Below are 72,089 nucleotides of genomic sequence, written 5' to 3'. Positions count from 1 at the left end.
CCCCCCCAAAACCCCCCAGCGCCTCTCCCGCATATTGTACTTAATCGCAAATCTCATAGAGTCCCTGCAGTGCAGAGGAGGCCATTCAGCCCATCGAGTCTACACCGACAACAATCCCACCCAGGCCCTATTCCCGTAACTCCACATATTTACCCCTGACATTAAGGGGCAATTTAGCATGGCCAATCCACCTAACCTGCACATCTTTGGACACTAAGGGGCAATTTAGCATGGCCAATCCACCTAACATGCACATCTTTGGACTGTGGGAGGAAACTGGAGCACCTGGGGGAAACCCACGCAGACACAGGGAGAATGTGCAGACTCCGCACAGACAGTGACCCGAGCCGGGAATCGAACCCGGGTTCCTGGCATTGTGAGTCAGCAGTGCTAACCACTGTGCCACCGTGCCGCCTGTACCTTTGCTCAGCACTAGGGTGACTATGGAGGAATATCGGAATTCCTTCCCAAAAACAGACGCTATTCCAATTCACCCCCCCTTCCACCGCCCCCCCCAGCCATTCACTTCCCTAAACAGCCACTCCATGAAACCAGCCACCTCCTGATCCAGCCACTCCCCCAGCCATCCCTGCTCCAACCAGATCACCTCTTCCCCAACCAACCTCTCCCTCAACCATACCACGCCCAAACTATCCAACCCCTCCCCCATCAACCCCTCTCCCATCACCCCCTTCCCCAAACTATCCATCCCCTCCCCCATCAACCGCTTCCCCAAACCCGCCCCTTCCCCCATCAACCCCTCCCCCATCAGCCCCTTCCCCATCAACCATCCCCATTAATCTCCTCCCCAGGCAACCTCTCTCCCAGTTACTCCCTCTTCCAAACGGCACGGTGGCACAGTGGTTAGCACTGCTGCCTCACAGCGCCAGGGAGCTGGGTTCGATTCCTGGCTCGGGTCACTGTCTGTCTGGAGTCTGCACATTCTCCCCGTGTCTGCGTGGGTTTCCTCCGGGTGCTCTGGTTTCCCACAGTCTGAAAGACGTGCTGGTTAGGGTGCATTGACCCGAACAGGCGCCGGAGTGTGGCGACTAGGGGAATTTCACAGTAACTTCATTGTGGTGTTAATGTAAGCCTCACTTGTGACTAAATAAATAAACTTTAAAAAAACTTATTACTTTAAAAACAGCCCCTCCCCCATCAACCCCCCCCATCAGTCCCCTCCTCAGTCACCCTCTCTCCCAGTTAATGCCTCTTCCAAACTCTCCCTCAGCCATCCCTTCCCTCAATCAATCCTCCCCGCAAACCAACCACCCCCTCCCCATTAACGCTCCTCAATCAGCCCCCCCATCGACCCCTGCCCCATCCATCCCCTCCCAAATCAACTTCTCCCCCAGTTACCCCCTCTCTCAAACTAGCCACCCCCTCCCCCAATCAACACCCCCCCCCCCCCGAGCTAACCCCCTCCCCGAACCAGCCATCCACTCCTCATGTACTGAATTGAAAATATATTTCAATCCTTATCTCATTATCAGAAGTGTTTTTCACAAGCTGTCTCTGTCTGCAAAAACAAGCCTCGTGGCTGCGGGTGTTTGCCTGAATTGTGTACCCTTTAGGAATGCAGTCAATTTCTAGCTAACCCAGCATGCCTTCTGTGTTTTAAAATGTCGTCAAGTTAGCAGTGTTGGTTAACCCCTACAGTCTAGCATTTAAATGTAATTTCATAGGCAGAAATATCTTAAAATGAAGGGCCGAATTCTCCAGCCGCGCTGGTCTAAAAGCCGGAAATTCCCGCCCAACCATCAATGGCGTTTATTATTGTCACATGTATTAGTATACAGTGAAAAGTATTGCTTCTTGCACGCTATACAAAGCATACCGTTCAAAGAGAAGGAAAGGAGAGAGTGCAGAATGTAGTGTTACAGTCATAGCTAGGGTGTAGAGAAAGATCAAGTTATTGCAAGGTAGGACCATTCAAAAGTCTGACAGCAGCAGGGAAGAAGCTGTTCTTGAGTCGGTTGGTACATGACCTCAGACCTTTGTATCTTTTACCCCGATGGGAGAAGGTGGAAGAGAGAAGGTCCGGGGTGCGTGTGGTCCTTGATTGGGATCCCACTACACAGAATCCCAGTCAATCCAACTCCTTCCCGTGCAGTCCCAAAGCACGGAACCCCGGTTAATATGCTGGCTGCTTTTCCGAGGCAGCGGGAAGTGTAGACAGAATCAATGAAAGCTTCAGTAAGATCTCCTAAACCCCGTTTAAGTGTAGGCTTCATCTGCTCAACATTTCCTCATAAGACAACCCCTTCATCCTCAGGAATAAGATAGTGAACCTTCTTTGCACTGCCTCCAGATGCTGAAGGAACTGGAAAACGCTGATACTTGTGGACCTGCCCCTCCGAGAGGGCCAGTGCTTCCTGTGTTGGAAAGCATGGGAAACAGGGATCATTGACCTTTCAACCCGAATGATCCTAGAGGGCAGCCTCCTCATTTGATGTCTCAAACCCGCTACGCCCCATCATAGGGGGAGCTGGTGGCGTAGTGGCATCGTCGCTGAACTAGTAATCCAGAGAACCAAGGTAAAGCTCTGGGGACCCGGGTTCGAATCCCACCAGGACAGATTGTGAAATTTGAATTCAATAAAAAACCTGGAAGTAAAAGTCTACTGAAACCATTGTCGGAAAAGCCCATCCGGGTCACTAATGTCCCTTTCGGGAAGGAAATCTGCCGTCCTTACCTGGTCTGGCCTACATGGGACTCCAGAGCCACAGCAATGTGGTTGACTCTCAACTGCCCTCCAAGGGCAACTAGAGATGGGCAATAAATGCTGGCCCAGCCAGCGACGCCCATGTCCCACGGATGAATAATAGAAAGAGTTATAGCTTTTGGAAATGTGGTATTGGAAAATTCTTAGTGTAATGCGAGTTATTGAATGTTGTCCGGGAGAGCGGCAGTTAGTCGCAACATGTTGTAACTGATTTAGTCAAATGCATCTGATTTCAAATAAAACCTTCCTTCGGGCTATTTTGGCAATGAAAACCAAACAGTCCTTGTCTGTCAACCAATGCACTGAATGCTAAAGTAAATACATTCCAGATCCAAGCACAGCACTCCAATTAACCCAAACTTCTCCCGTTCAGTCCCATTGCACAGAACCCCAGTCAATCCAACTCTTTCCCATTCAATCCCAAAACACAGAATCCCAGTCAATCCAACACCTTCCCATTCAATCCCATTGCACAGAACCCCAGTCAATCCAACTCCTTCCCATTCAATCCCGAAGCACAGAACCCCAGTCAATCCAACTCTTTCCCATTCAACCCCATTGCACAGAACCCCAGTCAATCCAACTCCTTCCCATTCAATCCCGAAGCACAGAACCCCAGTCAATCCAATTCCTTCCCATTCAATCCCATTGCACAGAACCCCAGTCAATCCAACTCCTTCCCATTCAATCCCGAAGCACAGAACCCCAGTCAATCCAATTCCTTCCCATTCAATCCCATTGCACAGAATCTCAGTCAATCCAACTCCTTCCCATTCAATCCCAAAACACAGAATCCCAGTCAATCCAACTCCTTCCCATTCAATCCCAAAACACAGAACCTCAGTCAATCCAACTCCTTCCCATTCAATCCCAAAACACAGAACCCCAGTCAATCCAAGTCCTTCCCATTCAGTCCCAAAGCACGGAACCCCAGTCAATCCAACTCCTTCCCATTTAGTCCCAAAACACGGAACCCCAGTCAATCCAACTCCTTCCCGTACAGTCCCAAATCACAGAATCCCAGTCAATCCAATTCCTTCCCATTCAGTCCCAAAGCACGGAACCCCAGTCAATCCAACTCCTTCCTATTTAGTCCCAAAACACGGAACCTCAGTCAATCCAACTCCTTCCCGTACAGTCCCAAAACACAGAACGCCAGTCAATCCAACTCCTCCCCAATTAGCCCTAATTCACAGAGTCCCATTCATCCAATCCAGTCCCACTTACCTGAGTTGTGCACCATCCCAATGGGATGAAACCACAGGCATTGTTTGTGATCCCAATTGGATCAAAGCCTTTCTCACTGTGTTATTTATCACCTGGATCTGAAGCCTCAGAGTAAGAGATGAAGGATGTGAGAAGGAGAATGCGTCTGACTGGACAGCCACACAGAGAGCTGGCAATGATCCGATGGGCCAAATGGCCCCCATCAGTGACTCTTTGATTTGATTTATTACTGTCACATGTATTGGGATACAGTGAAAAGTATTGTTTCTTGCGCACCATACAGACAAAGTATACTGTTCATAGAGAAGGAAAGGACGGAAAGGGTGGCACGGTGGCACAGTGGTTAACACTGCTGCTTCACAGCTCCAGGGACCTGGGTTCAATTCCCGGCTTGGGTTACTGTCTGTGTTGCGTTTGCACATTCTCTTCGTGTCTGCGTGGGTTTCCTCCGGGTGCTCCGGTTTCCTCCCACAGTCCAAAGATGTGCAGGTTAGGTTGATTGGCCATGCTAAAATTGTCCCTTAGTGTCCTGAGATGCGTAGGTTAGAGGGATTAGCAGGTAAGTGTGTAGGGATATGGGGGTAGGGCCTGGGTGGGATTGTGGTCGGTGCAGACTCGATGGGCCGAATGGCCTCTTTCTGTACTGTAGGGATTCTATGATTCTATGAGAGAGTGCAGAATGTAGTGTTACAGTCATAGCTAGGGTGTTGTGGTGAACCATCGTTGGTTCCCACTGTGGGATTGTTCTAATGTTGTTGTTGGGCTAGGGTGGGATTGATACACCTGTGGTTGTAACTGTTGTGGCACATCCCAGTCGGGCTCCGCCTCCTGGGAGAGGTATAAGACCCCCTGCTCGGGCGGGACCTCTTCAGTCTGGGATAGTGTGTTAAAGTTCTGATAGTTCCATTGTTAGTTAATAAAAGCCTTCTTTTACCGAAGCTTTGTGCCTTGTGTCAAATTGATGCGCATCAATTTTATTAACTAACATTAAACTCTCGACGGAAGAAAAAAAAAGAAAGGAGAGTATGGAGCAAATCCTAAAGCCAGAACGTCTGACGCTAGATCCACGTGCGGTGGGCACTTCTAACACCTTCGACCACTGGCTGAAGTGTTTTGAAGATTACCTGGCAGCCTCCGCAGCGGTCACCACAGACGATGACAGACTCCGGGTCCTCCATGCGAGGGTAAGCGACACAGTCTACCTCGCGATCCGTGCGGCCACCACTTACCCGAGGGCCCTCGAGCTTTTAAAAAAGCGCTATACGAAACCTCCTAACGAGATCCACGCTCGTTACCTCCTCGCTACACGACGTCGGCAGTCGGGCGAAACCATGGAGGACTACGCCAATGAGCTCTTGCAGCTTGCCAGGGGCTGTGACTGCAAAGCTGTGTCGGCTGAGCAGTACATGTACGACCTCGCCCGAGATGCGTTTGTGGCCGGGGTCGGGTCTTCATACATCCGTCTCAAGCTGCTAGAAAAGGGAAATCTCAACCTGACCCAAGCTATGGAATTAGCTGAAATGCTTGAGGCGGCTTCGAAGAGCTTGGTCCTGTATCCGGAGGACCACGTGGAGACAATGTGGCAGGAGCAGTCGCAAATCCCTCCTCGCCCCACGGGCTTGAAGTGCAGTGTTATGGCGTGCTCCCATGTGGACCAGACGATGGCTGCAGCCCCATGCGGCCCGCGGTGCTACTTCTGCGGAGGAGCCAAACATCCACGACAAAAGTGTCCCGCTAAAGCGGTAGTCTGTACCTTATGCGGTAAAAAGGGGCATTATGCGAAGGTGTGCAGATCGAAGCCCAAGAACGGCAGTGCGGCCTGTGACCCTTCGGAACGGGGATCATCACCATCGTCGTCGGAGTACTCACGGGGTTCGTCCACGTGCGAGTCCAGGACGACGCCATTGCGGTCGACGGAGTCGGAGGAGGATGACCACCAGGAGTCGCTACGTTTGGCGCCCTCACCCATGTGCGATTCATGGGGGCGGCCATTTTGGTCGACGATGACCATGAGCGACCAGCAGGGGTCCTCAGCATCGACATCAGCTGCCTGCAGTGACGTTCACGGACCAACGGTGGCGTCGATCACCCTGGACCAGGCTAAGCATCACAGGCTTGATTGTTCGATGATGGATATACAGGTAAATGGTCGTGCAATTTATTGTCTGTTTGACAGCGGGAGCACTGAGAGCTTTATTCACCGTGACACTGTGAAGAGGTGTGGACTCCAGATTCAACCTGCCAAACAGACAATCTCTATGGCATCAAGGTCCCGGTCTGTCGCTGTGCTAGGACGTTGTGTGGTAACTTTGAAAGTGCAAGGCACAATTTACGAGCGATTCAGGCTCCTTGTGTTGCCGCATCTTTGCGCACCAATTCTCCTCGGACTAAACTTTATGGTCCACATGAAGAGTGTGATCCGACAGTACGGTGGGCCACTCCCTTCGCTGACAGTGGGGGAACAGCTGCAGTCTCCAAATTGTCCAAAGCGCCCCGCCTGCAATCTTTCTACGTTAAAGATCACCACACCCTCTTTATTTCAGAATCTGGTACCAGGCTGCAAGCCCATCGCTACTAAAAGTAGGCGTTACAGCACTGAAGATCGGATCTTCATCAGATCTGAGGTTCAGCGACTCCTCAAAGAAGGGATCATACAGCCCAGTGTTAGTCCGTGGAGAGCACAGGTTGTGGTGGTCAAGAGCGGGAACAAACCCCGGATGGTCATTGATTACAGTCAGACCATTAATCGATATACGCAGCTGGATGCGTATCCCCTCCCGCGCATATCTGATATGGTCAATCAGATTGCGCAGTACCGGGTGTTCTCCACCATAGACCTTAAGTCCGCCTACCACCAACTCCCCATTCGCCCAGAGGACCGACATTACACGGCCTTTGAGGCGGATGGTCGTCTGTATCATTTCCTTAAGGTTCCATTTGGTGTCACCAATGGGGTCTCGGTCTTCCAGCGTGCTATGGACCGAATGGTGGACCAGAACAGGCTGCGGGCTACCTTCCCGTGCCTGGATAATGTCACCATCTGCGGCCGTGATCAGCAGGACCATGACACAAATCTCCAGAACTTTTTACGCACTGCATCTCGCCTGAATTTGACCTACAACAGGGAGAAGTGTGTATTCCGTACGCGCCGGTTAGCCATCCTGGGATACGTGGTGGAAAACGGGGTCATTGGACCTGATCCAGACCGCATGCGCCCCCTTGCTGAACTTCCCTTGCCCGCTCGCGCAAAAGCACTGAGAAGATGCCTAGGCTTCTTCTCCTATTATGCGCAGTGGGTCCCCAACTACGCGGACAAAGCTCGTCCGCTTATTAAGTCCACGACTTTTCCACTCACGCCAGCGGCCCAATTGGCTTTCAAGGAATTGAAACACGACATCGCGAAAGCCACGATGCACGCGGTAGACGAATCCATCCCTTTTCAGGTGGAAAGCGATGCATCTGATTTCGCCCTGGCCGCCACACTAAACCAGGTGGGCAGGCCCGTCGCGTTTTTTTCCCACACCCTCCAAGGCCCCGAAATTCGGCATTCAGCGGTGGAAAAGGAGGCCCAGGCCATTGTGGAGGCTGTCAGACACTGGCGCCATTACCTGGCGGGAAAGCGGTTCACCCTGATCACGGACCAGCGGTCCGTGGTGTTCATGTTCAACAACACGCAGAGGGGCAAGATCAAGAATGATAAGATCTTGCGGTGGAGAATTGAACTCTCCACCTATAACTACGATATCATGTATCGTCCAGGGAAACTCAATGAGCCCTCGGATGCCCTCTCGCGTGGAACATGCGCTACTACGCAGGAGGATCGCTTGAACGCCCTCCATAATGACCTGTGCTATCCTGGGGTCACTCGGCTCTACCACTTTGTCAAAGCCCGCAACCTGCCTTACTCGGTGGAGGACGTCAGGTCGGTGACAAGGAGCTGTCGGATTTGCGCGGAATGCAAACCGCACTTTTACCGACCTGACCGGGCACATTTGGTCAAGGCCACTCGCCCCTTCGAGAGGCTGAGTGTGGATTTTAAGGGCCCCCTTCCCTCAACAGATCGGAACGTGTACTTTCTGAACATAATAGATGAGTACTCCCGGTTCCCGTTTGTTGTCCCCTGCGCGGACACGTTGGCTGCCACGGTGATCAAGGCATTCCGTGATCTTTTTACCCTGTTCGGGTACCCCAGCTATATCCATAGCGACAGGGGCTCGTCGTTCATGAGTAATGACTTGAGGCAATTCCTGCTCTCATACGGGATTGCCTCTAGTAGGACCACGAGTTACAACCCTAGGGGTAATGGACAGGTGGAACGAGAGAATGCTACAGTCTGGAAGGCTGTCCTATTGGCGCTGAAGTCCAAAGGCCTTCCAGTCTCCCATTGGCAGGAGGTCCTTCCTGATGCGCTTCACTCCATTCGCTCCCTCCTGTGTCCGGCAACCAATGCTACTCCCCACGAGAGGATGTTCTCATTCCCTCGGAAGTCGTCCTCGGGGATATCTTTACCAGCCTGGTTGACGTACCCAGGACCCGTCCTCCTGCGGCGACATGTAAGGGCCCGCAAGTCCGACCCCTTGGTCGAACAGGTCCACCTCCTCCACGCCAACCCTCAGTATGCCTATGTGGCATATCCTGACGGGCGAGAGGGCACAGTCTCGATCCGAGACCTGGCGCCCGCAGGGGACGTAGCAACTCCTGTCGCTCCCATACCCCCAGTGACGAATCCCTTATCCCTTATTTCTCCCCCGGACGTGGCGCGGACAGCATCGGGACCAATGCTTAACAGTTTTACTCCAATGCACAGCTTGCCTGAGCCCCGAAGATCGTCGCCATCGCAGAATGTATCGGGATCCCCTGCACTACCGTTTCATCAGGGTCAACCGGCCTGTGAGTCCGTGGGAGAACAGCTGGACGCTGTTTTGGGGAGAACGCCACCGCAAGCACCTACTCCGGTGTCACCGCCGGTATTGAGGAGGCCACAACGACGGTGCGGTCCTCCAGACCGTCTGAACTTATAATCTGTTGACATTTTAGTCTGTTTTCGTACCCCGCCGGCCTTTGTTCTCAAAGGAGGGGTGAATGTGGTGAACCATCGTTGGTTCCCACTGTGGGATTGTTCTAATGTTGTTGTTGGGCTAGGGTGGGATTGATACACCTGTGGTTGTAACTGTTGTGGCACATCCCAGTCGGGCTCCGCCTCCTGGGAGAGGTATAAGACCCCCTGCTCGGGCGGGACCTCTTCAGTCTGGGATAGTGTGTTAAAGTTCTGATAGTTCCATTGTTAGTTAATAAAAGCCTTCTTTTACCGAAGCTTTGTGCCTCGTGTCAAATTGATGCGCATCAGGTGTAGAGAAAGATCAACTTAATGCGAGGTTGGTTCATTCAAAAGTCTGATGGCAGCAGGGAAAAAGCTGTTCTTGGGTCGGTTGGTACGTGACTTTAGCTCTCATTCTGGTTTATATCAGTATTGGGAATTTTATGGACAGTCACATCTGAGGTGCTTCCATTCAGATACAGATCAGGCTGAGTACTTACTCGGGAGTAGTCATATCTTATTTTTCACTGAGGAAATAATGGCATATGGAACAATAGGTTGGAGATTTGCAGAGGAAACCTGAGAAAGGGCCTGTTTCCATGATGTATTTCTCTATTTCAAAGTCAATTGGACAACTAAGTACTTTTGGCGTGCGGTCATTTTACGATGTCTTCTTCTTCGATTTGATTTGTTTTATTATTGTCACATGTATTAGCATACAATGAAAAGTATTGTTTCTTGCGCGCTATACAAACAAAGCATACTGTTCATAGAGAAGGAAAGGAGAGAGTGCAGAATGTAGTGTTTCAGTCATAGCTAGGGTGTAGAGAAAGATCAACTTATTGCGAGGTAGGTCCATTCAAAGGTCTGATGGCAGCAGGGAAGAAACTGGGTGAGGTGCTCTGTCGGAGAGTCATAGAGGTTTACAGCATGGAAACAGGCCCTTCGGCCCAACTTGTCCATGCCACCCTTTTTTTTAAGCCCTTAAACTAATCCCAATTGCCCGCACTTGGCCCATATCCCTCTATACCCATCGTACCCATGTAACTGTCTAAATGCTTTTTAAAAGACAAAATTGTACCCGCCTCTACTACTACCCCTGGCAACTTGTTCCAGACACTCATCACCCTCTGTGTGAAAAAATTGCTCCTCTGGACCCTTTTGTATCTCTCCTCTCTCACCTTAAACCTCTGCCCTCTAGTTTTAGACTCCCCTACCTTTTGGGAAAAGATATTGACTATCTAGCTGATCTATGCCCCCCGTTATTTTCGATCACCCCTCAGCCTTCTACGCTCCAGAGAAAAAAGTCCCAGTCTACCCAGCCTCTCCTTATAACTCAAACCATCAATTCCCGGTAGCATCCTAGTAAAGCTTTTCTGCACTCTTTCTAGTTTAATAATATCCTTTCTATAATGGGGTGACCAGAACTGTACACAGCCGGCGCAGTTTGCAAAGCAACATTCCGTGTCAGAATGGAGGTGAACAGTCTCATGTGGGCCAGGCCTCAGGCACCTGAAGAGGGAACAATCTCAGGCCACACTCAAAACTGAATGGCCTCCTTCTGCACTGTCGGGATTCTACGATTGTTCACACTGTGGTACGTGACCTCAGACACTGGCACGCTGCTCAGCTTTGAGTGCGGCCTGGGATTTGTTCCCTGTTCAGGTGCCTGAGGCCTGGCCCACATGAGACTGTTCACCTCCATTCTGACACGGAATGCTGCTTGGCAAACTTGCCACATTCTTAGCGTTACTTGTCTGACTGTGACTCAAATCTGCCCCTGTGAGAACATGCGGTGTGCCAATCAGAGTGCCTTGTGGGGTAGGGGGGGGGGGCGGTGGAGGGGGGGCAGGGGACAAGGAGAGACAGAGAGAGAGAGAGAGAATTCACACAGCAGGATGCAGAATTAAATAAAGATTCCAGTAACTTTTCTCAAGAAACTCAAGCGAAAATGAACTTCGACTCCACATGAGTTGGTTATTTCTGATCTCCCACTCTACTGGAGTGAAAGGAAAGAACTTGCATTTATATAGAAGCATAGAAAACAGAAGCAGGAGTAGGCCATTCGGCCCTTCAGGCCTGCTCCACCATTCATTATGATATAGCGCCTCTCACAACAACATCAGAAACTGCTTTCCCGTCCTTCTTTGGAGGTGTAGTCACTGGTTATACAACAACCTGTCCTGGTCCCCCCCACGCCGACGCTATAGTTAAGAAAGCCCCACCAACGCCTCCACTTTCTCAGAAGACTAAGGAAATTTGGCATGTCAACTACGACTCTCACCAACTTTTACAGATGCACCATAGAAAGCGTTCTTTCTGGTTGTATCACAGCTTGGTATGGCTCCTGCTCTGCCCAAGACCGCAAGAAACTACAAAAGGTCGTGAATGTAGCCCAGTCCATCACACAAACCAGCCTCCCATCCATTGACTCTGTCTACACTTCCTGCTGCCTCTGAAAAGCAGCCAGCACAACCAGGGATCCCACGCACCCCGGACATTCTCTCTTCCATCTTCCTCCATCGGGAAAAGGATACAAAAGTCTGAGGACACATGCCAACTGACTCAAAACCAGCTTCTTCTCTGCTGCCATCGGACTTTTGAATGGACTTACCTTGTATTAAGTTGATCTTTCTCTACACCCTAGCTATGACTGTAACACTACATTCTGCACTCTCTCCTTTCCTTCTCTGTGAACGGTATGCTTTGTCAGTATAGCGCACAAGAAACAATACTTTTCACTGCATCCCAATACATGTGACAATAATAAATCAAATCAAATAAAATAATGTAGGAAACGTGGCAGCCATTTTATGCATAGCAAGATTCCACAAATAATGAGATAATGAATGATCTCATGATCTGTTGTTAGTGATGTTGATTGAGGGGTAATTTTAAAAAAAAGTTTATTTATTTGTTCGTGTCGCAAGTAGGCTTACATTAACACTGCAATGAAGTTACTGTGAAAATCCCCTAGTCGCCACACTCCGGCACCTGTTCGGGTACACTGAGGGAGAATTTAGCATGGCCAATGCATGTCGTTCGAACTGTGGGAGGAAACCGGAGCACCTGGAGGAAACCCACGCAGACACGGGGAGAACGTGCAAACTCCCCACAGACAGTCACTCAAGGCTGGGAATCGAACCCTGGTTCCTGGCGCTTTGAGGCAGCAGTGCTAACCACTGTGCCGCCGTGCCGCCCACATTGAGGTGGGGAGCTTCCCTACTCTCCTTCAAAACAATGCCATGGGATCCTTTAGGTGGGATTTTACGACATTGCTCGACCCGAGACTGGAAAATCCCGCCCGAGGTCAACGGACCTTCCCATTGTCCTCCCTCACCCCTGCTCCGATTCCCATGGTGGGCAAGGTGGTAGAATTCCAACGTTTGTGTCCATCTGAGGGGGCCTTTTGCTTAATGTCTCATCCGGAATACAACACCTCCGACAGTGCAGCACTCCCTCAGTACTGCCTTGAGTTTTGCCTTCGAAGCCGGGACTGGGACTTGGACCCTTGCCTTTCTGACTCAACAGAGAGACCAGAGTGGGCTACAGCTGTCAGATTGTTGGAGAATTATACAAGAATTCCACTGGGATCAGTATCAAAATAACCTCGCTGTAAGGATCTGGCGGTTCATAAAGTTCTTCATGAGGTTCCATCAGGCCCACCTAAGGAGACTCACTCTGCCTTAAGCAATGTCAAACCAACCCAAATTACCAGAAGCTTCTTCTCTGAATATTAACTCATCTGTAATTAAGACTAATAAATTCTTACAAAGAGCTCTGTATGTCAGTTCAAAGACATCATTCAATTTGAGTGAACCGTAGAAACATACAATCCTATCACGCAGAAAGAGGCCATTCTGCCCATCAAGTCTGCACCTACTCTCTGAAAGAGCATCTTAGACAGGCCCACCCCTCCACCCAATCTTCATAACCCCGCGCATTTACCATGGCTAATCCACCTAAACTACACTTCCGGGAAATATATCTTGGCCAATCCACTTAACCTTTTTGATTTGATTTGATTTATTATTGTCACATGTATTAGTATACAGTGAAAAGTATTGTTTCTTGCACACTATACAGACAAAACATACCGTTCATAGAGAAGGAAAGGAGAGGGTGCAGAATGTAGTGTTACAGTCATAGCTAGCGTGTAGAGAAAGATCAACTTAATGCGAGGTAGGTCCATTCAAAAGTCTGATGGCAGCAGGGAAGAAGCTGTTCTTGAGTCGGTTGGTACGTGACCTCAGACTTTTATATCGTTTTCCCGACGGAAGAAGGTGGAAGAGAGAATGTCCGGGGTGCGTGGGGTCCTTAGAAAGGAAACAAGAACTAGAGGACACAGCCTCAAAATAAGGGGGAGTCAGTTTAGGACAGAGTTGAGGAGGAACTTCTTCTCTCAGAGGGTAGTGAATCTCTGGAATTCTCTGCCCATTGAAGCACTGGAGGCTACCTCGTTAAATATGTTTAAGTCACAGGTAGATAGATTTCTGATCAATAAGGGAATTAAGGGTTATGGGGAGCGGGCGGGTAAGTGGAACTAAACCACTCTTAGATCAGCCATGATCTTATTGAATGGGGGGGCAGGCTCGAGGGGGTAGATGGCCTACTCCTGCTCCTATTTCTTATGTTCTTATGTCCTTAATTATGCTGGCTGCTTTCCCGAAGCAGGAAAATGTACTCTATGAATGGTATGCTTTGTCTGTATAGTGTGCAAGAAACAATACTTTTCACTGTATCCCAATACATGTGACACAGTGGTCTGCACCCTCCCCTTTCCTTCTCCACTCTGTACTTTATGAACGGTATGTTTTGCCTATATAACGCACAAGAAACAATACTTTTCACTGCATTTGGCCTTGCTAAATTTGCCCCTTAGTTTCAGGGGGACTAGCAGGGTAAATATGTGGGGTTAACCAGGTTAGGGCCAGGTTAGGATTGTTGTTGGTGCAGGCTCGATGGGCTGAATAGCTCCTTCTGCACTGTGGGGATTCTATGATTCTATGATCTATGATCCTATCTATGCCCCTCATAATTTTATACACCTCAATAAGTTTACTTATTAGTGTCGCAAGTAGACTTACATTAACACTGCAATGAAGTTGCTGTGAAAATCCCCTAGTTGCCACACTCCGGTGCCTGTTCGGGTAACACTGAGGGAGAATTTAGCACTGCCAATGCACCCTAACCAGCACATCTTTTGGACTGTGGGAGGAAACCGGAGCACCCGGTGGAAACCCACGCAGACACGGGGAGAACGTGCAGACTCCACACAGACAGTGACCTAAGCGGGGAATGGAAGGTAACCCAAGCACCCGGAGGAAACGGGTGGCACGGTGGCACAGTGGTTGGCACTGCTGCCTCACAGCACCAGGGACCCGGGTTCGAATCCTGGCTTGGGTCACTGTCTGTGCGGAGTTTGCACGTTCTCCCCGTGTCTGCGTGGGTTTCCTCCGGATGCTCCGGTTTCCTCTCACAGTCCGAAAGACGTGCTGGTTAGGTGGATTTCCGTGCTAAATTGTGTCAGGGGATAAACAGGGTAAATACATGTGGTTACGGGGATAAGGTCTGGGTGGGATTGTGGTTGGTGCAGACTCGATGGGCCGAATGGCCTCATTCAGCACTGGAGAATTCTATGACTAGGATTCTATAAACCCACACAGACATGGGGGAGAACGTACAAACTCCGCACAGACAGTGATCCAAGCCGGGAATCGAAGCCGGGTCCCTGGCGCTGTGAGGCAGCAGTGCCAACCACTATGCCGCTGTGCCACCCGTTTCCTCCGGGTGCTCGGGTTACCTCCCATTCCCGGCTTGGGGGTCACTGTCTGTGCGGAGTCTGCACGTTGTCCCCGTGTCTGCGTGGGTTTCCTCCGGGTGCTCCGGTTTCCTCCCACAGTCTGAAAGACGTGCTGGTTAGGGTGCATTGGCCGTGTTAAATTCTCCCTCAGTCTTCTACATCCCCAGTGCAAAGACCTAGACCGGCCAAGTGCTCCCTTTAACTCAGACACACAAGTCCTGGCAACATCCTGGTAAATCTTCTGAATTCCTGAAAGGCACTATATAAATGCAAGTCTTTCTCGTTTTCACACTTTATTCTTCTTTCAAGAGACGTTGCAGTAATTGTTGAGTGCGGCATATTAATTTAATTGTCACTCGTACCTGCTGTGAAGCTGCATTAAGGAGTGATAGAGCTGGTACTAATTGAAAGGGGTTTTTATTTAACATCCAGATTCCTGCAGGTTCTGCCGCTTAATTAATTTCAGAGCAGTCAGTCCCTTTGAGGGTTAGAGACAGAATTCTTACTGAATTACAGCAAAGAAAGACTCGTATTTATTCATGACATTAGGAGGTCCTAAAGGACTATAAGAGCGACAAAGTAACTTCACCGCTGGAAAGATCTGAAAAGAATCTCAGACCACGGAATCTCAGACCAAACCCCACTCCAGAAACTCAAACACGGCAGCACAGTGGGTTAGCACTGCTGCCTCACAGCGCCAGGGACCCAGGTTCAATTCCCAGCCTCGGGTCACTGTCTGTGCGGAGTTTGCACGTTCTCCCCGTGTCTGCGTGGGTTTCCTCCAGGTGTCTGTGTGGAGTTTTGCATGTTCTCCCCGTGTCTGCGTGGGTTTCCTCCGGGCGTCTGTGCGTAGAGAAAGATCAGCTTAATGCAAGGTAGGTCCATTCAAAAGTCTGACGGCAGCAGGGAAGAAGCTGTTCTTGAGTCGGTTGGTACGTGACCTCAGGCTTTTGTATCTTTTTCCCGACGGAAGAAGGTGGAAGGGAGAAAGTCCGGGGTGCGTGGGGGCCTTAATTATGCTGGCTGCTTTTCCGAGGCAGCGGGAAGTGTAGACAGAGTCAATGGATGGTTTGCATGATGGACTGGGCTAAGTTCAAGATCCTTCAGGTACACTAAGGGAGAATTTAGCACGGCCAATGCACCTAACCAGCCACTCGGGTAGTTTTACAGTAACTTAAAGTAAAGTTAAAGTTTATTTATTAGTCACAAGTAAGGCTTACATTAACACTGCAATGAAGTTACTATGAAATTCTTGATCTTTCTCTACATCCCAGCTATGACTGTAACACTACATTCTGATTCTCTTGTTTCGTTCTCTGTGAATGGTATGCTTTGTCTGTATAGCGCGCAAGAAACAATACTTTTCACTGTATGTTAATACATGTGACAATAATAAATCAAATCAAATTCAAATTCCTGGTGCTTGTTCGTGTCAATGCACCCTAACCAGCACATCTTTTAGACTGTGGGAGGAAACCGGATCACCCGGAGGAAACCCACGCAGACACGGGGAGAACGTGCAAACTCCACACAGACAGTGACCCAAGGCCGGGAATCGAACCCGGGTCCCTGGCGCTGTGAGGCAGCAGTGCTAACCACTGTGCCACCGTGTCGCCCATCGGCACGGTGACACATAACTTCATTGCAGTGTGAGTATGAGCCAACCTGTGATACTCATAAGTAAACTGTATCGAATGTGTCCAGACCCCCTCATGATTTTGAACACCTCCATCAAATCTCCTCTCGGCCTTCTCTCCTCCAAGCCCCAACCTTCCAACCTATCCATGTAACGGAAGTACCTCATCCCTGGAGCCATACTCCTGAATCTATTCCTGCGTGCTCTCTAATGCCTTCACTCCCTCGGTGTTAGCGTATAATATGTGTTTTTTTTAAAGTAAAGTTTATTTATTAGTCACCAGTAAGGCTTACATTAACACTGCAATGAAGTTACTGTGAAATTCCCCCAGTCGCCACACTCCGGCGCCTGTTCGGGTTAATGCACCCTAACCAGCACGTCTCTCAGACTGTGGGAGGAAACCGGAGCACCCGGAGGAAACCCACGCAGACACGGGGAGAACGTGCAAACTCCACACAGACAGTGACCCCAAGCCAAGAATCGAACCCAGGTCCCTGGCGCTGTGAGGCAGCAGCGCTAACCCACTGTGCCACCGTGGGTGCTCCGGTTTCCTCCCACCGTTTCAAAGACGTGCTGGTTAGATGCATTGACCCGAACACTATGGGACGGAATGGTGGCACAGTGGTTAGCAGCTTCACAGCGCCAGGGACCCGGGTTCGATTCGCGGCTTGGGTCACTGTCTTGTGCGGAGTCTGCACGTTCTCCCCGAGTCTGCGTGGGTTTCCTCCGGGTGCTCCAGTTTCCTCCCACAATCTGAAAGACGTGCGGGTTAGGGTGCATTGGCCCGAACAGGATTGTGGCGACTAGGGGAATCTCACAGTAACTTCATTGCACTGTTAATGTAAGCCTTACTTGCGAATAAGCTTTACTTTAAAGGCGCCGGGTCTGTGGAGAATTTCCCAATAACTAAATTGCGGTGTTAATGCAAGCCTTACTTGTGACACTAATAAATAAAAGAAACGCAAGTCTTCCTGTTTGCCGGCCAAGCCTGGTTAGAGAACGGAAATGCTGACAGAATGGCCACAACACTGAGGGTTTAATCTATGAATCACCTGCTTTCTAAACACCTCAGGGTAGATGGAACAGATGTTGCAGGAAAGGTAGGAGTGCCTAGTAAAGCACTGAAGCCTCTCAGTTAGTTCAGGTGTGCAAAAGAAAACACTGAGGAGGATGGATCTGAAATCAGTCCAAAAGCCTGAATCACCAGGGTCAGTAAACCTGTTTCCTTCTATCTCTGGATTGAAGTTTGACGCTTGTTGAAAGTCTACATTTCCAGTTCTGCTTCCTGTCCTCACACTGATGCCTGACGTTCCACGCACCACTGCAGGCCACAAACTACACCGGATATACAGGGATAGGATTGGGATTGTTGTCAGTGCAGACTCGATGGGCCGAATGGCCTCCTTCCGTACTGTCGGGATTCTGCGATTCACCCGGAGGAAACCCACGCAGACACGGGGAGAACGCGCAGACTCCGCACAGACGGCGACCCGAGCCGGGAATCGAACCAGCAGAAACAGGCCATTCGGCCCGACTAGTCCATGCTGGTGCTTACACTCCACTCGGGCCTCCTCCCACCCAGAGGAAACCCACGCAGACACGGGGAGAATGTGCAAACTCCGCACAGACGGCGATCCGAGCCAGGAATCGAACCAGCAGAAACAGGCCATTCGGCCCGACTAGTCCATGCTGGTGTTTACACTCCACTCGGGCCTCCTCCCACCGGGAGGAAACCCACGCAGACATGGGGAGAATGTGCAGACTCCACACAGACGGTGACCCAAGCAGGGAATCGAAACCGGGTCCCTGGCGCTGTGAGGCAGCAGTGCTAACCCACTGTAAAGTAAAAAGCTTATTTATTAGTGTCACAAGTCGGCTTACATTAACACTGCAATGAAGTTACTGTGAAAATTCCCGAGTCGCCACACTCCTGTTCGGGTACACTGAGGGAGAATTTAGCACGGCCAATGCACCCTAACCAGCACGTGTTTTGGACTTGGAGGAAACCGGAGCACCCGGAGGAAACTCACGCAGACGCGGGGAGAACTGCAGACTCCCCACAGACAGTGACCCGAGCTGGGAATCGAACCCAAGTTCCTGGAGCTGTGAGGCAGCAGTGTGAAGTAAAAAGTTTTTTTATTAGTGTCACAAGTAAGCTTAGGTTAACCCTGCAATGAAGTTACTGCGAAAATTTCCTAGTCGCCACACTCCTGTTCGGGTACACTGAGGGAGAATTTAGCACCTAACCTGCACATCTTTCGGACTGTGGGAGGAAACCGGAGCACCCGGAGGAAACCCACGCAGACACGGGGGAGAACTCCACACAGACAGTGACCCGAGCCATGAATCGAACCCGGGTCCCTGGCGCTGTGAGACGGCAGTGCTAACCCACTGTGCCACCCTGTGTCACTGGGTCAAATCCTAGAACTCCCTCCCTAACAGCACTGTGGGTGCACCTACACCACACGTGACTGCAGCGGGTTTCAGAAGGCAGCTCACCACCACCTTCTCAAGGGGCAGTTAGGGAGAGGGTAATAAATGCTGGCCCAGCCAGCGACGCTCATGTCCCGTAAATGAATTTTTATAAAGTACTCAAACAGTGGTACAAGCTACGTTTGAGGAACTAGGGCGGCACGGTAGCGCAGTGGTTAGCACTGCTGCTTCACAGCTCCAGGGGCCTGGGTTCGATTCCCGGCTTGGGTCACTGTCTGTATGGAGTTTGCACGTTCTCCTCGTGTCTGCATGGGTTTCCTCCGGGTGCTCCGGTTTCCTCCCACAGTCCAAAGATGTGCGGGTTAGGTTGATTGGCCGTGCTAAAATTGCCCCTTAGGGTCCTGAGACGTGTAGGTTAGAGGGATTAGCGGGTAAATATGTAGGGATATGGGGGTAGGGCCTGGGTCGGTGCAGACTTGATGGGCCGAATGGCCTCCTTCTGCACTGTAGGGTTTCTATGATTCTATACATTGTTAAGTTAACCCCTTCTTGTCCGGGCAGCTACCCTCAGGGAGGGACAAGGTTCCCTAAGTCCCCCACGCAAAGCGACAGTCTCTCCACTTTTGTGGAAGGGGTTTTAGTATTCTGTGCTCCCCCCCTACCCCCCATTTAAAGAGGCAATTTAACAGCCAGGAATTTAAGAAATACTTGCATTTATATAGCACCTTTCACAATTTCAGTCCAACCCCCAAGACAACTTGCAGACAATCAAGTATTTAATTGAAATGTAGACATTGTCATGTCACAGCAACCAATTTCTCACTCAGCACGCTCCTCCAAGCAGTAATAAACTAAAGAATAAGCTTGCCATAGAGGGAGTGCAGCGGAGGTTCACCAGACTGATTCCCGGGATGGCAGGATTGTTGCTTGAGGTGAGACTGGGTCAACGATAGAACATAGAACATTACAACGCAGTACAGGCCCTTCGGCCCTCGATGTTGCGCCGACCAGTGGAACCAATCTAAAGCCCCCTCTAATCTACACTATTCCAATATCATCCATATGTTTATCCAATAACCATTTGAATGCTCTTATAGAACATAGAACAAAATTTTATCTTTGGGAGTGTGAGAGGGCACCCGGAGGAAACCCACGCAGACACGGGGAGAATGTGCAAACTCCACACAGACAGTGACCCAAGACCGGAATTGAACCCGGATCCCTGGTGCTGTGAGGCAGCAGTGCTAACCACTGTGCCACCAGTGAGTACAGGCCTGTATAGGAACTGTACAGGCCTGTACTCACTGGCCTTTAGAAGAATGAGAGAGGATCTCATTGAAACGTACTAAATTCTGACAGGGCTGGACAAACTACCGACCGACTCAAGAACAGCTTCTTCCCTGCTGCCATCAGACTTTTTGAATGGACCTACCGCGCTTTAAGCAGATCTTTCTCTCCACCCTAGCTGTGACTGTAACACTATATTCTGCACCCTCTCCTTTCCTTCTCTATGAACGGTATGCTTTGTCTGTATAGCGCGCAAGAAACAATCCTTTTCAGTGTATCCCAATACACGTGACAATAATAAATCAAATCAAAATCAAAAGAATCCTAGAATTCCTACAGTGCAGAAGGAGACCATTCAGCCCATCAGCTGACAACAATCCCACCCAGGTCCTATCCCCGTAACCCCATGTACTCACCCTCCTAATCCCCCTGACACTAAGGGGCAATTTAGCATGGCCAATCCACCTAACCTGCACATCTTTGGACACTAAGGGGCGATTTAGCATGGCCAATCCACCTAACCTGCACATCTTTGGACACTAAGGGGTAATTTAGCATGACCAATCCACCTAACCTGCACATCTTTGGACACTAAGGGGCAATTTAGCATGGCTAATCCATCTGGCATGTAGACACGGGGAGAACGTACAAACTCCACACAGACAGTGACCCAAGACCGCAATTGAACCCGGGTCCCAGGCATTGTGAGGCAGCAGTGCCAACCACCGTGCCACCCACCTCGCTATCTCCCCCTCTCCTTCAAAATGCTCCTTAAAACCTACATCTTTGACCAAGCTTTTGGTCACCGATCCTAATACAGCATAAAAAGAGGCCCTTCAGCCCATCATGCCTGCGCTGGCTATCATCTATCTATTCTAGTCCCATTTTCCAGCACTTGGTCCGTGGCCTTGTATGCTATGGCATTTCAACTGTTCATCTAAGTACTACTTAAATGCTTTGAAGGTTCCCGCCTCGACCTGAGGGAGGTGATGGCCTGGTGGTATTACCGCCAGACTATTAATCCAGAAACTCAGCTAGTGTTCTGGGGGCCCGGGTTCGAATCCCGCCACGGCAGATGGTGGAATTTGAATTCAATAAAAAGAAATCTGGAATTAAGAATCTACTGATGACCATGAAACCATTGTCGATTGTTGGAAAAACCCATCTGGTGCCCTTTAGGGAAGGAAATCTGCCGTCCTTACCCGGTCTGGCCTACATGTGACTCCAGAGCCACAGCAATGTGGTTGACTCTCAACTGCCCTCAGGCAACTGGGGATGGGCAATAATCATAGAAACCCTACAGTGCAGAAGGAGGCCATTCGGCCCATCGAGTCTGCACCGACCACAATCCCACCCAGGCCCTACCCCCACATATTTACCTGCTAATCCCTCTAACCTACGCATCTCAGGACTCTAAGGGGAAATTTTTAACCTGGCCAATCAACCTAACCCGCACATCTTTGGTTCTTTTCTAGCACGCAAGAAACAATACTTTTCACTGTATGTTAATACATGTGACAATAATAAATCAAATCAAAAGCATCGCAAGGTGTGTCACAGGAGCACTGCCAACTAGAAGTTGACACCTCAGAGCAGAGGTTGAGAGGGAAACCTGATCGAGGTGTACAGAATTATGAGGGGCTGGCCCAGCCAGCGACGCCCAAGTCCCATGAATGAATTAAAAAAAACTCTTTCAGGCAGCGAATTCCAGACTCCCACCACCCTTTGGGTGAAAAATTCTTTCCTCAAATCCCCTCTAAATCTCCGGCCCCTGAGGGTGGTGGGGGCCTGGAATGCGCTGCCAAGTGAGGTGGTTGAGGCAGATACGTTAGCCACATTTAAGGCTTATCTGGATAGAGATATGAACAGGCGGGGAGTAGAGGGATACAGGCGGTTGGAGTAAGTAGGACGACATGTTCGGCGCAGCCTTGGAGGTTCCTGTGCTGTACTGGTCTTTGTTGTTCTGTGCACCTTAAATCTCTGTCCCCCTGGTTACTGATCCCTCTACTAAGGAGAAATGTTCCTTCCTATCTACTCTATCGATGCCCCTCATAATTCTGTACACCTCGATCAGGTTTCCCTCTCAACCTCTGCTCTGAGGTGTCAACTTCTAGTTGGCAGTGCTCCTGTGACACACCTTGCGATGCTTTTGATTTGATTTATTATTGTCACATGTATTAACATACAGTGAAAAGTATTGTTTCTTGCGCGCTATACAGACAAAGCATACCGTTCATAGAGAAGGAAAGGAGAGAGGGCAGAATGTAGTGTTACAGTCATAGCTAGGGTGTAGAGAAAGATCAACTTAATGCAAGGTAGGTCCATTCAAAAGTCCGACGGCAGCAGCAGGGAAGGAGCTGTTCTTGAGTCGGTTGGTACGTGACCTCAGACTTTTGTATCTTTTTCCCGACGGAAGAAGGTGGAAGAGAGTGTGTCCGGGGTGTGTGGGGTCCTTAATCGTGCTGGCTGCTTTGCCGAGGCAGCGGGAAGTGTAGACAGAGTCGATGGATGGGAGGCTGGTTTGCGTGATTGTCTGGGTACATTCACATCCTTTTGTAGTTTCTTGCGGTCTTGGGCAGAGCAGGAGCCCATACCAAGCTGTGATTCAACCAGAAAGAATGCTTTCTATGAATCTGAAGTGGAGATGCCGGCGTTGGACTCGGGTGAGCACAGTAAGTAGTCTCACAACACCAGGTTAAAGTCCAACAGCTTTGGTGCCATCAAATAAAACTGTTGGACTTTAACCTGCCGTTGTGAGACTATGTACTATGGTGCATCTGTAAAAGTTGGTGAAAGTCGTAGCTGACGTGCCAAATTTCCTTAGTCTTCTGAGAAAGTAGAGGCGTTGGTGGGGCTTTCTTAACTGGAGTGTCATCATGGGAGGGAAGCCAGGACAGATTGTTGGTGATCTGGACACTAAGAAACCCGAAGCTCTCAACCCTTTCCACTTCTTTCCCATGCTAAAGGTGCCACATAAATGTAGGTTGCAGTTGTGTCGACGTCTCCAGGGGCTGGAGGTGAGGGGCACGGAGGGAAACTGGAGCTCACGATAAAACATAGCTGAGAAAAGGCAGGTTTGAGTCTGCAGGGCTGGGGATTTGGTCAGCTGGAAGAAGGAGCAAATCGCTTATCTAATCTCAAAGCTCAGGTGACATTAAGAGATGAGTTTGAGCTCCGCCCGTGTCGTTTACGATGTCAGCTGGGGCCCTACTAATTAGCTTGTCGACCTGGAACTCCCTCCGAGGCACCTATTAGTCTCAATTTATACAGGATATCCTGGTGAAACCTCAGGGATTATGTACCATGGATCCCTGTCCCTGACGGCAGTTTGAGAACACAGGTGATGGAACGGAGAGTAATCCAGAGGGAGAGAAACAGCAAGAAGGAGATATAGTCGGGGGGGGGGGGGGGGGGAGTAAGAAGAGCAGACAAAGAAGCCAGGGTACGGTGAGGAGAGAACAACAATGAGGGACGTGGGGGGTGGCGCGGGGAGGGGGGAATTTCCCCATCTCGCCCACCACGGGAATTGTGGCGGGCAGACCATGCAAAGGCCCATTGATCTCGGGCGGGATTTTCTGGTTTTGCGGTACACGCGGCTAAAACATCCCGCCCATGGACCGAGAGCAAGGAAGAACGACATCAAATGTACAGGACACAAACAGGCCATTCAGCCCCACTGCTCCATGCCATGTTTTAATAATCTACCCATGGGGATGTGGGCATCACTGGTGAGGCCAATATTTGTCCTCCTTCTATTCTCTTCCCGCACCTACTGATGTACTAAGACAGATTCTCACCTAGTAATTCCTGGAATAGGTCACTAGTCTGTCCCCAGGGGCTCATAGGTTGAGGGGGCGCCACTCCGTATCAAGCATGGCTGACCAGGAGTCTCTCCCACTCTTACCGCCAGCCATTGGCGCCATTTGGAAGGATTTTGCAGGTTGACACTCAACCTGTTTGGCCGTGTTATGAACGCACCTTTCTCGGCCGCCAAGTCCTGAGGTGGGACTCGAACCCGGAGCTCCTGGCTCAGAGGCAGGGACGTTAACCCCACTGCGCCACAAGATCTCCCCGGTATTTGTTAACCATCCCCAATTGCTCTTGGAGACATTTAAGAATCAACCACATTGTTGTAAGTCTGGAGTCACGTGTGGGCCAGACCAGGTAAGAAGTCTCACACCAGGTTAAAGTACAAAAGGTTTATTTGGAATCGTAGAATCCCTACAGTGCAGAAGGAGGCCATTCGGCCCATTGAGGCTGCGCCAACCACAATCCCACCCAGGCTCTATCCCCGTAACCCAATGCATTTACCCTAGCTAGTTCCCCTGACACTAAGGGGCAATTTAGCATGGCCAATCCACCTAACCTGCACAGGTAGGTTCTTTACTCAGAGAGTGGTTGGGGTGTGGAATGGACTGCCTGCAGTGATAGTGGAGTCAGACACTTTAGGAACATTTAAGCGGTTATTGGATAGGCACATGGAGCACACCAGGATGATAGGGAGTGGGATAGCTTGATCTTGGTTTCAGATAAAGCTCGGCACAACATCGGGGGCCGAAGGGCCTGTTCTGTGCTGTACTGTTCTATGTTCTATGTTCCATCTTTGGACTGTGGGAGGAAACTGGAGCACCCGGAGGAAACCCACGTGAACCAGATGGGTTTTTCCGACAATCGACAACGGTTTCACGGTCATCAGTAGATTCTTAGTTCCGGACATTTTTATTAAATTCACGGAAGCACAGTAGTTAGCACTGCTGCCTCACAGTGCCAGGGACCCGGGTTCAATTCCCGGCTTGGGTCACATGTGGAGTTTGCACGTTCTCCCCGTGTCTGCATGGGTTTCCTCCGGGTGCTCCGGCTTTCTACCACGGTCCAACGATATGCGGATTAGGTGGATTGGCCGTGCCAAATTGCCCCTTAGTGTCTCAGGATGTGAAGATTTGAAGGATTAGTGAGGGGTTGTGGGATAGGGCCTGGGTGAGATTGTGGTCGGTGCAGACTCGATGGGCTGAATGGCCTCCTTCTGCACTGTAGGGATTCTATGATTCTATAATCAGCTGAGTTTCTGGATGAATCGTCTAGCGATAATACCACGAGGCCATTGCCTCCCCTAGAACTACAAAAGGTTCTGAATGTAGCCCAATCCATCACGCAAAGCAGCCTCTCATCCATTGACTGTGTCTACACTTCCCACTGCCTCGGCAAAGCAGCCAGCATAATCAAGGACCCCACGCACCCCGGACATTCTCTCTTCCACCTTCTTCCGTTGGGAAAAAGATACACAAGTCTGAGGTCACGTACCAACCGACTCAAGAACAGCTTCTTCCCTGCTGCTGTCAGACTTTTGAATGGACCCGTCCAATATGTTAAGTTGATCTTTCTCTACATCCTAGCTATGATTGTAACACTACATTCTGCACCCTCTCCTTTCCTTCTCTATGAACGGTATGCTTTGTCTGTATAGCGCGTCACTGGCTTGGGTCACTGTCTGTGTGGAGTCTTTCCGTGTGTCTGCGTGCGTTTCCTCCGACTGCTCCGGTTTCCTCCCACAGTCTGAAAGACGTGCTGGTTTAGGGTGGATTGGCCGTGCTAAATTCTCCCTCAGTGTAACCCGAACAGGAATGTGGCGACTCGGGGAATTTCACAGTAACGTCATTGCAGTGTTAATGTAAACCTTACTTGTGACTAATAAATAAACTTGAAACTTGAGCCGGGAATCGAACCCCGGTCCCTGGCGCTGTGAGGCAGCAGTGCTGACCACTGTGCCACCGTGCCCCCCCCCCCCCCCCCCCCCCACTTTACCCTTCTCTGGGGTCGCCCCACTTTCAAGCATCAACGTGGGGTCTCAGCGGTACAAATTATTGGGGCCCACTAACTTTGGGCCTGTACGGCTGAGGGCCGTACGAAAATGTGGGTATGTCAGAGACGGTGAAGGATCACCATCAGTCACTGCAGCAAAGAATGTCAGTGTTTGTACATCATTTGACAAGGTGTTTGTCAAGCAGTGGGGGGGGGGGGGAGCTGGATCGCTGTTTCTTCAGCCGGAGCACGACAGCAACGTAAACACAACTCTGGAGAATTCCCAGGAAATTATATCAGCTTCGAGGCCCTCTCGCTTTCCCTTCCAACCCCCCCCTCCCCCACTCACCAGAGCCTCATTGCCAGTTACCCATGACCCCAGCTCAGAGCCACCGACTTAAATCTCTGCCGCTATTCACCCGAGAGCGGTCTTTGGGTCTGCAGACCACCCAGGCCTGACTCTGAGTGCACCGCTTTATCTCTGGCTGTCCCAGAGCCTTGCTCTGCCTGATGGGGGTGATGGGGGGGGCGGGGGGAGAGAGAGAGAGACAGCTAAAGGCTTGCCCTGCTTGACAGGGGGAGGCCCCCTCTCTTGTCGAGCGAGCTCATTTGCTTTGACTGGGCCAAAGAATGAAAATAGTCCAAAGCAAAGAAGTCTTGCATTTATGTAGCGCCTTTCAGGGCCTCAAGACATCTCAAAGACCTTTACAGACAGCGGAATGGCACTTTTGAAGTGTCATATTTCTGTCATAATCGTAGAATCCCTACAGTCCAGAAAGAGGCCACTCGGCCCATCGAGTCTGCACCGACCACACTCCCACCAGGCCCTATCCCCGTAACTTCACGTATTTGCCCTGCTAATCTCCCCCACAATAAGGGGCAAATTAGCACGGCCAATCCACCTAACCCGCACATCTTTGGACACTAAGGGGCGGTTTAGCATGGCCAATCCACCTAAACTGCACGGGTGGCTCGGTGGCACAGTGGTTAACACTGCGGCCTCACAGTGCCCGGCTTCGATTCCCGGCTTGGGTCACTGTCTGTGTGGAGTTTGAACGTTCTCCCCGTGTCTGCGTGGGTTTCCTCCGGGTGCTCCGGTTTCCTCCCACACTCCAAAGATGTGTGGGTTAGGTTGATTGGCCGTGCTAAATTTCCCCTTGGTGTCCCGGGATGCGTAGGTTAGAGGGATTGGCAGGGGAAATATGCGGAATTACAGGGATGAGGCCTGGGTGGGATTGTGGTTGGTGTAGACTCGATCGGTCGAATGGCCTCCTTCTGCACTGTAAGGATTCTATGATTCTATGATGTTTGAACACTAAGGGGCAATTTACCATGGCCAATCCACCTAATCTGCACATCTTTGGACACGAAGAGGCAATTTAGCATGGCCAATCCACGTAACTTGCACATCTTTGGACACTAAGAGGCAATTTAGCATGGCCAATCCACCTAACCTGCACATCTTTGGACACTAAGAGGCAATTTACCATGGCCAATCCACCTAACCTGCACATCTTTGGACACTAAGAGGCAATTTAGCATGGCCAATCCACCTAACCCGCACATCTTTGGACATTAAGGGTGGAATTTTACCCGCATGTCCGCCCGAGGTTCGTACGATCCCACCCGAGGCCAACAGAGAATGCCGACCTCCGAACCTCGCCCGCTCTCGGAATTGGGGCGGGCGTGCTGGTAAAATCCCAGCCTAAGGGGCAATTTACCATGGCCAGTCCATGTAACCTGCCCATCTTTGGAGTGTGGGAGGAAGCCGGAGCACCCGGAGGAAACCCATGCAGACACTGGGAGAATGTGCAAACTCCACACAGACAGTGACCTGAGCCGGGAATCGAACCCGGGTCCCTGGCGCTGTGAGGCAGCAGCGCTAACCACTGTGCCGTCAATTGAAAATTTACAAACAGAGTGATGGAGGCATGAAGGGGTCATGGAACCGGAGCGGGTCGATGGAGTTTAGAGACAGAGTAGCCGTGAATGGGGGAACGGGCTGGATGGTTTCCTCCTGTTCCCGCGCCCCTTTACGATGGCTCCACTGAATGGAATTTCCCGGAATTCCGGAGGTGGCTTCCCGCCGGGATCGCTCAGGTATTTCAACGCTGGATTCTCAGCCCTCCCTCCTTGGTTTCCGCATCCCACACCCGTTTACCTCGGAACGTCGAGTGTAACCACAACCTCCCCCAGAGGTAATCAAAGGCTGACTTAGCAGAGGCTGCCATCTCGGCTGATTCATTCAAGACAAGCCAAGATCAGTTTGGACAAGAAGAGTAACCGGGAGACGCCTCTGCTCACTGGAAACTCCTTCTTACTGGAATTTCTCCTTATTACACCAGGGAGAACCAAGAAATCCACTTGGGAAAACAATTTAAAACAATTCTTTGATGGTACGTGGGCGTTGCTGTCTGGGCATTTATTAGCCACCCTACATGTCCTTGAGAAAGTGGTGATGAGCCGCCATCTTGAATCCACTGCAGTCCATTCAATGTAGGCACCCCCACGGCGCTGTTAGGGAGGGAGTTCCAGGATTTTGACCCAGCCACTGTGAAATAAACAGCGATATATTTCCAAGTCAGGATGAGGAGTGGCTCAGAGTCGAGCTTGGAAGTGGCGGCGTTCCCATGTGTCTGCTGCCCCTTGGCCTTCTGGGTGACGGACGTCACTGGTTTGGAAGGTGCAGTCGAATGAGACTTGACGAGTGTTGCAGTGCATCTCGTCGATGGTGCACTCTGTTGCCGCTACGCGTCAGTGGTGGAGGGAGTGGCTGATTGCGGCGATGGGTGGGGTGTCAGTCACACAGTCTGCAGGGCGGCGCGGCGGCACAGTGGGTTAGCACGGCCGCCTCACGGCGCCAGGGACCCGGGTTCGATTCCCGGCTTGGGTCGCTGTCTGTGTGGAGCCTGCACATTCTCCTCGTGGGTTTCCTCCGGGTGCTCCGGTTTCCTCCCACAGTCCGAAAGACGTGCTGGTTAGGGTGCATTGGCCGTGCTAAATTCTCCCTCAGTGTTACCCGAACAGGCGCCGGAGTGTGGCGACTAGGGGATTTTCACAGTAACTTCAGTGCAGTGTTAATGTGAGCCTACTTGTCACTAATAAATAATCAAAATTAAAATCTTGGAGATAGTTGCTGCCACAGTGGTTAAAGTTTATTTATTAGTGTCACAAGTAGGTTTACATTAACACTGCAATGAAGTTACTGTGAAAATCCCCTAGTCGCCACACTCCGGCGCCTGTTCGGGTACACTGAGGGAGAATTTAGCACGGCCGATGCACCCTAACCAGCACGTCTTTCGGACTGTGGGGGGAAACCGGAGCACCCGGAGGAGTGCAGAAGGAGGCTATTTGGCCCATCGAGTCTGCACCAACCACAATCCCGCCCTATTCTCATAACCCTGCATATTTACCCTGCCAATCCCCCTGACACTACGGTCAATTTAGCATGGCCAATCAACCTAACCCGCACATCTTTGGACTGTGGGAGGAAACCGGAGCACCCGGAGGAAACCCACACAGACACGGGGAGAACTCTGCGAGAGAAGGAGACCAGAAGAAATTTCAGTTGACAACACTCAAGGAGTTGGACACCATCCAAACAAAGCCTGATTGGCACCCTATCCACCACATTCACTCCCTCCACCACTGACGCAATGGTGTGTACCATCTTTAAATTTATTTTATTTATTAGTCACAAGTCGGCTCACATTAACACTGCAATGAAGTAACTGTGAAAATCCCCCAGTCTCCACACTCCGGCACCTGTTCGGGTACACTCATGGAGAATTTAGCACGACCAATGCACCCTAACCAGCACGTCTTTCGGACTGTGGGAGGAAACCGGAGCACCCGGAGGAAACCCACGCAGACACGGGGAGAACGTGCAGACTCCACACAGACAGCGACCCAAGCCGGGAATCGAACCCAGCTCCCCGGTGCTGTGAGGCAGCAGTGCTAACCCACTGTGCCACCGTGGAGGGAGTGAATGATTACGGTGATGGGTGAAGTTTCAATCAAACGGCCTGCTTTGCCCTGGATGTCCAGCTCCTCTTGCGTGTTGTTGGGATCCTGATTTCAGGTCTTGTCCACAGCCCGGTATCTCTGGCAGTGCTGCCCTCCCTCAGTAAGGAACGCTGCTGCGGTTAAGTCTCGGGAGTGGGATAACCCATCCTGACACGGAGGCAAGAGTGTCGCCACAGCTGGCACCTTGATACGAACAAGGTACCAGAGCCATGCCGACGTTGGCAAGAGTCGACACCTTGGGTGGAGTGACAGAGCTGATGTGACATGGTTTTCAAGGTTTCGTAGTGAGTAACAGGACTGTCATCGTTAATGGACATTTTAATAACACCTCTGAGAAACCCCTGATGTTGACTGATTTCTCAGTGAGGTTTACAGTGACGGTACAGGAAGTGTTCAGTGTCAGGTGAGAAGACACATTCCAGGAGATATGTGTTCTGGAGAGTTGGGAAGAGAGGAATGAGACTGTCTTGAAAGAAAGCTAGAGAGAACGGGGTTGCACGATGATGGTAGGGAACAGACCTTTGCAGCACAGAAAATAAATCAATCCACCCATCGTGGAACGAACCATACATTGAGGTAGATAGTCCATCCAAGCTAGATAGTCAACATCTTTTCCCAAAGATAGGTGAGTCTAAAACTAGAGGGTGTTAAATTTAAGTTTATTTATTAGTTACAAGCAAGGCTTACATTAACACTGCAATGAAATTACTGTGGGCGACACGGTGGCACAGTGGTTAGCACTGCTGCCTCACGGCACCAGGGGACCCGGGTTCGATTCCCGGATCGGGTCACTGTGTGGAGTTTGCACGTTCTCCCCGTGTCTGCGTGGGTTTCCCTTCAGGTGCTCCGGTTTCCTCCCACAGTCCAAAGATGTGCGGGTTAGGTTGATTGGCCATGCTAAAAATTGCCCCTTAGTGTCCTGAGATGCGTAGGTTAGAGGGATTAGTGGGTAGATATGGGGGTAGGGCCTGGGTGGGATTGTGGTCGGTGCAGACTCGATGGGCTGAATGGCCTCTTTCTGTACTGTAGGGTTTCTATGAATGAAGTTACTGTGGGTGACACAGTGGTTAGCACTGCTGCCTCACGGCACCAGGGACCCGGGTTCGATTCCCGGCTTGGGTCACTGTCTGTGTGGAGTTTGCACATTCTCCCCGTGTCTGCGTGGGTTTCCTCCGGGTGCTCCGGTTTCCTCCCACAGTCTGAAAGACGTGCTGGTTAGGGTGCATTGACCCAAACAGGTGCCAGAGTGTGGCGACTGGGGGAATTTCACAGTAACTTCATTGCAGTGTTAATGTATGCCTTACTTGTAACTAATAAATACATTTTAACGTTAAAATCCCCTAGTCACCACAATCCACTGAGGGAGAATTTAGCACGGCCAACGTACTTAACCAGCACGTCTTTCAGACTGTGGGAGGAAACCGGAGCACCCGGAGGAAACCCACGCAGACACGGGGGAGAACGTGCAGACTCCACACAGACGATGATCCAAGCCGGGACTCAAACCCGGGTCCCTGGCGCTGTGAGGCAGCAGTGCTAACCCACTGTGCCACCGTGTATAGGTTTAAGGTGAGAGGGGAGAGATACAAAAGGGTCCAGAGGGGCAATTATTTCACTCAGAGGGTGGTGAGTGTCTGGAACAAGCTGCCAGAGGCAGTAGTAGAGGCGGGTACAATGTTGTCTTTTAAAAAGCATTTAGACAGTTACATGGGTAAGATGGATATAGAGGGATATGGGCCAAATGTGGCCAATTAGGACTATCTTACTGGTAAAGACTGGGTGGCATGGACAAGTCGAGCCGAAGGGCCTGCTCCATGTTGTAAACCTCTATCACTCTATTTCTTGCTTTTTCCTTATATCCTTCAAAGTTCCCTCAAATCTTTTCCTACTTCTCTTTAAAAGTTGTTGTGGAATCTGGGTCCTCACCGTTTCTGATCGAGAATTGCCATCTGAACGACCTCATAAAGAGGAAAGAAATTTTTCCCAGCAGCTGCCTATCGATTGGCATTAACTTCATTCCAATTCTCTTCCCGCCCCTTGTGGTGGCACTAAGGCACTCTTCCATCTGTTTCCATAGCCAGTAATTCCCCAAACAGATCACTAGTCTGTCGCCAGGGGGCCTATAGCTTGAGGGGGGGCGCCACTCCACATCAAGCATGGCTGACCAGGAGGCTCTCCCGTTCTTACCGGCACGGTGGCACAGTGGTTAGCACTGCTGCCTCACAGCACCGGGGACCCAGATTCAATTCCGGCCATGGGTGTCCGTGCGGAGTCTGCACATTCTCCCCATGTCTGCGTGGGTTTCCTCCGGGCGCTCCGGTTTTCTCCCACAGTCCAAAGATCTGCAGGTTAGGTTGGTTGGCCATGCTAAATTGCCCTTTTGTGTCCCAAGATGTGCAGGCTAGGGGGTTTAGTGGGGTAAATATGTGGGGTTGCGTGGATGGGATGTTCTGTCGGCGAGACAGTTCGATTCTTGTCCTGTGTTGCTGATTGTGCGGAGTTTGACGTTCTTCCCGTGTCTGCATGGGTTTCCTCCGGGTGCTCCAGTTTCCACCCATAGTTTGAAAGACAGTTATGTGCATTGGCCAGTGTGCCCGAAAAGGTGCCGGAGTGTGGATTTTCACAGTAACTTCATTGCAGTGTTAATGTAAGTCTACTTGTGACACTAATAAATGAACTTTGAACTTTGAGCCATTGGCATGTTGGAAGGATTTACAGGTGGACGTACAATCTCTTTGACCGCGTACTGAACGCGCCTTCCTTGGACATCAAGTCCTGGGGTGGGACTCGAACCCGGAGCTTTTGAATCAGAAGTAGAGATACTGACCCCACTGTGCCGTAAGACCTCCCGCAATCTTACATTAATATCTTCAGCCATTTGTTCACATTGATCGTTGTCATGTATGTGGGGTGTAACCCCTTTAAGAGGACGGGTCAGGTGATCCGGGATGTGGGGTGACCTGCCAGGAAACTGCCCCAACAGCCACTAAAGGGCTGGAGTGCGAGGAGTGAGGGTGGCACAGTGGTTAGCAACTGCTGCCTCACAACGCCAGGGTCGCGGGTTCGACTCCAATCTTGGGCCACCGCCTGTGCGAAGTGTGCACACTCACCCCGTGTCTGCAGGGGTTTGCTCCGGTTTCCTCCAAAGGTGTGCGGGTTAGGTTGACTGACCATGCTAAAATTGACCCTTAGTGTCAGGGGGATTAGCAGGGTAGATGTGTGGGGTTACGGGAATAGGGGTGGGATTGTGGCCGGTGTGGACTCGATGGGCTGAATGGCCTCCTTCTGCACTGTAAGGATTCTTTGAGTAAAGTTCCTCAATCAACCCTATTGTTTCTGTGGTTTGCCTTTGGTATGATGTCTTTGGAGGTATCCCCCTGGTAGTGTCTGACTTAACAATCATGAGTTTTGACCACCTGGTCCAAATCTTCTTTAATCTCTCTTCCAATGGGAATAGTCCTGGTTTCTCTTGTCTCTCTTCCCAATTAAGGCCTCTTCTCCCTGGCATTATCTAAAGCTCTTCCATGGCCTTGTCTCCCTTCATGACATTTGATGACCAGGACTGTACATGATATTCCAACTTCAGCCAATGCTTTGCGTTGGGTATTAACTGTTGGCTTTTGGTAATCAAATTTAATGGGTGCTATCTTAGCCAAATGGGGGGACGGGGGGCAGGGGGCGGGGGGGGTGGGGGGGGGTGGGTGGTTGGCTTTGGAGGGCTGGGACCCCCACATTCTCCCATTCTGTGTAGCTTGGTCCCAGTTGCAAGCCTGAACCCTGAAAGGGTTAATGTGTTTATATCCACCCCTTCTCCCTTGATGTAAGAAGTGATTCACTACTTTGTCTGGCGGGGAGTGCGGTTGATGTGATGCCAAGGCTGCAGATTTTTCCAGTGTTGCTACTCGGAGCCTCTGATTTCCGTATCTCTGGCTAAACAGATCAGACTGAGGGAGGATAATGAGTGCTTGGAGCTTCCACAGCTTGCGTTCCCTCATTAAGTGGCGCGCACCAGTCTGCTGAAGGAGCCAAAGAGTGGAGCGGTCGCCAGTGTATGAACCCTCTTCCCTCCGACCTGACAACAGTGTGCTGGCACGTCTGGTTGACAGCTCCCTCCCTTTCCCTCTCTATCTGGGAATCTGTTAACCTGTTGATCGATGAATACACAGATAGGAAGATGAATCCGTGGCCTTAACACATTCGGCACGGTAGCACAGTGGTTAGCACTGCTGCCTCACAGCTCCAGGGTCCCGGGTTCGATTCCCGGCTCGGGTCACTGTCTGTGTGGAGTTTGCACATTCTCCCCGTGTCTGCGTGGGTTTCCTCCGGGTGCTCCGGTTTCCCCCCACACTCCAAAGATGTGTGGGTTCGGTGCGTTGTCCATACTAAATTGCCCCTTAATTTCTTGGGATGCGTAGGTTAGATGGATTAGTGGGGTAAATTTGGGGGTTATGGGGATAGGGCCTGGGTGGGATTGTGGTCAGTGCAGATTCGATGGGCTGAATGGCCTCCTTCTGCACTGTAGGGATTCTATGATTCAAACTTCTCCAGTGACTACGCTCGCTTCACCGTGGGTGGCACAGTGGGTTAGCACAGCTGCCTCACAGCGCCAGGGTCCCAGGTTCGATTCCCGGTTTGGGTCACTGTCTGTGTAGAGTCTGCATGTTCTCCCCGTGTCTGCGTGGGTTTCCTCCGGGTGCTCCAGTTTCCTCCCACACTCCAAAGATGTGCTGGTTAGGTGGCTTGGCCATGCTAAATTGCCCCTTAGTGTCAGGGGGATTAGTAGGGTAAATACGGGGGATTATGGGGATAGGGCCTGGGTGGTATTGTGCTTGGTGAAGACTCGATGGGCCAAATGGCCTGCTTCTATACAGTAGAGATTCTATGATTCCACAAGATCATTGGGGATAGGAGCAGAGTTGGCTATTCAGCCCATTGAACGTGTCTTTCTATAAAATATCGGCTGACCAGAATTTAGCCTCCACCCCATGCTCTGTCTTATTGAATTAAAGTTTATTTATTAGTGTCACAAGTAGGCTTACATTAACACTGCAATGAAGTCACTGTGAAAATCCCCTAGTCGCCACATTCCGGCGCCTGTTCGGGTCCATGCACCCTAACTAGCACGTCTTTCGGAGTGTGGGAGGAAACCGGAGCACCCGGAGGAAACCCACGCAGACACGGGGAGAAGGTGCAGACTCCGCACAGACAGTGACCCAAGCCAGGATTCGAACCCGGGTCCCATGGTGCTGCGAGGCAGCAGTGCTAACCCACTGTGCCACCGTGCCACTCACGATTAGTTGATCTCACCTGGGACGCCAGTCGGGATCCTACAGTTGGACCCCGATTTTAATCGCCCCACCTCTAGTGGCCATGTCATCAGTTGTCCTGGGCCCCAGGTTTTGCGGTTCCCTCTCCGAATCCCTCCGACTTTCCCTCCCTCCACCTTTCAGACACTCCTAAAAAACTACCTCCAACTCATTTGTGGAACTGTTTCTTTCATCCTCTTGGTTGATGGGACGTGAGCCTCGCTGGCCAGGTCAGTATTCCAGGTGTGGCCTACCTAATTCCTGATATAGTACGAGCAAAACCTCCCTAATAAGAGCATAAGGAGCAGAGGTAGGCCCTTCGGCCCATCAAGTCTGTTCTGCCAATGAGATTGTGACTTGATCTGATGTGATAATCCTCAACTCCACTTTCCCGCCTTATCCCCATAGCCCTCGAGTCCCTTACTGATTACAAACAATTTGCAGCAGTTTAACCTTTAACCCCTGGGTCCTCTGGGAGGGTTCGTACCCCTGCCCAGCCAATCGGTGAAGATTGCAGGTTTAACCCTCCCGTTGGTTGGCCAGAAAAACAGGAATATATGCAAGCTTAGGTAATGTCACAAGTAGGCTCACATTAACACTGCAATGAAGTTACAGCGAAAATCCCCGAGTCGCCACACTACGGCGCCTGTTCGGGTTACAGCATTATTAAGGACCCCACGCACCCCGGACATTCTCTCTTCCACCTTCTTCCGTCGGGAAAAAGAGACAAGTCTGAGGTCACGCACCAACCGACTCAAGTACAGCTTCTTCCCTGCTGCCATCAGACTTTTGAATGGACCTACCTCGCATTAAGTTGATCTTTCACCACACCCTAGCTAGGACTGTAGCACTACATTCTGCACTCTCTCCTTTCCTTCTCTATGAACGGTATGCTTTGCCTGTATGGCAGACAAGAAACAATACTTTTCACGTTATCCCAATACATGTGACAATAATAAATCAAATCAAATCAAATCAAATCAGCCTGAAACCTCTCGGCTCGGTTTAGCTTGCAGGCACGGTGGCACAGTGGTTAGCACTGCTGCCTCACAGCGCCAGGGACCTGGGTTCAATTCCCGGCTCAAGTCACAGTTTGAGCAGAGTCTGCACATTCTCCCCATGTCTGCGTGGGTTTCCTCAGGGTGCTCCGGTTTCCTCCCACACTCCTGAAAGACGTGCGGATTGGCCGCGCTAAATTCTCCCTCAGTGTACCCGAACAGGCGCCGGGAGTGTGGCGACTGGGGGATTTTCACATCGACTTCACTGCAAGTGTTAACGTAAGCCGAATGGTGACACAAATAAATAAACTTTTAAACTTTCTTGTCCTTTGTTAGAGCTTGCTCTGCAAAAATTGGCAGCCACATTCCCTGCCTCGGTGACCTCCCACCTCAGAAGGATTTGTCGACCGGGGGGGCCGTGGTGAGAAGGTGCATCTGAACACAAAAGCCTTATTTTAACTTTAGATTGACCTTGGTGGAGGGATGGGGAATGCTTGCCAGATTTCCAAATGACACACTTCAGACAAATACTTTGCAATGGTTCTGGCATTGTTTTGGGATTGCGTTGTCAGTAGCTGGCAGGAGGTATCATCACACAACTTGTCAACACCCTGTCTCTTGCTAACGTATTAATTATAATTGTTCTATGTGTTTTTGAAGGAAATACCATGCAGTTGCCAAGGCCAGATGATAGGTTTCCCGAGGCAATGGGTTTAGCGTGATGATGTTTTAATAAGTCTCAGATATCTCCTAAATGACAGTAGTAATGAGCTTGGTGCCAGTATCTGAGTCATTGTGTCTCTCTCCCCTTCGCTCCTGGGCTCAGGCTAACGTGGGTGTCAGTCCCTCCCTTGGTATCATGTGGTTTACCCTTCATGGGTGAATCTGGGTAGTGACCCATCGTAGGTCAGCTCTGATCCCAACTCCTCACCTGCACCATGAACCCGGGCGGCACGGTGGCACAGCGGTTAGCACCACTGCCAGGGACCCGGCTTCAATTCCGGCCTTGGGTGACTGTCTGTGTGGAGTTTGCACGTTCACCCCGTGTCTGCGTGGGTTTCCTCCGGGTGCTCCGGTTTCCCACACTCCAAAGATGCGCAGGTTAGGTGGATTTGCCATGCTAAATTATCCTTTAGTGTCCAAAGATGTGTAGATTTGCAGGTTAGGTGGATTAGCCTTGCTAAATTGTCCCCTAGTGTCCAAAAATGTGTCGGTTTGGTGGACTGGTCATGCTAACTTGCCCCTTAGTGTCCAAAGATGTGCAGGTTAGGTGGATTGGCCGTGCTAAATTGCCCCTTAGTGTCCAAAGATGTGCAGGGTAGGTGGATTGGCCATGCTAAATTGCCCCTTAGTGTCCAAAGCTGCGGAGGTTAGGTGGATTGGCCGTGCTAAATTGCCCCTTAGTGTCCAAAGATGTACAGGTTAGGTGGATTGGCCATGCTAAATTGCCCCTTAGTGTCCAAAGATGTGGTGGTTACGTGGATTGGCCATGGTAAATTGCCCCTTAGTGTCCAAAGATGTACAGGTTAGGTGGATTGACCATGCTAAATTGCCCCTTAGTGTCCAAAGATGTGCGGGTTAGGTGGATTGGCCATGCTAAATTGCCACTTAGTGCCCAAAGATGTGCAGGTTAGGTGGATTGGCCGTGCTAAATTTCCCCTTAGTGTCCAAAGATAATGGGTTAGTTTGATTGGCCATGCTAAATTGCCCCTTAGTGTCCAAAGATGTGCAGGTTAGGTGGATTGGCCATGCTAAATTGCCCCTTAGTGTCCAAAGATGTGTAGGTTAGGTGGATTGGCCATGCTAAATTGCCCCTTAGTGTCCAAAGATGTGTAGGTTAGGTGGATTGGCCATGCTAAATTGCCCCTTAGTGTCCAAAGATGTGTAGGTTAGGTGGATTGGCCATGCTAAATTGCCCCTTAGTGTCCAAAAATTAAGTGGATTAGCTATGGTAAATTGTGGGGTTACAGGGATAGGGCCGGGGAGAAAGCCTGGGAAAGACACTCTGTTGGAGAGTAGGTGCACGCTTGATGGGCCAAATGGCCTCCTTCTGCACCGTAGGGATTCTATGACCAACAATGACATGGGGAAAATCCATTTTACACAGCGAGTGGTCAGGATGTGGGTTGTGCTGCCTGAGAGGGTGATGGAGGCAGGTTCAATGGCGATATTCAACAGAGAAAGGATTATTAGCTGAGGGGGAAATCATGGCAGGGCAGAGAGCCAGTACAAACACTGCGGGCTGAATGGCCTCCTTCTGTGCCATGATCATTTCCTCAATTGTTGGAAATGCAGCAGCCTATTTGCTGGTGGCGAGCTCCCACACAGAGTGATGAGGTAACACTGTTTTCTCAGTGATTTTAGTTGATGGATAATTAAGGGCTGGTATGCTGAGGAAACTGCTCCCCGGCTTTCTACAAAACCTGCCACGTTCATGGGAGGCTAGACCTTAGTTTCTTTTTATTCATTCGTGGGACATGGGCTGGGCCAGCATTTATTGCCCATCCCCAGCTGCCCTTGAAACTGAGTGTCTCGCTCGGCCATTCAGAGGGTATTTGAGAGTGAACCACATTGCTGTGGCTCTGGAGTCAAATCTTGGGTAGACCGGGTAAGGACAAATTTCCTTCCCTAAATTTGACCAAATGAACCAGATGGTTTTTTCCGTCAATGGTCATCAGTAGATTCCTCATTCCCAATTTTTTTTTATTGAATTCAAATTCCACCATAGGGCCTGGGTGGGATTGTGGTCGGTGCAGACTCGATGGGCCGAATGGCCTCCTTCTGCGCCATAGGGATTCTACGATCTGCCTCGGCGGGATTCGAACCCGGGTCCCCCAGAACATTAGCTGAGTTTCTGGATTAACACTCGGGCGATAATACCACGAGGCCATCACCTTAACATCCCGTTTGAGGGGCAGCACCTCCGACAGTGGTGCACTCCCTCCGTCCTGCAGCAGGGGGCGGTCAGTCTGTCTTAGGTGTTCAGGTCTCTGGAGTGGGGCAAGTGCCCTTTACTCCTTGTGGCCGTACGACTGTGGGGGCATCAGGGGCAACCCCAATGTGTCCGAAGCACCGTCCATTTGGCGTTCTTTCCATGGGCACCGACGCCAACTCACGGGAACCAATGTGAGACCTCCAGTGGTGGTCAACTAACTCAGTTGACTGAGGCAGAAGGGGAACTATTCGACCCACGATGTTTTTCAATGACTGCCTTTATGGCTTTGAGAGGTTACTTGGGATCGTCACTAATGGTTACAGTGGTCAAATGGAACAAAATCTCCCATCCTGTACTCAAATAGAGAACATAAAGTACTGCCCTTGTCCTCCTCCTTCTGTGAGTTCCTGTATCACATCCAAACCGGACCTCCTGTTCCAAGGCAGGGGAAAAAGACACATTTAAGTACCAAGTCTCGGTTATCATGCAAAGTTAACCCCAAGGCGCTTTGCAGAGTTGGGAAAACTACTGGACACCATTTTTCTTTTTTTTCAAAAAAAACGTTCCACTCTTTGGTTGGTGGGCTTTGTCAGCAAGGCTGGTTTTTATTGGCCGCTCCCACTCGCCCCAAAGAGTGTGGCGGTGGGTCATCTTCTTAGTTTGCAGACGACACAAAGATAAGTGGAAAAGTGAATCGTGTGGAGGGCGTAGAAGGTCTGCAGAGAGATTTGGACAGGCTGAGTGAGTGGGCGAGGATCTGGCAGATGGAGTATAACGTTGACAAATGCGAGGTTATTCACTTTGGAGGAAATAACAGCAAATTGGATTATTATCTAAATGGAAAAAAATTACAACATGCTACTGTGCAAAGGGACCTGGGGGTCCTTGTGCATGAGACGCAAAAACCCAGTCTGCAGGTGCAACAAGTGATCAAGAAGGCAAATGGGATGTTGGCCTATATCGCAAGGGGGATAGAATATAAAAGCAGAGATATCTTGCTGCATCTGTACAGGGCATTGGTGAGGCCGCAGCTGGAATACTGTGTGCAGTATTGGTCCCCTTATTTGTGGAAGGATATATTGGCCTTGGAGGGAGTGCAGAGAAGGTTCACCAGGTTGATACCAGAGATGAGGGGTGTTGATTATGAGGAGAGACTGAGCAGATTGGGTTTGTACTTGTTGGAATTTAGAAGGCTGAGGGGGGATCTTATAGAGACCTATAAGATAATGAAGGGGCTGGATAGGGTAGAGGTGGAGAGATTCTTTCCACTTAGAAAGGAAGCTAGAACTAGAGGGCACAGCCTCAAAATAAGGGGGGGTCAGTTTAGGACAGAGTTGAGGAGGAACTTCTTCTCTCAGAGGGTGGTGAATCTCTGGAATTCTCTGCCCATTGAAGTGGTGGAGGCTACCTCGTTGAATATGTTTAAATCGCGGATAGATGGATTCCTGATCGGTAAGGGAATTAGGGGTTATGGGGATCAGGCGGGTAAGTGGAACTGATCCACTTCAGATCAGCCATGATCTTATTGAATGGCGGGGCAGGCTCGAGGGGCTAGATGGCCTACTCCTGCTCCTATTTCTTATGTTCTTATGTTCTTAATCCGGTACATTGGTCGCCAAGCGGCCAACTGCAGGGCAGCTGTAGTAATCCGCAAAACTGATGGTCACTTGGGAAAAGACCTAAGATGGTGGCAGAGGGTCGGTGAGAAGATTTGGCAGCCAGTACATTGCGACGCAAGGCAATAGGTTGGCTGACAGTTCAGGATTGTGGGAGCTTGCTGTGCACAAATTGGCTGCTGCACTTACAACAATTTGTACCCTTCAAAAAAAAGTACTTCGTTGCCTGTCAAATGCTCTGAGAGGTCCGGTGGTCACGAAAGGCGCTATATAAAGGCGGATTAGGTGGTATAGTGGTAGTATCACTGGGCTATTAATCCAGAGGTCCCCCAGGCTCTGTGGGACACGGGTTCAAATCCCCACCACGGTGGAATTTAAATACAATGAATAAAATCTGGAATTGAAAGCTAGTCTCAGAAACCACGAAACTATCACGATTGTCATTAAAACCCATCTGGTTCTCTAATGTCCTCTTTAGGGAAGGAAATCTGTCATCCTTGTGTTGGGTTTCCTCCGGGTGCTCCGGTTTCCTCCCACAGTCCGAAAGACGTGCTGGTTAGGGTGCATTGGCCGTGCTAAATTCTCCCTCGGTGTATCCAAACAGGCGCCGGAGTGTGGCGACTGGGAGATTTTCACAGTAACTTCATTGCAGTGTTAATGTAAGCCGACTTGTGACACTAATAAATAAACTTCAAAGAAAATGTGACTCCAGAGTCACAGCAATGTGGTTGACTCTCAACTGCCCTCCGAAATGGCCGAGTGAGACACTCAGTTCAAGGGACTTTTAGGGATGGGCAATAAATCCATAGAATCCCTACAGTGCAGAAGGAGGCCATTCAGCCCATCGAGTCTACACCGATCACAATCCCACCCAGGCCCTATTCCCGTAACCCTGCATATTTACCTTGCTAATCCCCCTGACACTAAGGGTCACTTTATCATGACCAATCCACCTAACCCGCACATCTTTGGACTGTGGGAGGAAACTGGAGCACCCGGAGGAAACCCACGGGGGAGAACGTGCAGACTCCGCACAGACAGTGACCCCCAGGCCGGAATTGAACCCGGGTCCCTGGCACTGTGAGGCAGCAGTGCCAACCACCGTGCCAGTGGGAAGACTTCAGCCAGGCTAATGAGGTTGGCTTGCTAGGGTATGAACAACCTGATGAATCCTAAATGATGGTTAAATCAGGGAGCCTCAAGCTCCCGATTTAAAGCAGGTGTGTCAGACTCCCTGCCTGCATTCAGCAGGGAGCAACTGGAGAGCTGGCTGTGTACAGATGTATGGTGTAAATAAAGTAACTTGGTGACGGGACATTCACCTCCGTGGAGTTATTACAGTCACCATGCCACCCGGCCAAATACTGGCCTTTCCATAAGTGAATAATGAAAAGAAAATTAAATGGAGATCTTTCTTCTCTTGGCAACGCAGGTGTGTTTCTGCCAGCTATTGACGCAATCCTTGAAAGTCTCTGCCGCATCCATCACTCGTCAGTGTAATTTCTAAATAAATTTTGTAACTTAATCAGAATAGCTCGCGGCTACCACTTAATAACAATCCTTCCGTTCGATCCGACGTTGTGACTTCGACAGTTGACTGATAGCTGTGGCTTGAGTCAAAGGCAAAGACAGACTGGCACCGTTTTTTTCTCCCTGCCTTTCCAAAGCCACCAGACTTCCCAAAACGCTTCACAGTCCGTGACAGACATCTTGGTGGCAGAGTCGCTGTTCTATGCAGGAATCTATGCAGGAATTCTATGCAAGAATCGCGGCAGCCAAGTCTTCCTTCCTTGCTCGTTGCGGAATGTTCCGGAAGGAGCCAGAACTCGGCCTGATTTTTGCGGCTTCCTCTCGCAATCGGGGAGCTGAGAAAACAACAACATCGACAACTTGCATTCATATAGCGCCCTTAACATAGTCCAACACCTTGACAGCAACTTTAACATCATCTGACATGTTATTCAGAACTGCCCGGTTGGGCAACAAATGCTGGGAGCAGTCGAGAGAAGGTTCATTAGGTTCTTTGAAGTTTTAAGTTTATTTATTAGTGTCAGAGGTAGGCTTACGTTAACACCGCAATGAAGTTACTGTGAAAATCCCCCAGTCACCACAATCCGGCGCCCGTTTGGGTGCACTGAGGGAGAATTTAACACGGTCAATGCACCCTAACCAGCACGTCTTTTGGACTGTGGGAGGAAACCGGAGCACCCGGAGGAAACCCACGCAGACATGGGGAGAACGTGCCAACTCCGCACAGACTGACACCCAAGCCGGGAATCGAACCTGGATCCCGGGTATGGAGGGATGTTCTGATGAGGAGAGGTTTTTTTAATATTCATGGGACATGGGTGTCACTGGCTGGGCCAGCATTTATTGCCCATCCCTAGTTGCCCGAGGGCAGTTGGGAATCAACCACATTGCTGTGGCTCTGGAGTCACATGTAGGCCAGACCAGGTAAGGACGGCAGATTTCCTTCCCAAGGACTTTAGTGAACCAGATGGGTTTTTCCAACAATCGATTCATGGTCATCAGTAGATTCTTAATTCCAGATATTTTTTATTGAATTCAAATTCCACCATCTGCCGTGGCGGGATTCGAACCCGGGTCCCCAGAACATTAGCTGAGTTTCTGGATTAATAGTCCAGCGATAATACCACTAGGCCATCGCCTTGCCAGCGAGGTTCACACCCTGTGAACCAAGCGGATGTAAGAAACAGTCACCAAAAGATAGTTGGAGGCAGGTTTTCAGGAGTGTCTGACAGGGGGAGAGTGGGACCGTCGGAGAGACTCCAAGAGGGAATTGCAAAACTTCAGGCCTGGGGTGGCATTGTGGCACAGTGGTCAGCACTGCTGCCTCACAGCACCAGAGACCCGAGTTCAATTCCTGGCCTTGGGTCACTGTCTGTGTGGAGTTTGCATGTTCTCCCCGTGTCTGCATGGGTTTCCTCAGGGTGCTCCGGTTTCCTCCCACAGTCCGAAAGATGTGCAGGTTAGGTGGATTGGCCATGCTAAATTGCCCCTTAGTGTCCAAAGATGTGCAGGTTAAGTGGATTGGCCATGCTAAATTGCCCCTTAGTGTCCAAAGATGTGCAGGTTAAGGGATTGGCCATGCTAAATTGCCCCTTAGTGTCCAAAGATGTGCAGGTTAAGTGGATTGGCCATGCTAAATTGCCCCTTAGTGTCCAAAGATGTGCAGGTTAGGTGGATTGGCCATGCTAAATTGCCCCTTAGTGTCCAAAGATGTGTAGGTTAGGTGGATTGGCCATGCTAAATTGCCCCTTAGTGTCCAAAGATGCGCAGGTTAGGTCCATTGGCCATGCTAAATTGCCCCTTAGTGTCCAAAGATGTGCAGGTTAGGTGGATTGGCCATGCTAAATTGCCCCTTAATGTCCAAAGATGTGTAGGTTAGGTGGATTGGCCATGCTAAATTGTCCCTTAGTGTCCAAAGATGTGCAGGTTAAGTGGATTGGCCATGCTAAATTGCCCCTTAGTGTCCAAAGATGTGCAGGTTAGGTGGATTGGCCATGCTAAATTGCCCCTTAATGTCCAAAGATGTGTAGGTTAGGTGGATTGGCCATGCTAAATTGTCCCTTAGTGTCCAAAGATGTGCAGGTTAGGTGCATTGGCCGTGCTAAATTGTCCCTTAGTGTCCAAAGATGTGCAGGTTAGGTGCTAAATTGACCCTAGTGTCAGTGGATTAGCTCGGGTAAATGCATGGGGTTATGGGGATAGGGCCTGGGTGGGATTGTGGTCGATGCAGGCTCGATGGGCCGAATGGCCTCCTTGTGCACTGTCGGGATTCTATGAGTCTTTCGAGCGGTATAAAGCCACCTCACAGGTGTCAGGTACAATGACTTATGGGGAACGGAGTCATATTCAAGTTCACCGTGTACTTTTAGTTCCCCGGCTGACAATGTGAATTTCTTTTGCTGCCAGGCCCTGTTTCTAACACGCGTCGTGACCCATCGCCCTGGAGCTGTGGCTGTTTGGGCCTGTTCTACACTGTCAGCCCTGCCCCGGAACACTTTGCCTGCTGTCTGTACACACTGACTCCTGCCTTCACCTCAAAGCCACAACTTGGCTTCAAATAACGCCTTTGACATTCCAAAAGTGCTTCGTTACCAGGGGAAACAAAATTGACTTTAAGCAGATAATGGGGTAGATAACCAAACGTTTGGCAATATTGGTATGTTTTAAAGAAGGTGGCAAAGGAGAGAGAGAGTAAAGTTTATTTATTAGTGTCACAAGTAGGCTTACATTAACACTGCAATGAAGTTACTGTGAAAATCCCCGAGTCGCCACACTCCTGTTCGGGTAACACTGAGGGAGAATTTAGCACAGCCAATGCATCTAACCAGCACGTCTTTGTGGATGGTGGGAGGAAACTGGAGAACCCGGAGGAAACCCAAGCAGACACTAAGGGGTCACTTTAGCACGGCCATTCCACCTAACCTGCACATCTTTGGACTGTGGGAGCAAACCGGAGCACCCGGAGGAAACCCACGCAGACACGGGAGAGAATGTGCAGACTCTGCACAGACAGTGACCCAAGCCGGGAATCGAACCCGGGTCCCTGGCGCTGTGAGGCAGCAGTGCTAACCACTGTGCTGCCATGCCGCCTCCTTCTCCTTTCCTTCTCTATGAATGGTATGCTTTGTCCATATAGCGCGCAAGAAACAATACTTTCCACTTATACTAATACATGTGACAATGATAAATCAAATCAAACGAATTCAGCATGGCCAATCCACCTAAGCTATACATCTTTGGACACTAAGGGACAATTTAACATGGCCAATCCACCTAATCTGTACATCTTTGGACACTAAGGTGCAATCTAGCATGGCCAATCCACCTAACCTGCACACCTTTGGACACTAAGGGGCAATTTGGCATGGCCAATCCACCTAACCTACACATCTTTGGACACTAAGGGGCAATTTGGCATGGCCAATCCACCTAACCTACACATCTTTGGTAACTAAGGGGCAATTTGGCATGGCCAATCCATCTAACCTACGCATCTTTGGTAACTAAGGGGCAATTTGGCATTGCCAATCCACCTAGTCTGTACATCTTAGGTCACTCAGGGTTAATTTAGCATGGCCAATCCACCTAACCTGCACATCTTTGGACTGTGGGAAGAAACCGGAGCACCCGGAGGAAACCCACCCAGACACGGGGAGAACGTGCAAACTCTACACAGACAGTGACCCAAGGCCAGAATTGAACCCAGGTCACTGGCGTTGTGAGGCCGCAGTGTCAACCATTGTGCCATCCAAGCATTGCATTCCCAATCCGAACCAGTCCCTGGGTTAAAAGCATACTCCCTCATATAGACCCCGCATCTTTTGCCAATCACTTTACACCTCGGTGTGCCCCCTGCTTAACATAGAACCCCTACAGTGCAGAAGAGGCCATTTAACCCATCGGGTCTGCACCCAGGCCCTCTAATAAATCTGAGAAGATTCTTCCAACCCCGCCCCCTCCACTCCCCCAACCAGTGACTGCCCTGCATCAAAGAACACCCCTAAACAAGCTGAATATTTTGTCAGCGTCATGTTATTGTTTGTGGGAACAGGTTGGGGAAAACTGGTTTCCAACATTTACAGAATCAAAGAATGGTTCCAGCGTGGAAGGGGACCATTCGGCCCATCGTTTGTGTGCTAGCCTCACTCCCTCACTCTTTTCCTCAAAGACCTGCAATTGTTTTCCGCACGAGGTGGTTCCATTCCCTTCTTTTTGAAAGTTGGCTGAGGAATGCCAGAGTTAATTTATTTTTATGGGGTAGGGGGAGGGGGTTGTGTGGGGATGGGAGGGTGGGATGTGGAGGGGTGGGGGGATGGTGGGGGAGATTTGACCGCAACTTTTTGATTTGATTTGATTTATTATTGTCACATGTATTAACATCCAGTGAAAAGTATTGTTTCTTGCGCACTATACAGACAAAGCATACCCTTCATAGAGAAGGAAACGAGAGAGTGCAGAATGTAGTGTCACAGTCATAGTTAGGGTGTAGAGAAGGATCAGCTTAATGCGAGGTAGGTCCATTCAAAAGTCTGAAGGCAGCAGGAAAGAAGCTGTTCTTGAGTCGGTTGGTACGTGACCTCAGACTTTTGTATCTTTTTCCCGATGGAAGAAGGTGGAAGAGAGAATGTCTGGGGTGCGTGGGGTCCTTAATTATGCTGGCTGCTTTTCTGAGGCAGCGGGAAGTGTAGAAGAGTCAATGGATGGGAGGCTGGTCCCTCTGGGCGGCACGGTGGCACAGTGGTTAGCACTGCTGCCCCACTGCGCCAGGGACCCGGGTTCGATTCCCAGCTTGGGTCACTGTCTGTGTGGAGTCTGCATGTTCTCCCCGCGTCTGCGTGGGTTTCCTCCGGCTGCTCCGGTTTCCTCCCACAGTCCGAAAGACGCGCTGATTAGGTGGATTGACTCGAACAGGCGCCGGAGTGTGGCGACTAGGGGAATTTCACAGTAACTTCATTGCAGTGTTAATGCAAGCCTTACTTGTGACTAATAAATAAACTTTAACTTTAGGTTTAAAGGTAACGGGGTCCACCAGGGTGAAAGCTGCCTGTGAGATTCCCCCTCCCCCCACGTGCGGCCCAGGATTGTGAGAAAGAGAGTCGGTTAAGTGTCGAGTGCTTTTGTGTGATGGATTAAACGGTATTGTTTGGATCTAGTGGTGCTTGGACTGCAGAACAAAGAGAGGTTTAGAGGCCTTTCCAGCTTTTGATCACTTGGGCTGGGAAAAGCGAGGCTGAGACTGGTTCGGGGGAGGAGGCCCGGGGGAATATAACACAAACTGACCTCTCCAGGAACTGCAGCCCACTTTAATGTTTATTTTTATTTATTATGTATTAGTCACAAGTAGCACGGCCGAAGGGCTCAAGGGCTTGTTCCTGTGCTGTACTGCACTTTGTTCTTTGTTTGTCTTTCGGATTGTGGGAGGAAACCGGAGCACCCGGAGGAAACCCACGCAGACACGGGGAGAACATGCACAGACAGTGGCAAGTGGCATGGCGGCACAGTGGTTAGCACTGCTGCCTCACAGTGCCAGGGACCCGGGTTCAATTCCCGGCTTGGGTCACTGTCTGTGTGGAGTCTGCACGTTCTCCCCATGCGTCCCTGGCGCTGTGAGGCAGCAGTGCTAACCATTGTGCCACTGTGCCACCCTAGGTAGTGCTTTCTCCCATTCTGACCCTTGAGAAAGTCTAAGGGGCGTGCATTCACCTCTCGTGACCTCTCAAAGTGCTTTACAGCCAGTGAAGCAATTTTTGATCATAGAGCAAGGAGCAGGAGCCCCTCGAGCCTGCTCTGCCATTTAAAGTTAAAGTTCATTTATTAGTGTGACAAGTAGGCTTACATTAACACTGCAATGAAGTTACTGTGAAAAGCCCCTGGTCGCCACACTCCGATGCCTGTTTTAGTAAGATCGTGGCTGATCTAACGGTAAACCCGCTTGCTAACACCTCTACTCTCTCAGGAAGCTAAGGATATTTGGCATGTCCACTACAACTCTCACCAATAATTACAGACGCACCACAGAAAGCATCTTTTCCGGATGCATCACAGCTCGGTATGGCTCCTGCTCTGACCAAGACCGCAAGAAACTACAAAGCGTCGTGAACGTAGCCTAGACCATCACACGTAGGCAGCGCGGTGGCACAGTGGTTAGCACTGCTGCCTCATAGCGCCAGGGACCCGGGTTCGATTCCCGGCCTCGGGTCACTGTCTGTGTGGAGTTTGCGCGTTCTCCCCGTGTCTGCGTGGGTTTCCTCCGGGTGCTGCGGTTTCCCCCCACAATCCACAGATGTGCTGGTTAGGTGGGTTGGCCATGCTAAATTGCCCCTTAGTGCCAGGGGGACTAGCTAAAGTAAATGCATAGGGTTATGGGGGTGGAGCCTGGGTGGGATTGTGGTCAGTGCAGACTTGATGGGCCAAATGGCCTCCTTCTGCACTGTAGGGATTCTATGACAAACCGGCCTCCCTTCCATCGACTGAAAAAGCAATGGAAGCAGCGTCTTTAGACAGTTTCAATGCGGAGATGGATAGATAACCGGGGGAGGGGAGTGGCGGGGGGGGGGGTGGGGGGGAGGGGGGTGATATGTTATCTGTGATAGGCAGAATTTGATGTGGTTTAATTTGATTCACTGCGCCAGGGACCCGGGTTTGATTCCCGGCTTGGGTCACTGTGTGGAGTTTGCATGTTCTCCCCGTGTCTGTGTGGGTTTTCTCCGGGTGCTCTGGTTTCCTCCCACAGTCTGAAAGACAAACAAAGAACAAAGAACAGTATAGCACAGGAACAAGCCCTTCGGCCCTCCAAGCCTGTGCCGCTCATTGGTCCAACTAGACCATTTGTTTGTATCCCTCCATTCCCAGGCTGCTCATGTGACTTATCCAGGTAAGTCTTAAACAATGCCAGCGTGTCTGCCTCCACCACCCTACTTGGCAGCGCATTCCAGGCCCCCACCACTCTCTGTGATAAAAAGTCCCTCTGATATCTGAGTTATACCTCGCCCCTCTCACCTTGAGCCCGTGACCCCTCGTGATCGTCACCTCCGACCTGGGAAAAAGCTTCCCACTGTTCACCCTATCTATACCCTTCATAATCTTGTACACCTCTATTAGGTCTCCCCTCATTCTCCGTCTTTCCAGGGAGAACAAGCCCAGTTTACCCAATCTCTCCTCATAGCTAAGACCCTCCATACCAGGCAACATCCTGGTAATCCTTCTCTGCACTCTCTCTAAAGCCTCCACGTCCTTCTGGTAGTGCGGCGACCAGAACTGGACGCAGTACTCCAAATGTGGCCTAACCAGCGTTCTATACAGCTGCAACATCAGACTCCAGCTTTTATACTCCATACCCCATCCTATAAAGGCAAGCATACCATATGCCTTCTTCACCACCTTCTCCACCTGTGCTGCCACCTTTAAGGATTTGTGGACTTGCACACCTAGGTCCCTCTGTGTTTCTATACTCTTGATGGCTCTGCCATTTATTGTATAACTCCCCCCTACATTAGCTCTTCCATGTTCATCTGCCTATCAAGATAAGTCCTAAATGTGGCTAATGTAACTGCCTCAACCACCTCACTTGGCAGTGCATTCCAGGCCCCCGCCACCCTCTGTGTAAAAAACTTCCCCCACACATCTCCACTGAACCTTTCCCCTCCCCTTACCTTGAACTTGTGCCCCCTTGTAATTGCCATTTCTGCCCTGGGGAAAAAGCTTCCAACTGTTCACCCTATCCACACCCCTCATAATTTTGTAAAATTCTAAACTTGACGTGCTAGTTAGCTGCATTGGCCATGCTAAATTCTCCCTCAGTGTTACCCAAACAGGCGCCGGAGTGTGGCAACTAGGGGATTTTCACAGTAACTTCATTGCAGTGTTAATGTAAGCCTAAATAAACTTTAAACAATATCACCTTACATGGCTTGGTATCAGAGCAGAATCAATGATTGTTCCAGTGTGGTAACGTGGGCTGTTTTACTGCGTTTCAAGGTGCCACTCTCAGTGCAGGTTCTTGGGCTTGTAGCTGTTTGCGGGATCTTGCTATGTACACAGCTTGATTGCTGTCTTTATTCCCAGGAAAATCAACACTGACAGGTCTCTTTGTCTGGAAGGTGTTTCGGGAAACTGTGAAGTTTGCGTTCCCCCTTTCGATGTAGAAATAGTTGGAAGCAGTTTCCTGGTCTGTGCAGCCCAGTTGTGGAAAATTCCGTAGGAATTTCCTATTACAGAATAAATACTGTGTCAAAAACAACAAGCGTAATGGTGCAGTTGGCATTCTGCCAGTTTATCACTCTTCAAACACAAGAGTCATGTCCTGGAGTCCCAGATCTGTGATGTGTGTGTGTGTGTGAGTGTGTGTGTGAGTGTGTGTGTGCGCGAGTGTGTGTCTGTGTGTGTATGTGTGCATGTGTGTGTGCATGTGAGTGTGTGTGCGTCTGTGTGCGTGTGTGCATATGTGTGTGTGTGTGTGTGTGTGTGTGAGTGTACAAGAGAGTATGAGTGTGTGTGTGAGTGTGACAGTGTGTGTGTGTGTGTACAAGAGAGTGTGAGTGTGTGTGTGAGTGTGACAGTGTGTGTGTGTGTGTGTGAGTGTACAAGAGAGTGTGAGTGTGTGTGTGTAAGAGAGTGTGTGTGAGTGAATGAGTGTGAGTTAGTGTGTGTGAGTGTGTGTGTGTGCAAGTGTGTGTCTGTGTGCGTGTGAGTGTATGTGTGTTTGTGTGTGTGTGAATGTGTAAGAGAGTGTGTGTGAGTGAGTGTGTGAGTGTGTGTGTGAGTGTGTGAGTGTGTGTGTGAGTGAGTGTGTGTGAGTGTGTTTGTGTGTGTGTGTGCAAGTGTGTGTCTGTGTGCGTGTGAGTGTATGTGTGTTTGTGTGTGTGTGAATGTGTAAGAGAGTGTGAGTGAGTGTGTGTGTGTGTGTGTACAAGAGAGTGTGTGTGACTGAGTGTGTGTTAGTGTGTGTGTGAGTGTGTGTGTGAGTGTGTTTGTGTGTGTGTAAGAGAGTGTGTGTGAGTGAGTGAGTTAGTGTGTGTGAGTGTGTGTGTGTGTGTGTGAATGTGTAAGAGAGTGTGTGAGTGAGTTAGTGTGTGTGAGTCTGTGTGTGTGTGTGTGTGTATGTGAGTGAGTGTGTGTGTGAATGTGTAAGAGAGTGTGTGTGGGTGTGTGTTGTTTTGTGTCGTTTGCGATAGGTTTGGACACTGTGCCATTGATTCCTGATACGTTGACACTGCGCACGCAGGGTGCGACATGGTAGCACAGTGGTTCACACTGCTGCCTCACAGGATAGGCGGATTGGCCATGGTAAATTGCCCCTTAGTGTCAGCGGGCCGAGTTAGGGTAAATGCATGGAGTTATGGGGAGAGGGCCTGGGTGGGATTGTGGTCGGTGCAGACTCGATAGGTCGAATAGCCCCTTTCTGCTCTGTAGGCTCCTATGATTGTCTTATCACCTTCCCTCCTGCAGTGTCCTTCTCATTAATTCATTGTAGCATTTTCTAGCATTTAGTTCACTGGGCCTCTGCGGTCTTCAAGCCTGCAGAACATGAGCATTAAATGTTACTTGGAATCTTTTTAAGAGTCTCTCGTATCTTCCCTTGCATCCTTTCCAAGTTCACCTTGTCCCTGACACCTGTATCTGTCTTCCTCGACCTTATTCCCATGAAACAGCCACCCTCCCATGGGTATCCGTGCTGGCTGACATTGGGAATGGCTCCCAGCTTTGTTTGGAATGTCTTATCGGAGCGGAGAGACGGAGTGGCTTGGAGGGGAAAATTTCCGATTCCAGAGCCCAGGCAGCTGAAGTCGGGGCCGCGCCAATGATAGAGCGAAGAGGGCCGGGATTGGAGGAGTGCGGGAATCATGGAGGGTCGCGGGACTGAAGGAGGTGACAGAGATAGAGAGGAGTAAAGGTATGGGTTTTGGAAACAAGGTGGAGAATTTTAAAATCGAGGCAATGCAAGGTCAGCGAGCACAGGGGCGGAGGGTAGAATCATAGAATCTCTACAGTGCAGAAGGAGGCCATTCAGCCCTGACCACAATTCCACCCAGGCCCTATCCCCATAACCACAAGTGTTTACCCTTGCTCGTTCCCCTGACACTAAGGGGCAATTTAGCATGGCCAATTCGCCTAATCTGCAGGTCAAAGCTTTGACAAAGGGTCATCTGGACTCGAAATGTCAGATGCTGCCAGACCTGCTGAGATTTTCCAGCATTTTCCCTTTTGGTTTCAGATTCCAGCATCCGCAGTAATTTGCTTTTATCCACTTAATCTGCACATCTTTGGACCCTAAGAGGCAATTTAGCATGGCCAATCCACCTAACCTGTACATCTTTGGACACTAAGGGGCAATTTAGCACGGCCAATCCACCTAACCTGCGCATCTTTGGACACTAAGGGGCAATTTAGCATGGCCAATCCGCTTAACCTGCACATCTTTGACACTAAGGGGCAATTTAACATCGCCAATCCACCTATCCTGCACATCTTTGGACACTAAAGGGCAATTTAGCACGGCCAATCCACCTAACCTGCGCATCTTTGGACACTAAGGGGCAATTTAGCATGGCCAATCCGCTTAACCTACACATCTTTGACACTAAGGGGCAATTTAACATGGCCAATCCACCTATCCTGCACATCTTTGGACACTAAGGGACAATTTAGCATGGCCAATCCACTTAACGCACACATTGTTGGACACTAAGGGGCAATTTAGCATGGCCAATCCACCTAACCTACACATCTTTGGACACTAAGGGGCAATTTAGCATGGCCAATTCACCTATCCTGCACATCTTTGGACACTAAGGGGCAATTTAGCATGGCCAATCCGCTAAACCCACACATCTTTGACACTAAGGGGCAATTTAACATGGCCAATCCACCTATCCTGCACATCTTTGGACACTAAGGGGCAATTTAGCATGGCCAATCCGCTTAACCTACACATCTTTGACACTAAGGGGCAATATAGCACGGCCAATCCACCTAACCTACACATCGTTGGACTGTGGGAGGAACCGGAGCACCTGGAGGAAACCCACGCAGACATGGGGAGGACGTGCAGACTCCACACAGACAGTGACCCAAGGCTGGAATCGAACCCGGGTCCCTGGCGCTGTGAGGCAGCAGTGCTAACCCACTGTGCCACCCTGAAGGGGACGAGATGAGAATGTTACTGTAAGAGTAAAACTATTCCTGCAAACCAAATTCTTTGGCCCTTTCATAATGCCTGAGCTACTGATCGCTGTTCAGGCTAATCTCTTTCCTTTGAACAGTGATAATATTTACTTCATTATCAACAAGGACCTCATTTTGTAGTTTGCATTCTGATTGGCACTCACTTAGCGGCAGAGTTCAGAGGCTGACACCACAGCTGGTGTTTAACCCAGATTCATAACATATCCAAAGGTCAGTGCCAACGCAAAGATACAGTCATCGGAATGGGATAGGAGTAGGCCGTTCAGCCCCTCAAAACTGTTCTGCCATTCATTGAGATCGTGGCTGATCTACCACCTTACTCCATAGTCCTGCCTTTGCCTTATCTCCTTAAAATCAAACAATCCCAGAATTAAAACTCACAATTCATAGAAACCCGACAGTGCAGAAGTAGGCCATTCGGCCCATCGAGCCTGCACTGTCTCTTTGACAGAGCATCTTACCCAGGCCCTATCTCCATAATTCCACATATTTACCCCACTAATTCCCCCAACCCTCACATCTTTGGACATTAAGGAGCAATTTAGCATGGCCAATCCACCTAACCCGCACATCTTTGGACACTGAGGGGCAATTTAGCTTGGCAACCCACTAACCAGCACATCTTTGGACTCTAAGGGGCAATTTGGCATGGCCAATCCACCTAACCTACACATCTTGGGACACTAAGGGGCAATTTAGCATGGCCAATCCACCTAACCTGCACATCTTGGGACACTAAGGGGCAATTTAGCATGGCCAATCCACCTAACCTGCACATCTTGGGACACTAAGGGGCAATTTAGCATGGCCAATCCACCTAACCCGCACATCTTTGGACACTAAGAGGCAATTTAGCATGGCCAATCCACCTAACTTGCACATTTTCTGACTGCGGGAGGAAACTGGAGGACTCAGAGGAAACCCATAGAGACACGGGAAGAATGTGCAAACTCCGCACAGACAGTGACCCAAGCTGGGAATCAAACCCGGATCCGTGGCGCTGCGAGGCAGCGGTGCTAACCCACTGTGCCACCGTGCCGCCCGTAAAATGTAAATGCGCATTGTGGCAGCTCCTGGAAGAGTTGTCAAGACAGCGAAGCGTCCGGATAGGTTCGGACGGTGAGCGGAATTGCTCCGTGGCCTCTGAACTTTGGAGACCTCCTGAGATAAGGCAGTGACGTTGAAAAGGCACCTTCAGAGAAAAGAGGGTCACCTCTCTGCCGGGCAGGGATCTGTTCCAGGTAGTGCAGAGGTTAAAGTTCACAGGAGGAGAGATAGTGGGAAGATAACTCAGCCTGGGCCTGAACTGAGATAAGGAGAGTTCCACAGGTCAGATAAAGTGGGACTGGAACTTTGATGTCCCACTCGGCCAGCGGTCTGTCAAGGGAACTTTGATCTGTGATTCACGGACTGACATTTCCCCACCCCCCAATTTTCTTTGATTTTCACTTGCCCTCATCAATTTAAACAATGCCTGCGTTGAAAGGGTAACTTTTTACTCTGTTTATGAGCCACAAACACTCCCAGGTCTGGCTTCGACGGATAAATCTGCAAGGGCCGGAAACCGGGATTAAAAATAGATGATTCTGGAAGCACGAAGCAGATGATGAGCATCTGTTGTCGAGTGTAAGCCGTCCAACACCAACTCTTCCCCTTGCTGGTGTATTTTTGGAATGTTTTTTTCCATCTGATTGAGATACAGAGTTAAGCTCCTGACTGGGCGGGACGGTAGCTCAGAGGTTGTAGGTTCAAGTCCCTCGTCAGGAAGTTGGCCAATGCCTGCAGTACTGAGGGGGTGCTGCGCTGTTGGAGGCGATGACCTCCGATTGAAAGGTCAAACCAAGGCCCCCGTTTGCTTTCTCAGGTGGAGGTAAAAGATCTGGCGGTCTCTGTTCGAACGTCAGCAGTGGAGCCCAAGGTTTATACCGCATGGTTCAGTTGGAATGAAGCTCCCTCTACACTGTCCCCCATCAAACACTCCCAGGACAGGTACAGCACGGGGTTAGATACAGAGTAAAGCTCCCTCTGCACTGTCCCCCATCAAACACTCCCGGGACAGGCACAGCACGGGGTTAGATACAGAGTAAAGCTCCCTCTACACTGTCCCCCATCAAACACTCCCAGGACAGGTACAGCACGGGGTTAGATACAGAGCAAAACTCCCTCTACACTGTCCCCATCAAACACTCCCAGGACAGGTACAGCACGGGGTTAGATACAGAGTAAAGCTCCCTCTGCACTGTCCCCATCAAACACACCCAGGACAGGTACAGCACGGGGTTAGATACAGAGTAAAGCTCCCTCTGCACTGTCCCCATCAAACACTCCCAGGACAGGTACAGCACGGGGTTAGATACAGAGTAAAGCTCCCTCTGCACTGTCCCCATCAAACACTCCCAGGACAGGTACAGCACGGGGTTAGATACAGAGTAAAGCTCCCTCTACACTGTCCCCCATCAAACACCCCCAGGACAGGTACAGCACGGGGTTAGATACAGAGTAAAGCTCCCTCTACACTGTCCCCATCAAACACTCCCAGGACAGGTACAGCACGGGGTTAGATACAGAGTAAAGCTCCCTCTACACTGTCCCCATCAAACACTCCCAGGACAGGCACAGCACGGGGTTAGATACAGAGTAAAGCTCCCTCTACACTGTCCACATCAAACACTCCCAGGACAGGTACAGCACGGGATTAGGTACAGAGTAAAGCTCCCTCTACACTGTCCCCCATCAAACACTCCCAGGACAGGTACAGCACGGGGTTAGATACAGAGTAAAGCTCCCTCTACACTGTCCCCATCAAACACTCCCGGGACAGGCACAGCACGGGGTTAGATACAGAGTAAAGCTCCCTCTACACTGTCCCCCATCAAACACTCCCAGGACAGGTACAGCACGGGGTTAGATACAGAGCAAAACTCCCTCTACACTGTCCCCATCAAACACTCCCAGGACAGGTACAGCACGGGGTTAGATACAGAGTAAAGCTCCCTCTGCACTGTCCCCATCAAACACTCCCAGGACAGGTACAGCACGGGGTTAGATACAGAGTAAAGCTCCCTCTGCACTGTCCCCATCAAACACTCCCGGGACAGGCACAGCACGGGGTTAGATACAGTGTAAAGCTCCCTCTACACTGTCCCCCATCAAACACTCCCAGGACAGGTACAGCACGGGGTTAGATACAGAGTAAAGCTCCCTCTACACTGTCCCCTATCAAACACTCCCAGGACAGGTACAGCACAGGGTTAGATACAGAATAAAGCTCCCTCCACACTGTCCCCATCAAACACTCCAAGGATAGGTGCAGCACGGGATTAGATACAGAGTAAAGCTCCCGCTACACTGTCCCCATCAAACACTCCCAGGACAGGTACAGCACGGGGTTAGATACAGAGCAAAACTCCCTCTACACTGTCCCCATCAAACACTCCCAGGACAGGTACAGCACGGGGTTAGATACAGAGTAAAGCTCCCTCTGCACTGTCCCCATCAAACACACCCAGGACAGGTACAGCACGGGGTTAGATACAGAGTAAAGCTCCCTCTGCACTGTCCCCATCAAACACTCCCAGGACAGGTACAGCACGGGGTTAGATACAGAGTAAAGCTCCCTCTGCACTGTCCCCATCAAACACTCCCAGGACAGGTACAGCACGGGGTTAGATACAGAGTAAAGCTCCCTCTACACTGTCCCCCATCAAACACCCCCAGGACAGGTACAGCACGGGGTTAGATACAGAGTAAAGCTCCCTCTACACTGTCCCCATCAAACACTCCCAGGACAGGTACAGCACGGGGTTAGATACAGAGTAAAGCTCCCTCTACACTGTCCCCATCAAACACTCCCAGGACAGGCACAGCACGGGGTTAGATACAGAGTAAAGCTCCCTCTACACTGTCCACATCAAACACTCCCAGGACAGGTACAGCACGGGATTAGGTACAGAGTAAAGCTCCCTCTACACTGTCCCCCATCAAACACTCCCAGGACAGGTACAGCACGGGGTTAGATACAGAGTAAAGCTCCCTCTACACTGTCCCCATCAAACACTCCCGGGACAGGCACAGCACGGGGTTAGATACAGAGTAAAGCTCCCTCTACACTGTCCCCCATCAAACACTCCCAGGACAGGTACAGCACGGGGTTAGATACAGAGCAAAACTCCCTCTACACTGTCCCCATCAAACACTCCCAGGACAGGTACAGCACGGGGTTAGATACAGAGTAAAGCTCCCTCTGCACTGTCCCCATCAAACACTCCCAGGACAGGTACAGCACGGGGTTAGATACAGAGTAAAGCTCCCTCTGCACTGTCCCCATCAAACACTCCCGGGACAGGCACAGCACGGGGTTAGATACAGTGTAAAGCTCCCTCTACACTGTCCCCCATCAAACACTCCCAGGACAGGTACAGCACGGGGTTAGATACAGAGTAAAGCTCCCTCTACACTGTCCCCTATCAAACACTCCCAGGACAGGTACAGCACAGGGTTAGATACAGAATAAAGCTCCCTCCACACTGTCCCCATCAAACACTCCAAGGATAGGTGCAGCACGGGATTAGATACAGAGTAAAGCTCCCGCTACACTGTCCCCATCAAACACTCCAAGGACAGGTACAGCACGGCGTTAGATACAGAGTAAAGCTTCCTCTACATTGTCCCCCATCAAACACTCCCAGGACAGGTACAGGAAGAGTGTACACTGTTCGAGTGCTGTTTCTCAGATGAGAGGTTAGCCCGTGACCCCTGACTGCCCTTTCAATGGGAGCCATAATGTGGGGATGACGGCGTTGGGCGGGGGTAAGCACAGTAAGAAGTAACTGTGCTCTCAATGGGACCCATACTGAAGCAGAGTTCTCCCCTGTGCCCTGGTCAATAGCAGCCAACATCACCAAACCTAATGATGTTTTTTTATTAATTCATGGGACATGGGCGTCGCTGGCTGGTCAGAATTTGTTGCCCATCCCTAGTTGTTGAAAGTCAACCACATTGCTGTGGCTCTGGAGTCACATGTAGGCCAGGCCGTGTAAGGACGGCAGATTTCCTTCCCTAAAGGACATTAGTGAACCAGATGGGTTTTTCCGACAATGGTTTCATGGTCATCAGTAGATTCTTAATTCCAGATTTTTAAAAAAAATTGAATTCAAATTCCGCCGTGGTGGGATTCGAACCAGGGTCCTCAGAACATTAGCTGAGTTTCTGGATTAATAGTCTAGCCATAATACCACTGGGCCAACGCCTCCCCAGTCATTGTTGTGGTCATTATTGCATTGTGGGGTTTTTCTGTGCTGCCACACTGTAACAGTGATGCTGTGAAAGAGTGTGAACGATACTTCAGGAAGGCATATTGGTGTCTCCAGCGTGTTAACGTACAGCTGACAGATTGTCTCTTTCTTCAAGGCTCAATGCAGAGATGAGATTACAGTAAGAAGTCTCACAACACCAGGTTCTCCTTGGAAAGACGGAGAACGAGGGGAGATCTAATAGAGGTGTACAAGATTATGAAGGGTATAGATAGGGTGAACAGTGGGAAGCTTTTTCCCAGGTCGGAGGTGACGATCACGAGGGGTCACGGGCTCAAGCTGAGAGGGGCGAAGTATAACTCAGACATCAGAGGGACGTTTTTTACACAGAGGGTGGTGGGGGCCTGGAATGCGCTGCCAAGTAGGGTGGTGGAGGCAGGCACGCTGACATCGTTTAAGACTTACCTGGATAGTCACATGAGCAGCCTGGGAATGGAGGGATACAAACGATTGGTCAAGTTGGACCAAGGAGCGGCACAGGCTTGGAGGGCCGAAGGGCCTGTTTCCTGTGCTGTACTGTTCTTTGTTCTTTTGTTCTTTGTTAAAGTCCAACAGGTTTATTTGGTAGCAAATACCATAAGCTTTCAGAGCGCTGCTCCTTCGTCAGATGGAGTGGTTATCTGTTCTCCAACAGTGCACAGACACAGAAATCAAGTTACAGAATACTAATTAGAATGCAAATCTCTACAGCCAGCCAGGTCTTAAAAGGTACAGATAATGTGGTTGGAGGGAACATTAAACACAGGTTAAAGAGATGTGTATTGTCTCCAGACAGAACAGCTGGTGAGACGCTACGACAACGGATGAATGAACACCGCTCGACAATCACCAGGCAAGACTGTTCTCTTCCCGTGGGGGAGCACTTCAGCAGTCACGGGCATTCAGCCTTGGATCTTCAGGTAAGCGTTCTCCAAGGCGGCCTTCACGACACACGACAGCGCAGAGTCGCTGAGCAGAAACTGATAGCCAAGTTTCGCACACATGAGGACGGCCTAAACCGGGATGTTGGATTTATGTCACATTATCAGTAACCCCCACAGCTTGCCCCTGGTCTTGCATAATCTCACCGGCTGTTCTGTCTGGAGACAATACACATCTTTTTAACCTGTGTTTAATGTTCCCTCCACCCACATTGTCTGTACCTTTTAAGACCTGGCTGGCTGTAGAGATTTGCATTCTAATTAGTATTCTGAAACTTGATTTCTGTGTCTGTGCACTGTTGGAGAACAGATAACCACTCCATCTGACGAAGGAGCAGCGCTCCGAAAGCTTGTGGTATTTGCTACCAAATAAACCTGTTGGACTTTAACCTGGTGTTGTGAGACTTCTTACTGTGCTTACCCCAGTCCAACGGCGGCATCTCCACGAGATGAGATTAGACAGAGATGTGCACACTTTCATCTGGGCCTGTCTCAGCTTGTTGGCTCAGATTGACAGACTGGCGTCCCTAATCAGCCACGGATTCTCGATGACCTTGATGATGTTTGGCTCAAAAACCCTGAAAAGAACAGCACGTCACTTACCGAGCATTTATTACGTCAGGCGTTGGAACTAACAACATAACAGACACTTCGATCTGTGTACAGGATAAGGATCACAGTGAGGGGGGGGGGGTGTGGGGTATATCAGAGTGTTACAGTGAGGGGGGTGTGGGGTATATCAGAGTGTACAGTGAGGGGGGTGTGGGGTATATTAGAGTGTTACAGTGAGGGGTGTGGGGTATATCAGAGTGTTACAGTGAGGGGTGTGGGGTATATCAGAGTGTTACTGTGAGGGGTGTGGGGTATATCAGAGTGTTACAGTGAGGGGTGTGGGATATATCAGAGTGTTACAGTGAGGGGTGTGGGGTATATCAGAGTGTTACAGTGAGGGGTGTGGGGTATATCAGAGTGTTACAGTGAAGGGTAGGGGGTATATCAGAGTGTTCCAGTGAGGGGTGTGGGGTATATCAGAGTGTTACAGTATGGGGTGTGGGGTATATCAGAGTGTTACAGTGAGGGGTGTGGGGTATATCAGAGTGTTACAGTGAGGGGGGTGTGGGGTATATCAGAGCGTTACAGTGAGGGGTGTGGGGTATATCAGAGTGTTACAGTGAGGGGTGTGGGGTATATCAGAGTGTTACAGTGAGGGGTGTGGGGTCTATCAGAGTGTTACAGTGACGAGTGTGGGGTATATCAGAGTGTTACAGTGACGGGTGTGGGGTATTTCAGAGTGTTACAGTGAGGGGTGTGGGGCAGATCAGAGAGTTACAGTGAGTGGTCTGGGTATATCAGTATGTTACAGTGAGGGGTGTGGGGTATATCAGAGTGTTACAGTGAGGGATGTGGGGTATATCAGAGTGTTACAGTGAGGGGTGTGGGGTATATCAGAGTGTTACAGTGAGGGGTGTGGGATATATCAGAGTGTTACAGTGAGGGGTGTGGGGTATATCAGAGTGTTACAGTGAGGGGTGTGGGGTATATCAGAGTGTTACAGTGAAGGGTAGGGGGTATATCAGAGTGTTCCAGTGAGGGGTATGGGGTATATCAGAGTGTTACAGTGAGGGGTGTGGGGTAGATCAGAGTGTTACAGTGAGGGGTGTGGCGTATATCAGAGTGTTACAGTGAGGGGTGTGGGGTATATCAGAGTGTTACAGTATGGGGTGTGGGGTATATCAGAGTGTTACAGTATGGGGTGTGGGGTATATCAGAATGTTACAGTATGGGGTGTGGGGTATATCAGAGTGTTACAGTGAGGGATGTGGGATATATCAGAGTGTTACAGTATGGGGTGTGGGGTCTATCAGAGTGTAACAGTGAGGAGCGTGGGGTATATCAGAATGTTACAATGAGGAGTGTGGGGTATATCAGAGTGTTACAGTGAAGGGTGTGGGGTATATCAGAGTGTTACAGTGAGGGGTGTGGGGTATATCAGAGTGTCACAGTGAGGAGTGTGGGGTATATCAGAGTGTTACAGTGAGGGGTGTGGGATATATCAGAGTGTTACAGTATGGGGTGTGGGGTATATCAGAGTGTAACAGTATGGGGTGTGGGGTATATCAGAGTGTTACAGTATGGGGTGTGGGGTATATCAGAGTGTTACAGTGAGGGATGTGGGGTATATCAGAGTGTTACAGTGAGGGGTGTGGAGTATATCAGAGTGTTACAGTATGGGGTGTGGGGTATATCAGAGTGTTACAGTGAGGAGTGTGGGGTATATCAGAGTGTTACAGTGAGGCGGTGTGGGGTATATCAGAGTGTTACAGTGAGGGGTGTGGGGTATATCAGTGTGTTACAGTGAGGGGGGTGTGGGGTATATCAGTGTCACAGTGAGGGGGTGTGGGGTATATCAGAGTGTTACAGTGAGGGGTGTGGGGTATATCAGTGTGTTACAGTGAGGGGTGTGGGGTATATCAGAGTGTTACAGTGAGGGGTGTGGGGTATATCAGTGTTTCAGTGAGGGGTGTGGAGTATATCAGAGTGTTACAGTGTGGGGTGTGGGGTATATCAGAGTGTTACAGTGAGGGGTGTGGGGTATATCAGAGTGTTACTGTGAGGGGTGTGGGGTATATCAGAGTGTTACAGTGAGGGGGTGTGGGGTATATCAGAGTGGTACAGTATGGGGTGTGGGGTATATCAGAGTGTTACAGTGAGGAGTGTGGGGTATATCAGAGTGTTACAGTGAGGGGTGTTTGGTATATCAGAGTGTTACAGTGAGGGGTGTGGGGTATATCAGAGTGTTACAGTGAGGGGTGTGGGGTATATCAGAGTGTTACAGTGAGGGGTGTGGGGTAAATCAGAGTGTTACAGTGAGGGGTGTGGGGTATATCAGAGTGTTTCAATGAGGGGTGTGGCGTATATCAGAGTGTTACAGTGAGGGGTATATCAGAGTGTTACAATGAGGGGTGTGGCATATATCAGAGTGTTACAGTGACGGGTGTGGGGTATTTCAGAGTGTTAGAGTGAGGGGTATGGGGTATATCAGAGTGCTACAGTGACGAGTGTGGGCTATATCAGAGTGTTACAGTGAGGGGTGTGGGGTATATCAGAGTGTTACAGTATGGGGTGTGGGGTATATCAGAGTGTTACAGTGAGGGGTGTGGGGTATATCAGAGTGTTACAGTGAGGGGGGTCTGGGGTATATTGGAGTGTTACCATGAGGGGTGTGGGGTATATCAGAGTGTTACAGTGAGGGGTGTGGGGTATATCAGAGTGTTACAGTGAGAGGTGTGGGGTATATCAGAGTGCTACAGTGACAAGTGTGGGGTATATCAGAGTGTTACAGTGACGGGTGTGGGGTATTTCAGAGTGTTACAGTGACGTGTGTGGGGTATATCAGAGTGTCACAGTGAGGGGGTGTGGGGTATATCAGAGTGTTACAGTGACAAGTGTGGGGTAGATCAGAGTGTTACAGTGACAGGTGTGGGGTATTTCAGAGTGTTACAGTGAGGGGTGTGGGGTATATCAGAGTGTTACAGTGAGGGGTGTGGGATATATCAGAGTGTTACAGTGAGGGGTGTGGGATATATCAGAGTGTTACAGTGAGGGGTGTGGGATATATCAGAGTGTTACAGTGAGGGGTGTGGGGTATATCAGAGTGTTACAGTGAGGGGTGTGGGATATATCAGAGTGTTACAGTGAGGGGTGTGGGGTATATCAGAGTGTTACAGTGAGGGGGTGTGGGGTATATCAGAGTGTTACAGTGAGGGATGTGGGGTATATCAGAGTGTTACAGTGAGGGGTGTGGGGTATATCAGAGTGTTACAGTGAGGAGTGTGGGGTATATCAGAGTGTTACAGTGAGGGGTGTGGGGTATATCAGAGTGTTACAGTGAGGGGTGTGGAGTATATCAGAGTGTTACAGTGACGGGGTGTGGGGTATATCAGTGTGTTACAGTGAGGGGGTGTGGGGTATATCAGAGTGTTACAGTGAGGGGTGTGGGGTATATCAGTGTGTTACAGTGAGGGGTGTGGGGTATATCTGAGTGTTACAGTGAGGGGTGTGGGGTATATCAGTGTTTCAGTGAGGGGTGTGGGGTATATCAGAGTGTTACAGTGAGGGGTGTGGGGTATATCAGAGTGTTACAGTATGGGGTGTGGGGTATATTAGAGTGTTACAGTGAGGAGTGTGGGGTATATCAGAGTGTTACAGTGAGGAGTGTGGGGTATATCAGAGTGTTACAGTGAGGGGTGTGGGGTATATCAGAGTGTTACAGTGAGGGGTGTGTGGTATATCAGTGTGTTACAGTGAGGGGGGTGTGGGGTATATCAGTGTCACAGTGAGGGGGTGTGGGGTATATCAGAGTGTTTCAGTGAGGGGTGTGGGGTATATCAGAGTGTTACAGTGAGGGGGTGTGGGGTATATCAGAGTGTTCCAGTGAGGGGTGTGGGGTATATCAGTGTGTTACAGTGAGGGGGGTGTGGGGTATATCAGTGTCACAGTGAGGGGGTGTGGGGTATATCAGAGTGTTTCAGTGAGGAGTGTGGGGGTATATCAGAGTGTTACAGTGAGGGTGTGGGGTATATCAGAGTGTTACAGTGAGGGGTGTGTGGTATATCAGAGTGTTACAGTGAGGGGTGTGGGGTATATCAGAGTGTTACAGTGAGGGGTGTGGGGTATATCAGTGTCACAGTGAGGGGGTGTGGGGTATATCAGAGTGTTACAGTGAGGAGTGTGGGGGTATATCAGAGTGTTACAGTGAGGGTGTGGGGTATATCAGAGTGTTACAGTGAGGGGTGTGTGGTATATCAGAGTGTTACAGTGAGGGGTGTGGGGTATATCAGAGTGTTACAGTGAGGGGTTTGGGGGTATATCAGAGTGTTTCAGTCAGTGTGTTTTATTCGGCGGGGGGAGGCGTTGCGAGCTTCAATTCCCATGGGTAAGGGGGGTGTGATGGACTGGAATATTTACTCGAATCTGGTGGCGTACTGATCGGAGATTGCTTTTAAAATCTGCAGACTTCCTTAATCAGGCACGGGAGCCTGAACTCTGCACCGATCTGCAATAAAATCTGCGATTATTGGCCCCTGTCTCCATCTCCCGGATATGAGCTTGCTTTAATGTCTGACAAAGAACTCTCGCTTTCAACGGCCGACTCTGTGTTGCTAAGTTACTAACACTCCTCACTGGGCGATGCGTGCCTCTTTCTGCCAGAAACCTGTCCATCCACCAGAGAGAAAACTCTGTGACCGATTGGTTTGTTTTGACTTGATTTGATTTATTATTGTCACATGCATTGGGATGCAGTGAAAAGTATTGTTTCTTACACGCTACACAGACAAAGCATACCGTTCATAGAGTACAGAGTAAGAAGCCTGACAGCACCAGGTTAAAGTCCAACAGGTTTATTTGGAATCACGAGCTTTCGGAGCGCTGCTCCTTCATCAGGGTGAGTGGCTGACCTGGTGTTGTGAGACTTCTTACTGTGCCCACCCCAGTCCAACGCCGGCATCTCCACATCATGGACTGCATAGGGGAGAAGGAAAGGAGGGGGTGCAGAATGTAGTGTCACCGTCATAGCTTGGGTGCAGAGAAAGGTCAGCTAAAGATTGATAGGACCGATCAAAGTCTGACGGCAGCAGGGAAGAAGCTGTTCTTGAGTCGGTTGGTACAAGTGTCCTCAGACTTTTGTAGCTTTTTCCCGACGGAAGAAGATGGAGGAGAGAATGTCCGGTGTGCGCGGGGTCCTTGATTATGCTGGCTGCTTTGCCGAGGCAGCGGGAAGTGTAGACGGAGTCAATGGATTGGAGCTGGTTTGCGTGATGGACTGGGCTCTATGTTCACGACCCTTTGTAGTTTCTTGCGGTCTTGGGCAGAGCAGGAACCATACCAAGCTGTGATAAAGCCAGTAAGGATGATTTCTATGGTGCGTCTGTAAAAGTTGGTGAGAGTCTGGTGCTAATTAAACAACAAGGCATCCTGAGGATTGTGGTTCAAGTCCCCTTCTCTCCCATCATTGCCTGTATCCACTATGTGGAGATGCCGGCGTTGGACTGGGGTAAACACAGTAAGAGTTTTAACAACACCAGGTTAAAGTCCAACAGGTTTATTTGGTAGCAAATGCCATTAGCTTTCGGAGTGCTGCTCCTTCGTCAGATGGAGTGGAAATCTGCTCTCAAACAGGGCATACAGAGACACAAAATCAAGTTACAGAATACTGATTAGGCACAGGTTAAAGAAATGTGTATTGTCTCCAGACAGGACAGCCAGTGAGATTCTGCAAGTCCAGGAGGCAAGCTGTGGGGGTTACCGATAGAGTGACATGAACCCAAGATCCTGGTTTAGGCCGTCCTCATGTGTGCGGAACTTGGCTATCAGTTTCTGCTCAGCGACTCTGCGCTGTTGTGTGTCATGAAGGCCGCCTTGGAGAACGCTTACCCGAAGATCAGAGGCTGAATGCCCGTGGGATTGTCTGGAGACAATACACATCTCTTTAACCTGTGCTTAATGCTCCCTCCACTCACATTGTCTGTATCTTTAAGACCTGGTTGGCTGTAGAGATTCGCATTCTAATCAGTATTCTGTAACTTGATTTTATGTCTCTGTGTGCCCTGTTTGAGAGCAGATATCCACTCCATCTGACGAAGGAGCAGCGCTCTGAAAGCTAATGGCATTTGCTACCAAATAAACCTGTTGGACATTAACCTGGTGTTGTTAAAACTCTTACTGTGTATCCACTATACCAGTCACAGTGCCATGAAAACTTTAGGGAAGGAAATCTGCCATCCTTACCCAGTCTGGCCTACATGTGACTCCAGTGCCACAGCAATGTGGTTGACTCTCAACTGCCCTTCAAGGGCATCTAGGGATGGGCAATAAATGTTGGCCCAGCCAGCATTTATGTCCCATGAATGAATTTTTAAAAACCCCTTCAAAACGCTATCGATGTGTTGGGGGAGTGGGCGGTAAAGTGGCAGATGGATTTGAACATAGAGAGGTGTAGGGTGATGCATTTAGGGAGTCAAACAGTTATAGAGAACAGACAATAAATGGGAACATACGAAGAAAGGTGGATGAAGTGAGAGATCTTGGCGTACAAGTACACAGGTCCCTAAAGGCAGCAGTTCAAGTAGACAAGGTTATAAAGAAGGCATGTGGAATGCTCTCCTTCATTGGCAGAGGTATAGAATATAAAAGTAAGGATACAATGGGGCGGCATGGTGGCACAGTGGTTAGCACTGCTGCCTCACAGCGCCAGGGACCCAGGTTCAATTCCGGCCTTGGTTCACTGTCTGTGTGGAGTCTACACATTCTCCCTGTGGGTTTCCTCCGGGTGCTCCGGTTTCCTCCCACAGTCCGAAAGATGTGCTGGTTAGGGTGCATTGGCCCGAACAGGCGCCAAAGTGTGGCGACTAGGGGAATTTCACAGTAACTTCATTGCAGTGTTAATGTAAGCCTTACTTGTGACTAATAAATAAACTTTTAACTTTATAATATTGGAATTGTGTAAAACACTGGTGAGGTCACAACTGGAGTATTGTGTGCAGTTCTGGACACCACCTTGTAGAAAGGATGTAATTACTCTGGAGAGAGTGCTGAGGAGGTTTACAAGAATGTTACCAGGGTTTGAAAAGTGTAGCTGTGAGGACAGATTGGTTAGGTTGGAGTTATTTTACTTGGAACAAAAAGAGGGTGAGGGGTGAGTTGATAGAGGTATACTGTAGAGTACTGTAGAGGATCAGAAGGACCTTGGGGTCCGGGTCCATAGGACTCTAAAATCGGCCCCGCAGGTGGAGGAGGTGGTTAAGAAGGCGTATGGTGTGCTGGCCTTTATCAATCGAGGGATTGAGTTTAGGAGTCCGGGGATAATGATGCAGCTATATAAGACCCTTGTCAGACCCCACTTGGAGTACTGTGCTTAGTTCTGGTCGCCTCATTACAGGAAGGATGTGGAAAAGATTGAAAGGGTGCAGAGGGGATTTACAAGGATGTTGCCTGGATTGAGTGGCATGCCTTATGAGGATAGGCTGAGGGAGCTCGGTCTTTTCTTCTTGGAAAGACGAAGGATGAGAGGAGACCTAATAGAGGTATATAAGATGTTGAGAGGCATAGATCGGGTGGACTCTCAGGCTTTTTCCCAGGGTGGAAATGTCTGCTACAAGAGGACACAGGTTTAAGGTGCTGGGGGGTAGGTACAGGGGAGATGTTAGGGGTAAGTTCTTCACACAGAGGGTGGTGGGCGAGTGGAATCGGCTGCCGTCAGTGGTGGTGGAGGCGAACTCAATAGGGTCTTTTAAGAGACTCCTGGATGAGTACATGGAGCTTAATAGAATGGAGGGTTATAGGTAGGTCTAGAAGGTAGGGATGTGTTCGGCACAACTTGTGGGCCGAAGGGCCTGTTTGTGCTGTAGTTTTTCTATGTTTCTATACAAAATTATGAGGGGAAGCGATAGAGTGGACAGAATAAAATTGTTTCCCTTGGTGGAGAATTCTAGAACCGGGGGACGTAGATTCAAGATGAGCGGCAGTAGGTGTAGAGAGGACACGAGGGAGAACTTTTTAACGCAGAGGGTGCTGGGTGTCTGGAATTCACTGCCTGAGTGGGTGGTGGAGGCAGAGACCCTAAACTCAAAGAAAAAGTACCTGGATCTACATCTTAAGTGCTGTAAGATACAGGGTTATGGGTTGGGTGCAGGAAGGTGGGATTAGAAAAGGTGTTCTTGGTGTCCTCAGGCTGGTATGGGCAAGATGGGCCGCCATGGCCTCCTTCTGTGCTATAACCTGCACATCTTTCGGACTGTGGGAGGAAACGGGAGCACCCGGAGGAAACCCACGCAGACACGGGGGAGAACGTGCAGATTCCGCACAGACAGTGACCCAAGGCTGGGAATCAAGGCCGGGTCCCTGGCGCTGTGAGGCAGCAGCGCCAACCTTGCCGCCAGTGCGAACAGTTGGTTGGAAAAAGCTTAAAGCTGTCAGACTGCAGCTGGAGTAACATGTACGGGCAGAGGAAAGTCGAAGGTAGCTCGGAAAATATATTATTCTAGGAAATCAACTGTTTATATAAAGCTTGTTTTTTTTAAAAATAAGGGATGATTTGAAGAAAGTTCCAAACAAGTTGAAACAACTCGTTCTGAGATGTGTTCCTTCCAGATGTTAGATAAACAGCTGGCTGCCGTTGACCGGGATAGGCCGATAGGCCGTTCCTCCAGCTAAGAGTCCTCAGCATCCTTGGGACTTTGAGGCTTCGAGTGGTGTGGGCCAGTTCGATCCCTCCCCCCAGCCCCCGAACTTCCTCTTTCTGACCCATCGGGATGGCCTTGGTCACTGGGCTGTGCGTAAAGTGTGCGCACTGCCCCTCCAGGATCCTGGAGTCCTCCTGCAATTGAAGGTTCCTCAATGATTAAAGAGTGGTCGGTGCAAACTCAATGGGCCAAATGGCCTCCTTCTGCACTGTAGGGATTCTATGATTGGCAGGGTAAATAACTGGGGTAAGATACTGTATCGGAGAGTTGGTGCAGACTCGATAGGCCAAATGGCCCGCTTCTGGATTGAAGGGGATCCGATGTCCTGTTGTCTTCAATTGCAGTAAGAAGTCTCACAACACCAGGTTAAAGTCCAACAGGTTTATTTGGTAGCAAAAGCCACACAAGCTTTGGAGCGCTGCTCCTTTGTCAGGTGAGTGGGAGTTCTGTTCACAAACAGGGCATATAAACTCACCTGACTCACCTGACGAAGGCGCAGCGCTCCGAAAGCTAGTGGCGTTTGCTACCAAATAAACCTGTTGGGACTTTAACCTGGTGTTGTGAGACTTCTTACTGTGTTTACCCCAGTCCAACGCCGGCACCTCCACACCATGGTCTCCAATTGCCCCAGCCAACCAATCAGCCTTTCGGGGGCGGCACGGTGGTACAGTGGTTGGCACAGCTGCCTCACAGCGCCAGGGACCCGGGTTTGATTCCAGCCTTAGGTCACTGTGTGGAGTTTCTGGACTGTTCTCCCCGTGTCTGCGTGGGTTCCCTTCGGGGGTGCTCCGGTTTCCTCCCACAGTCCGAAAGATGTGCGGGTTAGTTTGATTGGCCGTGCTAAATTGCCCCTTAGTGTCAGAGGGGGTTGGCTGGGTAAACATGAGGGGTTACGGGAATAGGACCTGGGTGAGATTGTGGTCAGTGCAGACTCGATGGGCCGAATGGCCTCCTTCTGCACTGTAGGGATTCTATGAGTGTGTGGGGAGGGGACCATGGAGATGGCAGAAAGAAAATGGCTGCATACTCTTTCAACGCTCTTGTTTGTCAGTCATAAAGTGATTGGCCCTGGTGTCACCGTGTCAACGGGTAGGGAGGCCGGAGGAAAAACCAGTGAGAAAACCTCCAGGAAGATGTTTGAGCAGGGTTAGTAACCATCCCCCTCCACCCCACCCCCCTCCCCCACTTCCCCTCCCACACTTCCCCTCTCACCCTTCCCCTCTCCCACAACGGAGTTCATAGAATCATAGAATCCTAACAGTCCAGAAAGAGGCCATTCGGCCCATCGAATCTGCATGACAACAATCCACCTAACCCGCACATCTTTGAAGACTAAGGGGCAATTTAGCATGGCCAATCCACCTAACCTGCACATCTTTGGACTGTGGGAGGAAACCGGAGCACCCGGAGGAAACCCACGCAGACACGGGGAGAACGTGCAGACTCCGCACAGACAGTGACCCGAGACCGGAATTGAACCCGGGTCCCTGGCGCTGTGAGGCAGCAGTGCTAACCACTGTGGCACGCCCCAGGGGCTGCAGGTGGCACTGGGTGTTGGTGGAGAATTGAATAAGGAGTTGGTTGGATCAAAGAAATAAAGGTAGTTTATGAAGAAGCAGAACTCCTTTACTGAGCTGCAAAAGGCTCAAACATGGGCCCACCTTTGGCTTCAGTGGCCTGGGCTCCAAGTTCTGGAATTCTCTCCTGAGAAAAGGTGCTTTATAAATGTAGATTATTGTTATAGGCCCCAGGTGTCAGGCACCAGCAGGAAACCTTAGGGCAGTGTCAAGGAGTCTGGTCACCAGGCCTCATAGTGTCACTGGTGAGGCCTTAGGCCTCGGCGCTCCACATTGGATTTCCATTGTCCAGCCCATCCAGTATCCCCCGAGGGAGCTGACAGGCGGGAATACAGCCAAGCCTTCCCGGGAAAGGAGGCCCGAGGCGTTCGAAAGAGAAACAAGCCGAGGAAACGGCCACAGAAATAAAACCCTGCTACTTCAAAGGGCCTCACCGTCACCTAATCCGTGCTCTGTTACTCAACACAAACACACACACACACACCTGCTCCGACCACAGCCCAGCCTGTCCTGACCTGCCAAGATTTCAACCGCCTCCTGTGTTTTCTTTTTGATCTGAGCTGCAAGCCTCTCGCGGAGATCGCATGTACCAAGGATGCAGTCTGCATGCAGCCGCATGCCCGAGGCTTAGGGTTTAACCCTTTCTGAGTATTGATAAAACAAACTGACCCCCTCCCCGTCCAGGGGAAATGGCAATGTGATTATTTGCTGTGATCCGGCCTCTATATATCGAGAATCACAGAATCCCTACAGTGCAGAAGAAGGCCATTCGGCCCATTGAGTCTGCACCGACCACAATCCCACCCAGACGCTATTCCCATAACCCCACAACCCTGCTAATCTCCCTTACTGCGAAATTCCTCCAGTCGCCACACTCCCGCGCCTGTTCGGATACACTAAGGGGCTATTTAGTATGGCCAATCCACCTAACCTGCACATCTTTGGACACTAAGGGGCTATTTAGCATGGCCAATCCACCTAACCTGCATATCTTTGGACACTAAGGGGCAATTTACCATGGCCAATCCACCTAACCTGCACATCTTTGGACACTAAGGGGCAATTTAGCATGGCCAATACACCTAACCTACACATCTTTGGACATTAAGGGGCAAGTTAGCATGGCCAATCCCCCTAACCTGCACATCTTTGACACTAAGGGGCAATATAGCATGGCCAATCCACGTAACCTACACATCTTTGGGCACTAAGGGGCAATTTAGCATGGCCAATCCACCTAACCTGCACATCTTTGGACACTAAGGGGCTATTTAGCATGGCCAATCCACCTAACCTGCATATCTTTGGACACTAAGGGGCAATTTACCATGGCCAATCCACCTAACCTGCACATCTTTGGACACTAAGGGGCAATTTAGCATGGCCAATCCACCTAACCTGCACATCTTTGGACACTAAGGGGCTATTTAGCATGGCCAATCCACCTAACCTGCACATCTTTGGACACTAAGGGGCTATTTAGCATGGCCAATCC

Source organism: Mustelus asterias, unplaced genomic scaffold (assembly GCF_964213995.1).
Source record: "Mustelus asterias unplaced genomic scaffold, sMusAst1.hap1.1 HAP1_SCAFFOLD_599, whole genome shotgun sequence".
Lineage (NCBI taxonomy): Eukaryota > Metazoa > Chordata > Chondrichthyes > Carcharhiniformes > Triakidae > Mustelus > Mustelus asterias.
This window is presented reverse-complemented; position numbering follows the sequence as displayed.